Source organism: Tamandua tetradactyla, chromosome 23 (genome assembly GCF_023851605.1).
Source record: "Tamandua tetradactyla isolate mTamTet1 chromosome 23, mTamTet1.pri, whole genome shotgun sequence".
NCBI lineage: Eukaryota > Metazoa > Chordata > Mammalia > Pilosa > Myrmecophagidae > Tamandua > Tamandua tetradactyla.
In genome coordinates, this window is record NC_135349.1 from 45,902,955 (window position 1) to 45,974,665 (window position 71,711).

At 46.9% G+C, this 71,711-nt stretch overlaps 2 long non-coding RNA genes across 3 annotated transcripts; both read left to right on the forward strand.

Annotated features, from left to right (window-relative positions):
* Positions 1-26,440: 26,440 nt before the first annotated feature.
* On the forward strand, positions 26,441-52,191 carry LOC143666796 (uncharacterized). Of its 2 annotated transcripts, none has more exons than XR_013167727.1 (3): positions 26,441-26,535; positions 38,577-38,705; positions 51,611-52,191. It is a non-coding gene; the product is annotated as an uncharacterized LOC143666796 (long non-coding RNA). The 2 variants fall into 2 exon arrangements; XR_013167726.1 differs by lacking the exon at positions 26,441-26,535 and adding an exon at positions 38,302-38,416.
* A 608-nt stretch (positions 52,192-52,799) lies between these two features.
* LOC143666797 (uncharacterized) lies at positions 52,800-55,023 on the forward strand. The gene is made up of 3 exons (XR_013167728.1): positions 52,800-52,861; positions 53,325-53,497; positions 54,017-55,023. It is a non-coding gene; the product is annotated as an uncharacterized LOC143666797 (long non-coding RNA).
* Positions 55,024-71,711: the final 16,688 nt, after the last annotated feature.

Here is a 71,711-nt window from a genome sequence, read left to right on the forward strand (position 1 = left end):
TGGCTCTCCTTGGCACCCCAGAGCCTGTCTGTATGTGCTTTTTCATTTCAGTCCCTCTGTTCTGTGGAGTGATTACCCCATCTCCTGCCTGGAGGGGTAGAGTAGCCTGGGGACTGGGCCACTCTGTCTTCGGCAGCTCCCTGTTTTGCTTTGTTTTGCATGGGCAGGCACTGGGAATCGAACCCGGGTCTCCGACATGGCAGGTGAGAACTCTGCCACTGAGCCACCATGGCCCTCTCCCTGTTTTTTTTTTGACTTGTAGCTCACCTGCGGCCCTTGCTGTGCCTGGTGCTCCTACCTCAGTTTCCCCTGAGGGTAGACCTCCCATCTCCAACTGGGAGTGGATTGTCCTCCCCTTTGACCAATTCCTACTCTACTTTGGGTCTCGTCTTAATTGTCACTTCCTCGTGGAAGCGTTCATCAAGTTGTCTCGAGCTAATTGAATGTCCTCTTTGTTTTTCCTTCCTAGCACTCGCTGCGTTGTACATAGATGCTCATTTATGTGCCTGCATGTCTAGGTCTGTCCCTCCCTCCTCCACCACCCTGGCTACAAGTCCCAAAAGGGCAGTGGCCGTGCCCGCTTGCTCACTGTCCAAATCCCAGGTGCCTCGAGCGACACTTGTTGAATTGATCCCTGAACTGGCTGGAGTACTCAGCACAAAATATGAGGGGCATTCCGTGACCCAGTTGAGTTCATCGCGATGAGCTGCTCGAATGTCAACTTTCTGATGACGGCGATGGTATTTCCTTTTCCATGAGTGTTCACTTTGTCCCAATACCCAGTGGTCGGTGCTGTGCCACCCATTTTACAGATGATGGGAGCCCAGGCTTGGAGAAGTGACTTGGCTTGGAAGAGCGGTATTTATTACCACATGCCCCCATGCCAGCTTCTTCCAACCCTTGCCTCCAGTTCTATTTTCTAACATTTCTCTGTTCACCTACACGCCTTCCTATTTTTCAATGCAATTCAAAGTGAATTGTAGACATCAGTACATTTCACTCTTAACTATTCCAGAATGTACAAAATCTAAGTAAAGTGAAATGCACAGATCTCCAGGGTATCATTTGATGAGTTTTTTTTAATGAAAAATTTATTTTTCTTTATTTTTAAAAATTATGATAAATGCATAACACGAAAGTTGCCATTTTTTACCATTTTCAAATATACCATTCAGTGGCCTCAATTTCATTCACAATGTTATAGAACTGTCACCACTATCTATTTGCAGAAGTTTTTCATCCCCGCAAACAAATCTCTGTCCCCATAAGGCAATAACTCCCCATCCCCCACCCCTCCAGACCCTCATAACCTCTAACCTACTTTCTGTCTCTTTAAATTTGCTTATGCTAGATACTTCATATAAGTGGAACCACATAATTCTTATCCTTTTGTGTCTGGCTTATTTCACTCCACATGATGTGTTCAAGGGTCCTCCGTGATGTAGCATAAACCATTTGATAACTTTTGACAGGTGCATACACCTGGGTACGTGAAACCCCCAGTCAAGATTCTTAGTATCGCCGTCCTTCCAGAAAGATCCCCCATGCCTGTCCACCCACGGTGTCAGTGAGGCTCTTGCCACCTGCCAGGAGCTCCCCCCTGCCCGCGCCCCCCGGCCGGCGCCCCAGCTTCCCTCCCCTCTGCCCTCGCAGGAGCCTTGAACCTGGACAGTCCGTGGCTGAGGGTCTGGGCAGCTCACAGGCTGTGCCGGCCCCCGGGGGGCTGATCCAGGCAAGGCCTGGAGTCTCGAGGACCTGGTGGTCAGCCTGGCACGAGGCGGCGAGGGCCGGGTCCACATCGACACCCCAAAGACCACCTACCCGCAGGTGAGCCATGCCTGGCCACGCCCCCCCCAGCCCACCAGCCCACCGGCCTCACCCCAGTGCAGGAGCCCGACTTCCCTGCCTTTGGAGCTTCTCCCAGGACAAGGGGGAAAATGTGGATTAAGGACATGCCCAAATTGGTTACCTAATTCAGCCTCCCCCAGTGCCCAAGGAAGGAATGCCCGAGTGCCCCGCGAGCATGCCTGGCTCATACTCTCTGTCCCGGTCGCAGGGATTCGGGAACACAGGGGAGGTCCAGGCCTGACTTGGGCCCAGACAGAGGTGGCTGGGTGGGGCTATGGGGGCAGCACAGACCTGCTGAGACACGGGCCTGGGGGCACTGGGGTGGGGCCGGGGGCAGGCAGAACGCTCCTGGGCTGCCATAGCCAAGGACAGGCGTGGGAGGCCTGTCCAGGGAGGGGGAGGGGTGGCAGGAGGGACCCAGATTGGGGAACAAGTTTGAAGGTGGCGCCAGCAGATTTGCTAATGGCTGGGCAGCGGGCAGGGAGAGGAGGCGAACTTGACTCGTGGATCCGGCTCAAGCAGTTGGGCAGGAAGGACCAATTGCTGAGATGCAGAAGCCAGCAGTGGGGGCCCAGCAAGATCCCGGGGCAAGACCAGGGATGAGTGACACAGGGATAGGTTGTTGTGGAGTTGTAGTATTTGGCCAGAAGCTCAGTGATGCTCGAACTCTGGCTTGGCCGGGCTTCTCCCCGTGGGGCTTGTGAAGGAGCTGCATCCGACAGGTGGCTGATGGGGTGCAGGCACCCTGATACTGCTCATGGGACTTGTGCCCGGTGCGGTGGCTCGGCAAGATGGTATTCTCTGTGTGAGCTGATGAAGAGGGAGTGGGAAGGGAGTCATCTCTGCTTGGGAGTGGGGAGATGCAGAGGAATTTTTCTTCTGTCCTCAAAGCCCTGTAGGAAACAGCCAACTCCACTCAGGCCAGTCAGGAAAGGCCCTGTAGATATGACATTGGAGGGGTTTTGATGGGTGAATAGGAGTTCACCAAGTGGGAAAGGGGTGAAGGGCTTTCTAAAAAGGAGGTAATGGGTGTGCGAAGGCCTTGGTTTCCCCTTTCCCTGCCTCACTACAGGTTTCCACAGTGCTATAGCCTAGGAGTGGAGATTCTTCTGCAGCCAGAAAGAACTGGAATCAGTCTGGAGTGCCGCAGTGCAGAGAGGCCCATGCTGAGAACAGCCTGAACCATAAGCTCCTTTGCTGCTGGTTGAGGGGGGCATAAGCTCCTTTGCTGCTGGTTGAGGGGGCCGTAAGCTACTTTGCTGCTGGTTGAGGGGGCCACAGTGGGAACTGAAGCTAACAGCAGCCTATGGGTATGTGGGGCGGGTAAGGGGCCTGTGCTGGGGGCTCTGCTGTTGAGAGACCCTGAGTCCCTCCCCTGCATCCCCTACCCCTGCTTGGATGGGAAAGGGCTTCATGCCCCTGCACCACCACTAACTTGGCATCTAACCTTGGGCCTCTCTGACCTTCAGTTTCCTCATCTGTGAAAATGGACCCTACCCATATCAGCCCAGACCCCAGAGAAAATCTCAGCCTCTGTGAGGTGGGGGGAGCCCACGTTCTTCTTTCCCCAGCGGGTACCCAGGGAGGCCTTGGCAGAGGCCTTGGCAGAGCAGCGGGCCAGTGGATCTGGTGGTCTGATTGGCTGCAGCAAGCTGCAGCCTGCTCAGTGGCCCTCCTTAGGGTGGAGGGCAGGAACCCCAGGGGCAGGGTTACCGGCACTTGGTCCCCGACAGCTTGTCCTGCCGCCTCAGCCTGGTCATCGTGGCAGCCCTGGAAGACCCATGTGTCTTTGACGGCTCTGGGGAGCGGCCCTCGGGGAGAAGGAGAAGGGTGGGCTGGAGGAGCTGAAGCGCGACGGGAGGTCATGCCAGAAGCAGGGACCTTCCTCTCCAGGTGCCAAGGCCCCTTCCCCAGGCTGACACGCTAGTCCGGCCCCTGGCGGAGGCATCTGGGCGAGAAGATCCCATGCACAGCGCCTGCCGGAGTTCCCACGACGTGGGTGAGGAGGATCACTGCGGGGGGCAGGGCACGCCCTGCTGCCTGGACAGGCCCACACTGACCTGCAGGGGAGAACGCAGCTCCGGGAGAAAAGTCGCCTCCCTTCAGGCTCCCCCTGCTGTGAGGATGCTGGAGCAGGAATGGGATCAAAATCATTTTACGCCTGCTTGGAAGCTGTTTGGGGGGTATCTTGTCACTTCCTAGAGGGACAGCTGGTTAGAAAGGCTGTTTGCTGTGTGCAAGGAACTGCATGGGATTGGAATCGGCAGACCTAGCCTGAACTCCAGGCTCCACATCAGCTGTGTGACCTTCGATCTTAGACAAGCCACCTACTGTCCAAATAACAATGATGTTAATGAAAAAGTAACAGCAGCTTCCATTTGCAGAATTCTCACTTGTGTATGTTTATTGAGTACCTGCTGTGCTTAGCACAGCCGAGAATCAAAAGGACAGGGAGCGTCCCTTCTCTGCACATAGCACCATCTCTAATATTCCCAACCATGTGTGTGTGAGGCAGGTATTATTCTGACTCCCAATCTACCCCCATTTTACAGATGGGGAGACTGAGGCACAGAGAAGCCGAGTTCCTTGCCCAAGATCCCACCTCCAGTCTGTGTTTCTCCACATCCCACGTGCTATCTGTCCCTTGAGTCTCTGTTGCCAAATGGCAACGATGACCCAGCCGGACCTGTCTCTTGGTTGTCCAGAGGCTATAGTGTGGCAGTGAGTGGCTCTTGAGTGGCAAATCGATTATAAAGCCCTGGGCTGACAATCTGAGGTTTTTCTCCTCTCCATGAGACAGTCCCAACTCTGTAAGCTTGTGACAGATGCAGTCTGAGGCTGGGGGACACAGCTGTCCCCTCCAATACCGCCAGCAGCTTTAATGGCTTCAGCCTGCTTTCCCACCTGCATGCCAGGCATCCCTTGGCTCTGCCATTTGCTCAGAGCCTTCTCCTGCAGTCGACCTTCACTGCTGATAAGCAACCCCTGTGTTACTCCCTGGACATGAGAGTTATCCTGAATGGCCAAGAGGAGACCCTGTAGATCACATCCTGGGCTACCAGGCTGGGCACCTCCAGGCACCGCTGGACACAACCTGTGAGCCAGCAGGAGGCTCCCCTGTGCCTGCTGACTCACCTCTGTGTGTGTATATGTGCATGTGTATGTGTGTGCTTGTCCCACCCAGGTCTGCGCAGGCCTCAGCTACCCATACTGCAGCAAGGCCATCCCCAGGCACTTGGCAGGGATGCACGGTTACTTGGAATCAGCACTCCGTAAGTGAGACAATCCCAGAGAACTTTCCACCCGGCCACCCCCAACTGGCCACTGTCACTCACCTACACAACCAAAACATTCTTACTTGGGTTCTCTGTTCTGCTCAATCCACCCAACTCCAGCCTACCTGACACCCAGAAGGAGCCTTTCAAGATCTAAGAAAAGCAGGTCATTTCCTTGCTTAAAACCCTCATAGTTTCTTGAAGGATAAAAACTCATATCCTTTTGACCCACTGGTCTTGCCGACCCTACCCATCCCACCTCAGGCCACTCTCCCTTTTGCTGCTTGCTTTCACTTTGTCCAGTCCCTTTCATTGCCTTGCCTGGTTCTTTCCTGCCCCAGGGCCTTTGTATGTCCTGTACCTGAAACCGTCCCTCCCCCTCTCTTCTACTCAATGCTTAAGGTTCAGCTCAAATACCATCTGTTCCAGGCAGCTTCCCTATCCCCCAGAATCTCTAACCCTCCTCCCTGACCCCCTTGTCACACACCCCAGAATCTCTAACCTCTACCTTTTGCTTCTAGCACAAATCTCAGTTACATTTTTGCGTGATTCTTGATTAATCACCAACTGTAAAATTCATGGTAGTTACCACATCTACCTTATGGGATGTGGTAGCTACAGGGCTTGGTGCATAATAAGTGTCTAATGAGTAGGCTCTGCCTCAAGGCTATTTAAAATCTTTCACAGACCATTGCCCAGAGGAGGGCTCGGCAAACTTCTTCTATAATGGCCAGTTGGTAAATATCTTAGGCTCCCTGGCCTGATGGTCTGCAACGCAGCTCCACAACTGTGCCATTGTCCTGCAAAAACACTACAGACTATCTGTAAATGAAGGTCATGGCTGTGTTCCAATATAACTTTATTTATATAAACATTCCAGATTTGGCTCGTGGGCCACAGTTTGTTGATTCCTCCTGACTTGGAGGGTCTTGGTCCATAAGGGTGAAACTCATATGTTAGTCATTTCATATCTGTTGGCCTCAGTCTTCTTGTCTGTAAAATGGGGACAGCCATCCCCTTCTCTTATACAGCAGTTGCAAGAATCCAAATGGAATATGATAATCTCACAAGTATTTTAAGACTTGCTCAGTAGGCCTTCTTTAGGAGAGGAGATACTCTAGAAGATGACTCCATTCTGCAGGAAGCACTTATTGGGCACCTATTGTCTGCCAGGCCTTGGACAAGGAAGGTGGTGATTTTCCTTTTGCAGCATAGATGAAAGCCTTTTGGAAAGAGCTGGAACCCAGGCCAGCTGTCGAGCAGCGAAGCCCACTCTTCGGGGCCTCACATCCCCCCTCAGTTTGTGAAGCTGCAGACGGCTCCCTGGAGGCTTGGGAGGTGAAGTCCTTGGAGCTTCTGAGGGGAAGCCCAGGACAGGATGACAACCCAAACACCTGCAAAAATCGCTCCCAGTTGTGTTGGCCTTTTTTTTTTCAACCGGAGATTGTGGAACGGTGTCATGGGCCAAATCCAACCTGCAGATGTGTTTTTTGGCCTGCATGACATTTTTGAATTTTTAAACATTTAGAAAATCAGAACATTTTGAATAAAATCCAGATCTCTGGTTCTTATAAAGAAAAAGTCAGATCTGACCACATGGGACCTAAAATCCCACCTGACAATAGGTTTGAACCGAGGAGATGGTTCCTTTAATTTAATTTGACTGTCTGTTGTATTTTTCTTTTAACCATGTCTTTGTTTCATAGCACACATTTTCCCCCCTCTCTTGGACCTTTACTTTTTCCTCCTTCCATCTTGGTTCTGAAATAAATCCATGTGTTCCTTTAAAGATGTAGACTGACCATAACTTCTGTGCCAAGGCATTTTAAACTCCTGAGTGTTTGGCATGTGGCAGAAGTGTAATGATTGTTGAGTGACTAAATGACTGAGCAACGACATGAATTCATTTCCTATTGCCACAGCCTCGGTAGTTTGAGACAACACAAATCTATTACCTTACTATTCTGGAGGTAAGATGAGTTTCCCTGGGCTAAAATCAAAGTGTTGGTAGGGTGGTGTGCCTTATGGATATTTTAGGGGGAGACTCGTTCCTTTGTCTTTTCTGGCTTCTAGAAGCCTCCTGTATTCCTTGGCTCGTGGGCCCTTCCTCCAACTTCAAAGCCAGCGAAGTAGCTCCTTTTGGTTTCTCTGACTTGAACCCTCCTACCTCTAGGACTTTGGGATTACATTACCTGGATAATCTGGAAGATTCTCCCATATAGGTCCTTAGTTTAATCACATCTGCAACGTCCCTTTGGCCCTGTAACATATTTGAAAGATTCAAACCTCGGAACATGGACATTTTTGGGGCAAGGGCTCATTCTGCCTCCCACTCCATGAATTAAAGATTCTTCCACGCCAGTGCCTCTTTGGCCCTGGGCTTCAGGTATAATTAGTGACTCTACATTCTTCCAAATAGTACTTGAGCAACTCCTGGGAGCCAGGCCTGGGCTTAGGATTCGGAACAGAGCAGTGGACGGGATACACTATCACGAGGGCATTCCCTTTAGATGAGACGCTAGGTGCCTCAAACCCACTCCACTAGCCCCACCTGGGCCTTTGGGATTTGCCGCCCTCACGTGCACCTGCCCCCACTTATTGCCCTATGAATGAACACCTGCAGACTCCGCTTTCCCTGCACGATCTCAGAACTACTACCTTATGACTGCTGGGTTCCAAGGTGGCCTCGGCAACCCCCCAACGCATCTCTCTTGGTGCCTCTGCTTCTTGCACACCCAGGCTAAGAACTGGGAGGAGTGGGCCGCTTTGCAAGTGAGCTGGGAAGTTGTGCTGCATTTGAAGGCCTGTGCCTTGACACATCTCAGTGCGGGGACATTCGGCACAGCCTGGCTGCGCTGGGGCCATGGGCAGGTCGGGCTGTGTCTGCCAAGCCTAGCCCGAGCGCATCAGTGGCCCAGCTAGCTGCAAGGGAGACTGGGAAAGGTGGCCTGCGCCCTGCGTCCTGGAGGAAAAGGACACGAGGTTTGGTGAACGTGTAACGGCCCCTGTGGGTATATTTGTTTGTTCATCCTTCTCCTTATTCACCATGTAGGGACTGTCTCTGCTGCATGCCAGGCTCTGTGCTGGGCATTAGAGCTGCCCAGGGGTCTGCGGCTGTTAGCATCGTGTGTGTGTATATGTTCATTCAAGTTCAAATCCCTGCTCTCCGGCTGTGTGACCTTGGGTCAATTACTTAACCTCACTGAGCCTTGAAATACCAGCCCAGGAGGCAGCGGTGAGAACTCAATGAGGTGTTAATTGCACAGCCGGGAGCGCAGTGCCTGGTTCACATCAGGGCTTAGTGGGAGGCAGCTGTGGGGGAGGCCCTGGCGGGGGTGCTGGGAGGATGAGAGGCATGGGCAAGGTCGGAGGCCTTTGGCTTCTGCTGTTGGGCAAGCACCAGGACAAGTCGCCCTGCCCCGGCGTGTGGCAGCCCTCTGCGGGCCCCTCGGAGCTCCCCCTCCAGCAGCTCTCAGTTCAGCTAAACGAGTCACATGGCATTTTCCTTCCATCTTAGACATCCCCGTGAGCCAACATTTCTTCCAGACTTACAGGTACGGCCGAAGGTCCCGTTGGGATGCTCTTGAACTGCCTGCCAGGTGTCGTCTCTGAATGGCTGTGGACTGACAGATGGAAGGCAGGAAGGACCAACGGCCAAGGGAGGGAGGGGGGATGGAGGCCGCAGCCAAGCTGGTTGGAATGGAGACCAGATGGCTGGGGATTGGGAACCGAGCAGGGGAGAGAAGGTGGAGGGTTCACATTTCACCCTTGAAAATAGAGAGAATCAGTGTTTTCCTCCAAACCCTGCCCTGTCTTTGGACTTGGGGGCACCCAAGGGGACCTCTGAGTGTGATCCTTCAAAGGGGCTGTTTTGCCCTGGGGGGGGAGGGGCAGACACGTGGGGGGTGGTTTGCTCTTCGAGGAGAGAGAGTCCCTTTGCCGGGGACAGGGTGAGCGCTCCAGGGAGAAGCCGGGTGCGCAGTGGACACAGGAGATGGGGGACAGAGGTGTCAGCTGTGATCCCCACAGCACCGAGGCTCCAAAAAAGAGGTGGAGACAAAGCACCCCGGAAGCCTTGAATTCTGCAGCAATTTTTAAACACCCACCAAGTGTTCAGCCCTGAGCTGAAAGGTTTTGGAAACTCAAATGCCCCCCGAAAATGGCACTGAACTCCAGGGCCTGATGGTTCACAGATGTATGTCTTGCAGCGTCGGTGTCGCTGAAATCGGGGTGTGTCTTTAAATCCGCGGGGCATCGCGATTTCAGCAGCAGCCCTGAGTTTTCCTGGAGGCTCCGGGCTGTGCTTTAGATCCCAGGAGCTGCCACGGCCTTAAGGGACAGGAACGGAGGCTCACGCCTGCTGGGTGCTCATTACCTGCCCCGCTCTGTTCTAGACGCTTTCCAAGGGTTGCCTCTTGACGGCGGGGGCGTGGTGTGACTGTTGCACCCATTTTCCAGCTAGAGATTCTGAAAAGTGAAGAAGTAAAGGGACCTGCCCGTGGTCCCAGAGCTCGGAAGTGGAGGTCCTGGGACTGCAGCCTGTGCGGTAGGTAGAGGTCCCGGCTGCAGACCCCCTACCGGCCGGGGCCTCTGACGGGCTCATGTTGTATTTTTAATTTTTAGGGCAGCAAAACCCTTTGTTCTGATTCTCTCTAGTGGATGGGGCTCTTGGAGCCAGGACTTCTGCCTTCTCAATCTCTGTCTTCTCCTCACTAGACTAACCCCAGGGTTATCTCCATGCCACTATTTTTCAATTTTATTTTCATTATTATACCCCCAAGGGACATTTTTTCCCTAATCTCCTCCCAGTGAAATTTTAATTCCACAGATACCCTGGTATTTCTGTTTGTGTACTAGAGGTATATCTAGGTTTTACACATGAAAAGACTAAGATTCTTGTTGCTCCCCAAGAACCAACGTTTGTCCCTTTGGGGGTGATTTCACCCCCATTGAAAATGGGGGCTCCAGCAGAGCCCCCAGGACCACAGATCCAGTGGGGAAAGACGCCGGACTAGCCCAGAATTTCTCAACTCAAGGTGCACACTGAAATCACCTGGGGAGTCTTAAAAATGTATAACTCGGTGGCATTTGCAGTAGTACGTTTGTAATGTTGTGTAATCATCACCACCGTCTAGTTCCAGAACCTTCTCACCACCGAAAAAGGAAACCCCATACCCGATTAGGGGTCACTCCCCGTTGCTCTTCCCCCAGGCCCTGGCAACTGCTAAGAAGGGTTTGTGAGGTTTATCCACACTGCAGCATGTGTTCGAATGTCATTCCTTTTTATGGCCGAATAATATTCCGTTGTATGGATAAGGCACATTTTGTTTACCCATTTGGGTAGTGGACATTTGGACACCTGGGGAGTTTTTCTTTAATTGCCCTACGAAGAGATGCTGATTCGGTCAGGCTGGGGGAGCTCCCCATGTGATTCTCATGCACAGCCCGGGGTTGAGAACCCCCAGGCAAGACCAGCTTCTGCCCAGAAGAGGAGGAAACTGAGGCACAGATCAGGAACAGGACATAGTTCAGGGCCCCAGAGCTGGGAGGGGGTCTTCCCTCTCCAGCCCCCAACCCTCCCCCAAGACCCTGAATGGGCCTGACTGAGTCTTTGCCCCAGCCTGGCCCCTGACCTCTGGATGGCCCCATCTTTGCACCAAGGCACTCCCACCCCCCCACCCCTCCGTTAGAGCCCAAGCAGCTCTAGGGGTCTTTTGGGCCCAGGGGCCACCATCTGGGCATGGGTAGATTGAGTTACAGCACCCCAGAAAAAACCTGTCCTTCATCTCAGTCCTGTCCCTCTGAGAGTGAATGCCTTTTGTTGTTGTTAAGATTTGACCAATTGAATGAGGGTGGGTCCTAATCCAATTACTAGAAACCCATGGGAAGAAGCTTCAAGCTGGATTCCAGGAAAGAAAGCAGACAACATCTCTATGTAGCGGGAAAACCAGGGAATCCAAGGCTTCCCAGCCCACCAGAAGGCTTCCCGCCCTGGGAGGAAGCCTGCTTTCCAGCCTCTAAAACATGAGAAAACCCTTTGTGTGGCATTTGGTCATAGCAGCCAGGAAACAGACAGGCATCCTCTTCTGTGACGGAGTTGCAGCCTGCTTCCAGCACAAGATTTATGCAACCCTCTCTGAGCCCCAATTTCCCTTTTGTAAAACAGGCATTCCCACTTCACAGATGGTGGAAAGTATAAGATGCACCTCTACTCCCTAGACTTTGCCCTGTTCCCCTCTCTGCTCCCTCCATTTCATTTCTCTTCCTCCGTGTTTTCTGTCCATGTGTGTTGAGTGAGTGCTCAGAGCTGGGGTGGCTCAGGAAGGCTTCCTGGAGGAAGGGGCCTGTAGTACTTTTCTACAGCTGCTGTAAGCTACCACACAAACTGGGTGGCTTCAGAGAGCAGGAATTGATTCTCTCACGGTTCTGGAGGGCTGAAGTCCAAACGAAAGATGGTGATGGGTTGGTTCCTTCCTGGGCTCTGAGGGAGAAGGCGTGCCATGCCTCTCTCCTGGTTTTGGAGGTTGCTGTAAATCCTGGTGTTCCTCAGTTGTAGCTGCCTTGCTTCGGTTCCTGCCTCCACTGCACCGGGCCGTCTTCCATCTGTGTCTGAGCTTCTCGAGATCTTTACTCATAAGGATACCAGGTATTGTGTATCCTGCCCTCATCCAGCATGGCCTCATCTTTTTTTTAATTGTGAAAAACAGCATTTATACAAAAAAGTAATAAATGTCAAAGCACACCACAACAATTATAGAGCAGATTTCAGAGTCTGGTATGGTATGGGTTACTGTTCTACAACTTTAAGTTTTTCCTTCTAGCTGCTCTAAGACCCTGGAGACTAAAATATCAATATAATGAGTCAGCAGTTATACTCATTTGTTAAATCCTAGCTCCTCTGTTATAACTCTTCTTTCTCCTTTAATCCTTTTCCTACTCTTTAGGGGTATTTGGGTTATGCCCATTTGAACTTTTTCATGTTGGAAAGGGCTGTTGATAACATAGGATGGGGAATGGAACTAGTTGATGTTCTGGAGAGGCTGGGCCCTCCGGGTTTGAGGACTTATCTGACCTTGGAATTATCTGGAGTTGTAAGTTTCTGGAAAGTAATCATAGCGCATGGAACCTTTGTAGAATTTCAGGTAGACCCCTAGGTGTTCTTTAGGATTGGCAGGAATGGTTTTGGTTGGGGTTTGACAAAACATGGTAAATAGCAATTGCTCGCTGAAGCTTGTGTAAGATTAGCCTCCAGAATAGCCTCTCAACTGCATCTGAGCTCAGCCATTGATACCTTATCTTGTTACAATTCTTTCCCCTCTTTTGGTCAGGAAGGCATTGCCGATCCCACAGTGCCAGGGCCAGGCTCATCCCTGGGAGTCACATCCCACGTTCCCAGGGAGACTTGCACCCCTGGATGTCATGTCCTACATCGTGGGGAGGGGGGAATGATTTTACTTTCAGAGCTGGGCTTAGAGAGAGAGAGAGAGAGAGAGAGGTCACATCTGAGCAACAAAAGAGGTTTTCTGGAATTAACTCGGGCTTCTCAGCTACATAAATAAGCTTTACAAGAGGAAGCCTCAAGATCAAGGGCTTGACCTATTGACTTGAGAGTCCCTAATGTTTGAGAAAGTATCAGGGGTTTCCCTGGTGGTAAAGTTTAATAGTTTCATATTTTTTTCTCCCATCCCTCAAGGGACTCTGCCAATACTTTTAAATTATCTCCTCAACATACTCTGGGATATATCCTGGCATTACATTAAGCTATACAGAATTACAATCCCTCATTCCCATTTTGGGCTCCATAAATTTGGGTTGTTTAAATGATCTATCTAGATAAGTTGATATAGATTACGTGCTATAGGAAATTTAGGTTATGGACAAAATAAACCTCACTTCCTTTGGTCTCACAGAGTAAATGAAGTTCTAAAATACAGACAATGTCCTCCTTACCCCTGTATTCTGATTTACCTTAGCCCTGACCCAATCAGATTCATTCTTATCTCTAATTGTAGCATGATCTGTTTTTCAGTTTCCTTAGCTGTTGTATGCTGACTTTCAGAGCTACAGAACTCCTACTTTGAATATTAGGTATCACAAAGGTACCCAAAGTTCCAGGGAAATACCAGATAATACATACATAGCACATCTACTTGAAATCTAGAAATAACAATTACAGCTCTGCACTAAATGTGAATGCTAAATGTAAGAGCTAACGATCTAGGCCCCAACTTTCTTATAAGTATTTTCTAAATGCAACCATACAATATTTGCTCTCTTGTTTCTGGCTTATTTTGCATCACACAGTATCCCCCAGGTTCATTCACGTTATTGCATGCTTCATGACTTGTTCCTTTCTATAGCAGTACAATATTTGATCATATGTCTACACCATAGTTCACCAATCTACTTCTCAGTGCAGCCTTCAGCCACCTCCATCCATTGGGCAACATGCATCATGTCCAAAGTCAACAGTCCACATCTCACATTATCCTCACACAGTGATATAATCATCAACACTCCCAATTTTAGGCAATTTTCATCGGTCCCAAGAGAAAAATAACTGCTATCCACACCCTCACCAAATAGAAAATACAGGTCTCCCTTTAACTCTTGTCCCTCCCCCAATTTTTTACCCCTGGTGTGGCTGTGGTACTGTTGATGTCTTCCTGTTAAACATAGCCCATACCGTGCAATAGTAGCTTCCCCACTATACCCCAATATTATTTACTCTTTGTATAAGATTCATGCCTTTGAAGTAGTTCATGGAATATAATTATGATATAAATTTATATTATATATAAATAGTGTTAATCAGTGGGACACATGACTATATAACCCCTTTCGATCATTTTCATCTTCAGTATGGAAATATTACTTATAGACCTACTAATGAACTGCCTTCACTTCTATCTATTCCCTCATATTTATGTCCAACCTCATTAGCTATAACCATTTACCCATTTCTAGCTTCTGTGCATCTCTAGGTCCCCTATATTCTGTGTTATAAGCCTCCGAGTTTACCTTCACCAAGGTCATAGAAACGAAATCACACAGCATCTGTCCTTTTGGGTCTGGCTTATTTCAGTCAGCTTTATGTCCTCAAGGCTTATCCATGTTGTCTCATGCTTCAGGACCTCGTTCCATCTTATTGCTGCATAATATTCCATCGTATGTATATACCACATTTTGTTAATCCCCTCATCTGTTGATGGGCACTTGGATTGTTTCCATTATTGGGCAATTGTGGATAATGCTGCTACGAACAACGGTGTGCAAATGTCTGTTTGTGTCACAGTTTTCAAATCTGGGTATATACTGAGTAGTGGTATTGCTGGGTGTGCTGGTTTGAAACTCTTCTGTACCCCAGAAAAGCCATATTTTAATCCTGATCCAATCTTGTGGGGGCAGCTCTTTCTTTTAATCCTGATTCAACATTGTAAGGTAGAAACTTTTGATTATATTATCTCCATAGCTATGTGGCACCCCCAATTGTGGGTGTGGCATTTTGATTAGATGGCGATAGGACTCCACCCATTCAAAGTGGGAATTGTTTAGTTTACTAGAGTCCTTTAAAAGAGGGAACATTTTGGAGAAAGATGCAGATGCTTGGAGAAAATTGCTTCAGAGCTGACAGAGCCAATAGGAGAAGCAGACATCGGGAGATGCAGGGCTCAGCAGGTGTCACCATGTGCCTTCTTATGAAATGCTAAGCCAGCCGGAACCCAGAGTTGTGTCCTGAAGCTAAGTAAAGGCCCACAGATGCCAACAAGGGACCTCCACAGGAGACAAAGGCTGAAGGCAATGGAACCCAGAAGTAAGGGGCTGGCAGATGCCAACCGTGTGTCTTCCCAGCTGACAGAGGTGTTCTGGATGGTATCAGCCTTTCTTGAGTGAAGGTAACCTCTTTTTGGTGCCTTAGTTTGGATGTTTTCTTGGCACTAGAACTGTCAACTTGTAACTTATTCTCTTTTTAAAAGTTATTCCGTTTCTGGTCTACTGCTTTCAAGCAGCTTTAGCAAATTAATACACTAGGTCATAGGGCAACTTGAAATTTAGTTTTCTAAGGAACTGCCAAACTGTCTTCCATAGTGGCTGTACCATTAAACATTCCAACCAGCTGTGCATGTGTCCCAATTTTTCCACATCCTCTCCAACATTTGTAGTTTCCTGTTTGTTTAATAGCAGCCATTTTTATAGGTGTGAGGTGGTATCTCGCAGTCTTGATCTGCATTTCCCTTATAGCTAATGAAAATGACCATCTCTTCACGTGCTTTTTTGCTATATGTATTTGTTCTTTGGAAAAAATATCTACTCATATCTTTTGCTTATTTTATAATTAGGTTGTTTGTTCTTTTGTTGTTGAGTTGTATGATTTCTTTGTGTATGAAGCATATCAAACTTTTATGTAATATGTGATTTCCAAATATTTTCTCCCATTGAGTTGACTGCCTCTTTATCTTTTTGACACAATCTTTTGAGGCACAGAAGCATTTAATTTTGAGGAGTTCCCATTTATCTATTTTTTTTTTCTTTCTTTGCTTGTGCTTTGGGTGTAAAGTTTAGGAAGGTCCTCCTATTACTAGGTCTTAAAGATGTTTCCTTATACTTTCTTCTAGGAGTTTTATGGTACTGGCTCTTATATTTAGGTCTTTGATCCACTTAGTTATTTTTTGTATAGGGTATAAGGTAGGAGTCCTCTTTCATTCTTTCGGCTATTGATATCCAGTTCATATCTGTCATGGTCAGCTTCATGTGTCAACTTCACCAAGTGGTGGTACCTGTTTGTCTGGTTGGGCAAGCGCTGGCCTGTCTGTTGCGATGAGGACATTTCATAGAATTAGATCATGATCACGTCAGCTGCATCCACAGCTGATTCCATTTGTAATCAGCCAAGGGGAGTGTCTTCTGCAATGAGTGATGCTAAATCTTATCACTGGAAGCCTATTAAGGAGGATTCAAAAGAGACAGGCTCTCTTCCTGCTTTGGCTGGCGAGCTTCTCCTGTGGAGTTCATCCAGACCCTCCATCGGAATTGTCAGCTTCACAGCCTGCCCTGCGGATTTTGGGCTCTGCGTTCCCACAGTCACGTGAGACACTTTTATAAATTTTGTATTTGTGAGTGTTCCCTGTTGATTCTGTTTCTCTAGAGAACCCTAACTAATACATCTTGGTACCAGGAGTGGTTTTTAAGAAACAGAATCTTAAAAATGGGTTTTTATGAATGGTTTTCTACTCTGACTGGACTCAGAGGCACTAAGGACTCTGATTCCCATAATCAGAATGACACTCCCAATCCATGGAGTGAGTTGACAAAAGAGATAGTCAAATTATCACCATTCGATTCTCCTAATGCTTCGCTTGTACAAAGCCAGGCTCTGGGAGATAAGGTTTTTGACACCTTCACAGAGCTTTGTGGAAATAAGAGGTATAGAGATGCTGGCTGGTTGTTGTTAGATACACTGTCTACATTAAGGAGCAAAAGGGATGGGCTTAAGTCTTCAAACAAGAAGCTTAAGTGCCGTCTGACAGATGTAGATATTTCTATGAGTATCCTGAAGGAAAATCTTATTTCCTGTAGCCGTAAACTTGAGATCTCTGAAAATCAGACTCAGAATCTTATTGTTAGAGTAGCAACTTTACAACGTAAACTGAAATCTCAGTCTTGCATGGTGTCTGCCGTTAAAGTGAGGGCATTGATTGGAAAGGAGTGGGACCCTGAAAAATGGGATGGTGACATATGGATTGATAATGATGTTGGGGGTGAGGTTGAAACCCTAGATCATGCTGAGTCTTCTCTAGATAACCCTGTAATAGTCTGCCCTGAGGACACAGCCACCCCACCTCCAGCCTGCCTTGAGTTGGCCACCCAACCTCCTCCTGAAGGGATTAGCCCTAGAGTGATTAATCCTGTTTCACCAGATGAAACTGCAAATGAAGGCCCTGAAGCAAATGGCTTGGAAGATATTTCTAATTCTTTTCATGACCCACCCCCACCACCCCTCATTTCTTACAGACCTATAACTAGACTAAAGTACCAACAGGCCCCTAAAGATGAGGTACAAAGTATCACACATGAGGAGGTACATTATACTCCAAAAGAACTGTGTAAGTTTTCCAATTTATATAGACAGAAATCACGGGGATATGTGTGACAATGGATTTTAAGGGTGTGTGATAATGGTGGGAGGAATATAAGGCTGGATCAGGCTGAATTTATTGATATGGGCCCACTAAGCAGAGATTCTGCATTCAATGTTATAGCTAGAGCAGTTAGAAAAGGTGTTAACAGTTTGTTTGGATGGCTGGTTGAAATACGGATCAAAAGGTGGCCAACATTACCTGAAGTTGAAATGCCAGAATTGCCCTGGTATAATGTAGATGAGGGGATCCAGAGGCTTAGAGAGATTGGAATTTTAGAGTGGATTTATCATGCAAAGCCTGCTCTTACACCCCAGGAATGTCCAGCGGATGCACCTTTTACCAGAGCAGTGAGAAATAAATTTGTGAGACTAGCACCATCATCACTGAAGAGCTCTGTGGTTGCACTTCTCTGTAGGTCAGGTATTACTGTAGGAACTGCTGTCACTGAGCTGGAATCCTTAAACACAATGGGTATGAGGGGATCTCGAGTTGGCAGAAGCCAGGTGGCAGCACTTAATCACCAAAGACAGGGTAGACGTGGCTATTATAATAAACAGCAAACTCAAAGCAGGAGTCAAAATTATATGACTTGCAGAGGTTTGTGGCATTGGCTAGTAAATCATGGTGTACCTAGAAATACAATAGAGGGGCAGTCTACTAAATTCTTGTTGGAGCTGTATAAACAAAAGAGTTCTAGGTCAAGTGAGCAGAAGTCTAACCTGAATTACAGAAACACAGAGTCGTGGCCCCTTAATCAATTTCCAGACTTGAGGCAGTTTACAGACCCAGAGCCCCACAAATGAAGGGGAGGCCAGGTCCCTATGGGGGAGAACCCTGTTACACTGCCACAAATTTATACTGTTAATCTTCCTCTAAGTCTTCCCCAAGGAGACCGACGGCCTTTTACCAGGGCAACTGTGCACTGGGGGAAAGGAAATGATCAGATATTTCAGGGATTATCAGACACTAGTTCAGAAGTGACAGTAATTCCAGGGGACCCAAAACATCACTCTGGTCCACCAGTCAGAGTGGGGGCTTATGGAGGCCAGGTGATCAATGGAGTTTTAGCTCAGGCCCATCTCACAGTGGGTCCACTGGGCCCCTGGACCCATTCTGTAGTTATTTCCCCAGTTCCAGAAAGTATGATTGGTATAGACATACTGAGCAACTTGCAGAATCCCCACACTGGCTCTCTAACTCATGCAGAGAGGGCTATTATGATGGGAAAGGCCAAATGGAAGCCACTAGAACTGTCCCTACCTAGCAAAATAGTAAATCAGAAGCAATATCGGATTTCTGGAGGGATTGCAGAGATTACTGCCACTTTTAAGGACTTGAAGGATGCAGGGGTGGTTGAATCCCCATTCAACTCTCTATTTGGCCTGTGCAGAAAACAGATGGGTCTTGGAGGATGATAGTGGGTTATCATAAGCTCAACCAGGTGATAACTCCAATTGGAGCTGCTGTTCCAGAAGTGGTATCATTGCTTGAGCAAATCAATACATCCCCTGGTACCTGATATGCAGCTATTGATCTGGCAAATGCCTTTTTCTTAATGGCTGTTAGTCAGGACCACCAGAAACAGTTTGCTTTCAGCTGACAAGGTCAGCAATATACTTTCACTCTCCTATCCCAGGGGTGTATCAACTCTCCAGCCCCATGTCATAATCTTGTCCACAGGGAACTTGATCATTTCCCCCCTCACAAGACATCACACTGGTCCATTATACTGATGATATCATGTTAATTGAACCTAGTGAGCAAGAAGTAGCAAACTACTTTAGACTTACTGGTAAGGCATTTGTGTGTCAGAGGATGGGAGATACATCCAAAAAAATACAGGGGCCTTCCACCTCAGTGAAATTTCTAGGTGGCCAGTGGTGTGGGGCATGTCGCACTATCCCTTCTAAGGTGAAGGATAAGTTGCTGCATCTGGTCCCTCCTACAATGAAAAAAGAGGCACAACGCCTAGTTGATCTCTTTGGATTTTGGCGACAACGTATTCCTCATTTGGGTGTGCTACTCTGGCCCACTTATCGAGTGGCCAGAAAAGCTGCTAATTTTGAGTAGGGATCTGAACAAGAGGAGGCTCTGTGACAGCTCTGCTGTACGAGCTGCTCTGCCACTTGGGTCATATGATCCAGCAGATCCAATGGTGCTGGAAGTGTCCCTGGCAAATAGAGATGCTGTCTGGAGCCTTTGGCAGGCCCCTATAGGAGAATCACAGCACAGACCCTTAGGATTTTGGAGCAAAGCCTTACCATCTGCTGCAGATAACTACTCTCCTTTTGAGAAACAGCTTTTGGCCTGCTACTGGGCCTTAGTAGAGACTGAATGCTTAACCATGGGCCACCATGTTATCATGAGACCCAAGTTGCCTATCATGAGCTGGCTGTTGTCTGACCCACCAAGCCATAAAGTTGGGCATGCACAGCAGCACACTGTTGTAAAATGGAAATGGTATGTACGAGACAGGGCCAGAGCAGGTCCTGAAGGCACAAGTAAATTACATGAAGAAGTGGCCCAAATGCCCTTGGTCTCCACTCCTGCCACATTACCTTCTCTTTCCCACACCAGAGCTATGGCCCCTTGGGGAGTTCCTTTTCAGTGAATTGACTGAGGAAGAGAAAACTCGGGCCTGGTTTACAGATGGTTCAGCACGATATGCAGGTACCACCCGAAAGTGGACAGCTGCAGCATTACAACCCCTTTCTGGGGTGTCCTTGAAGGACAGTGGTGAGGGGAAATCCTCCCAGTGGGCAGGACTTCGAGCAGTGCACCCAGTTGTTCATTTTGCTTGGAAGGAGAACTGGCCAGAGGTGCGTTTGTATACTGACTCATGGGCTGTTGCTAATGGCTTGGCTGGATGGTCAGGGACTTGGAAAGACCATAATTGGAAAAGTGGTGACAAAGAGGTCTGGGGAAGAAGTTATGTGGGTAGACCTTTCTGAGTGGGCTAAAAATATGAAGATATTTGTGTCCCATGTGAATGCACACCAGAGGGTGACTTCAGCAGAGGAAGGTTTTAATAATCAAGTGGATAAGATGACCCATTCTATGGATACCAGTCAGCCTCTTTCCCAAGTAACTCCTGTTATTGCCCAATGGGCTCATGAACAAAGTGGTCATGGTGGCAGGGATGGAGGTTATGCATGGGCTCAGCAACATGGACTTCCACTCACCAAGGCTGACCTGGCTACAGCCACTGCTGAGTGCCCAATCTGCCAGCAGCAGAGACCCACACTCAGCCCCCGATATGACACCATTCCCCAAGGTGACCAGCCAGCTACATGGTGGCAGGTTGATTACATTGGACCACTCCCTTCATGGAAGGGGCAGCGATTTGTTCTAACTGCAATAGACACATACTCTGGATATGGGTTTGCTTTCCCTGCACGCAATGCTTCTGCCAAAACTACCATCTGTGGGCTTATAGAATGCCTTATCCATCGTCATGGTATTCCACCCAGCATTGCTTCTGATCAAGGAAGACACTTCACAGCAAATGAAGTGCAGGAATGGGCACATGCTCATGGAATTCTCTGGTCTTACCATGTTCCCCATCATCCAAAAGCAGCTGGATTGACAGAGTGGTGGAATGGCCTTTTGAAAACTCAATTACGGTGCAAACTAGGTGGCAATACCTTGAAAGGCTAGGGTAATGTTCTCCAGGAAGCTGTGTATGCTCTGAATCAGCGTCCGCTGTATGGTGCTGTCTCTCCCATAGCCAGGATCCGTGGGTCCAGGAACCAAGGGGTGGAAATGGGAGTGGTACCACTCACTATTACCCCAGGTGATCCACTAGGGAAATTTTGCTTCAACAATGTTCCTGCCACCCTGAGCTCTTCTGGTCTACAGGTTTTAGTTCTAAAAGGGAGAGTGCTTCCACCAGGAGAAACAACGATTCCATTGAACTGGAATCTAAGACTGCCACCTGGTCACTTTGGGCTACTCATGCCCCTGGATCAACAAGCCAAGAAGGGGTTTTCTTTACTGGCTGGGGTGATTGACCCTGACTATCAGGGGGAAATAGGATTGCAACTCTACAATGGAGGTAAAGAAGAGTTTTCTTAGAATATAGGAGATCCCCTGGGATGTCTTTTAGTACTACCATGCCCTGTGATTAAAATCAATGGAAAACTGCAACAACCCAATGCAGGCAGGACTACCAGTAGCTCTGAAACTTCAGGAATGAAGGTTTGGGTCACTCCACCAGGCAAAGAACCATGGCCAGCTGAAGTGCTTGCTGAGGGGAAAGGGAACATGGAATGGGTAGTGGAAGAAGATAGTGATAAATATGAACTTCAACCACGTGATCAGTTACAGAAACGAGGACTGGGGATTTTGGGCTCTGTGTTCCCGTAGTCACATGAGACACTTTTATAAATTTTATATTTGTGAGTGTTCCCTGTTGATTCTGTTTCTCTAGAGAACCCTAACTAATACCATATCCATGCCCATTTATTGAAAAGACTATTCTGTCCCAGTTCATTGGATTTGCGGGCCTTGCTGATCAGTTGACCATAAATTTGGTAGTCTATTTCTACGCCCTTGATTTGATTCCATTGGTCAATCCTTCAGTCTTTGTGCCAGTACCATGCTGTTTTGACCACTGTGGCTTTATAATAAGTTTTAAAATCAGGAAGTTTTAAAATCAGGAAGTTCTTCTTTTTTAGGATGCTTTTGGCTATTTGGGGTCTCTTTCCCTTACAGATGAATTTGATAACTAACTAGCTTTTCCAAGTCTTCAAAGTAGGTTGTTGGAATTTTGATTGGTACTGCACTGAATCTGTAGATCAATTTGGGTAGAATTGATATCTTAACTACATTGAACCTTCCTATCCATGAGCAAGGAATATCTTTCCCCTATTTAGATCTTCTTTGATTTCTTTTAGCAATATCATGTAGTTGTCTGCGTACAGGTCCTTTACATTCTGTTTATTCCTAGATATTCGATTCTTTCAGTTGCTGTTTTTAATGGAAATTTTTCTTTTAACATCTCCTCAGGTCATTGCTTGTGTATAGAAACATTACTGATTTTCGCACATTAATTGTATATCCTGTCACTTTACTGAATTTGCTTATTAACTCAAGAAGCTTTGTGGTAGATTTCTCAGGATTTTCTTAGTATCCTGTCATCTACAGTTAATGAAAGTTTTACTTCTCCCTTTCCAATTTGGATGCCTTCTATTTCTTTTTCCTGCCTGATTTCTCTAGCTAGAACTTTTAGTACAATGTTGACTAATAGTGGTGGCAGAGGGCATCCTTGCCTCGTTCCTGATCTTAGGGGAAAGGCTTTCAGGTTCTCACCACTGAGCATGATGCTGGCTGTGGGTTTTCATGTCTACCCTTTATAATTTTGAGGACGTTTCCTTTGACTCCTACCTTTTGAACTGGTTTTTAATCAGAAAAGGATGTTGAATTTTGTCAAATACTTTTCAATATCAATCAAAGGATCCTGTGATTTTTTTTTACCTTTCAGTTTGTTTATGTACTGTATTACATTGATTGATTTTCTTATCCTAGTATTCCTGGTTGTGTTAGTTAGATTCAGTTGTCAACTTGGCCAGATGAGCATACCTAGTCTTGTTGCTGTGGACATAAGCCAATGGTACGTGAACTTCATCTGTTGCCAATTACATCTGCAGTCGGCTAGGAGGCGTGTCTGCTGCAATGAGTGACGTTTGACTTAATTGGCTGGTGCTTAAATGAGAGAACGCAAGGTAGCACAGCCTAGCAGCTCAGCATTCCTCATCTCAGCACTAGCAGCTCAGCCCAGGCCTTTGGAGATGCAGAAAGAAGTCACCCCGGGGAAAGTTGTTGGAACCCGGGGGCCTGGAGAGAAGGCCAGCAGAGACCGTCTTGTGCCTTCCACGTAAGAAAGAGCCTCAGTGGGAAGTTAGCTGCCTTTCCTCTGAAGAACCAACAAAATACATCCCCTTTTATTAAAAACCAATCCGTCTCTGGTGAGTAGCATTCCGGCAGCTAGCAAACTAGGACACTGGTATAGACCCCACTGGGTCATGGTGTATAATTCTTTTAATGTGTTGTTGCATTTGATGTGCTAGTATTTTCTTGAGAATTTTTGCATATCTATATTCATTAGGGAGATCCACCTGTAGTTTTCCTTTCTTATAGTGTCTTTACCCAGTTTTGGTATTAGAGTGATGTTAGCCTCATAAAATGAGTTGGGTAGTGCTTCTTTTCCCTCAATTTTTTGGATTATGGTCAGGATTTGTGTTAGTTCTTTTTGGAATGTTCGATAAAATTTCCCTGTGAAGCCATCTGGCTCTGGGCTTTTCTTTGTAGGAAGACTTTTTTAAAAATATTTTTATAGATAAAACTTAACATACAATCATTTCATAGACCATGTACAGTCAGTGGCACACAATATCATCACATGGTTGTGTATTCATCACCATGATCTTTTTTTTTTTTAATTTTTGCATCACTCCATGTTCTAGTTTGCTAGCTGCCAGAATGCAATATACCAGAAACAGAATGGCTTTTAAAAAGGGGAATTTAATAAGTTGCTAGTTTACAGTTCTAAGGCCAAGAAAATGTCCCAATTAAAACCAGTCTATAGAAATGTCCAATCAAAGGCATCCAGGGAAAGATACCTCGGTTCAAGAAGGCCGATGAAGTTCAGGGTTTCTCTCTCAAGTGAGAAGGCACATGGTGGACACAGTCAGAGTTTCTCTCTCATCTGGAAGGGCGCATGGCGAACATGGTATCATCTGCTAGCTTCTTCTACTGTTCATGAAGCTCCCCAGGAGGCATTTTCCTTCTTCATCTCCAAAGGTCGCTGGCTGGTGGACTCTGCTTCTCATGGCTATGTCATTCTGCTCTGCTGTCTCTGAATCGCTCATTCTCCAAAGTGTTTCTTTTATAGGACTCCAGAAACTTGTCAAGACCACCCAAATGGGTGGAGACATGTCATCACCTAATCCAGCTTAACAACCACTCTTGATTAAATCACATCTCCAGGGAGATGATCTGATTACAGTTTCAAACATACAGTATTGAACCCGGATTATTCTGCCTTTATGAAAACATGACTTTTCTAGGGGACATACATCCTTTCAAACCAGCACACTCCAGAAAAAGAAAGAAGAAAAAACTCATACATTTCATACCTCTTACCTGTCCCTCTCATTGACAACTAGTATTTCCATCTACCTACTTTAACATTTGTTCCCCTATTATTTATTTTTAATCCATATTTTTTACTCCTCAGTCCTTACCCTACATAAAAGGAGCATCAGACACCAGGTTTTCACAATCACACAGTCACACTGTAAAAGCTATATCATTGCACAATCATCTTCAAGAAACATGGCTACTGGAACACAGCTCTACATTTTCAGCCACTGTAGGAAAATTTTTGATGACTGATTGAATCTCTTTACTTGCGATTGGTTTGTTGAGATCTTCCATTTCTTCTCAAGTCTATGTAGGTTGTTCATATGTTTCTAGGAATTTTTCCATGTCATCTAAGTTTTCTAGTTTGTTGGTGTACAGTTGTTCATAGTATCCTCTTATGATTTTTTAAAATTTCTTCGGGGTCCGTGGTGACACCTACCCCTCACCTCTCATTTCTGATTTTGTTTATTTACATCTTCTCTCTAGTTTTTTGTAAGCCTAGATAGGGGTCCATCGATTTTATTGATTTTCTCAAATAACTAACTTTTGGTTTTATTGATTCTTTCTATTGCTCTTTTGTTCTCCAATTAATTCTGCTTTAATCTTTGTTATTTCTTTTCAATTTGCTTTGGGGTTGATTTGCTGTTCTTTTTCTAGTTTCTCCAGGTGAACAGTTAATTCCTTGATTTTTTAGCTCTTTCTTTTCTTTTTTTTTTAGGTGCATGGTCTGGAAATCAAACCCGGGTCTCCTGCATGGAAGGCGAGCATTCTACCATGCTCTTTCTTTTTTAATATAGGCATTTAGGGCAAGAAAATTTCCTCCTTTTGCCATATCCCATAAGTTCTGATATGTTGTATTCTCATTTTCATTCATCTCCAGATAGTTACCGATTTCTCTAGTAATGTCTTCTTTGTTATTTAATCTCCATATATTTGTGAAAGTTCTGGTTCTTTGGTGGTTATTGATTTCCAGCTTCATTCCATTGTGATCAGAGAAAGTGCTTTGAATAATACCAACCTTTTAAAATGTATAAAGACCTGTGCTGTGCTTCAGCGTATGATCTATCCTGAAGAACCTTCAATGAGCACTAGAGAATGATGTATGTTCTGGTGGTGGGTGTAATGATCAGTATATGCCTGTTAGGTCTAATTCATTTATCACATTAGGTTCTCTAGTTCCTTGTTAATCCTCTGTCTGGTTACTCTGTCTACAGAGGAGAGGGATGCACTGAAGTCTCCCACTGTTACTCTCGCTATGTCTATTGCTCCCTTCAGTTTTGCCAGTGTCTGCCGCATGTACTCTGGAGCTCTTGATTGGGAGCATACACATTTTTGATTATTATTTCTTCTTAGAGAATTGTCCCTTTTATTAATATGTAGTGTCCTTCTTTGTCTCTTATGGCTTCTTTACACTTAAAGTCTATTCTGTCTGATATTAGTATAGCTACTCCCACTTTCTTTTGGTTATAGCTTGCATGGAACATCTTTTCCTGTCCTTTCACTTTCAATCTAGTTGTATCGCTGGGTCTAAGATGGGCCTCTTGTAAACAGCATGTTCTAGTTTGTAAGCTACTGGAATGCAATATACCAGAAACAGAATGGCTTTTAAAAGGGGGAATTTATTAAGTTGCAAGTTTACAGTCTTAAAGCCATGAAAATGTCCCAAGGCAAGCCTATAAAATGTCCTATCTAAGGCATTTAGGGAAAGATACCTTGGTTCAAGAAGGCCGATGACTTTCAGGGTTTCTCTCTCAGCTATGAAGGCACCTGGCGACGTCTGCTAGCTTTCTCTCCAGGCTTCTTCAATGGCTTCCCCAGGGCTCTGTCTGTTCTGGTGGCTCTAAAGCTTTTTCCAAAATGGTTCCCTCTTAAAGGGCTCCTGTAAGCAGCCCCACCTTGAATGGCTGGAGACACATCTCCGTGGAAACCGTCTAATCAAAAGTTACCACCTACAAATGGGTGGGTCATAGCTCCATGGAAACAACAACAAAGAAAGATTCCTCCCAGCAATACTGAATGAAGATTAAAGGCCGTGGCTTTTCTGGCGCACATAATAGCTTCTCACTGGCACACAGCATATCAATGGATCATAGTTCTAGATCCATTCTCCAATCTGTTTCTTATTATTGGTGAGTTTAGTCCGTTAATGTTCAAAGTTATCACTGCAAAGACGTTTCTTGAATCTACTACCATTTTTTTCTTTGGATTTTATTTGTCAGATCCATATATTCTTTTACTTCTTTTTTTATCCTTTAAGTTACCCTTACTCGTACTCTTCAATTCTGTGCCCTCCTCCAGACCGCCCTCTCCTATCTCTTTTTTTTTCAGCCAACAGAACTCTCCTTAGTATTTCTTGTAGGCTTGGTCTCTTGTTGACACATTCTCTCAGGCTTTGACTGTCTCTGAAAATTTTACTCTCTCCCTCCCTTTTTTTTTTGTAACAATAATTTTTTTGATTGCTGTAAGTAATCCATTGTATGAATGCATCCCCATTTATCCATTCTACTGCTCATGAGCATTTGGTTTGTTTCCAGTTATACTGATTTGGCTGGAGAGAACTCTTTTAAGCTGTCATCTATTTACATTTACCTATTCCTAATAACTTTAAAACATTTTTTTCTTGTATAATGTATGTACAAAGCAAAGAAAAAAGCAATAATTTTCAAAGCATACTTCAACAAGTAGCTACAGAACAGATCCCAGGGTCTGCCATGAGCTACCATTCCTTCATTTCAGATTTTTCCTTCTACTTGCTCCAAAACACTGGAGGCTTTACGACAGTCATAATAATGGAATCGTACAGTGTCTGTCCTTTTGTGTCTGACTTATTTCACTCAGCATTATATCCTCAAGGTTCATTCATGTTGTTATATGTTTTGGCACATCATTTTGTCTAACTGCTGTATTATCTATATATATATCACATTTTGTTTATTCATTTGTCTGTTGATGGGCACCTGGATTGTTTTTACGTCTTGGCAATTGTGAATAATGCTGCTATGAACATTGGTGTGCAAATGTCTGTTCATGTCACTGCCCTCAATGCTTCTGGGTATACACCGAGTATTGGTATTGCTGGGTCATAGGCCAACTGGATATTTAGTTTTCTGAGGACTCACCAAACTGACTTTCACAATGGCTGAACGATTATGCATTCCCACCATCAGTGAATAAGTGTTCGAATTTCTCCACATCCTTTCCAACATTTATCATTTCCTGTTTGTTTAATAGCAGCCATTCTTATAGGTGTGAGGTGGTATCTCATGGTCTTAATTTGCGTCTCCCTTGTTGTCAGTGAAGATAAGCAACTCTCATGTGTTTGTTCTCCAGAAAAGTGTCTGTTCATTTCTTCTGCTCATTTAATAATTGGGTTGTTTTTTTTTGTTGTTGTTGAGCTGTACACAGGGTAGTTTCTTTACATACACAGGATATCAAGGTTTTATCTGATATGTGGTTTCCAAATATTTTCTCCTTTTAAAATGTATAAAGACCTGTTTTGTGCTCTTCCTTCACCTTTTTAAGAAAGTCCTTTGAGACAAAGAAGCTCTTGATCTTAAGGTCTTTCTACTTGTCTATTTTTTATTTTACAGCTTGTGCTTTAGGTAAAAAAGTTTAAGAAGCTACCTCCTATTACTAGATCATGAAGATGTTTCCCTGCATTTTCTTCTAAAAGTTCTATGGTACTGGCTCTTACATTTAGGTCTTTAATCCACTTTGAATTAATTAATGTATAGGGTACAAGGTACGGGTCCTCTTTTATTCTTTTGGCTACTGGTATCCAGTTCTCCCATGTCCATTATTGAAAAAAAATATTCTGTCCCAGTTCAGTGGATTTGGGGGCCTTATCAAAGATCAAACGTCCATAAAGTTTGTACTCTTGATTCTATTCCATTGGTCAATCCTTCTGCCTTTGTACCAGTACCATGCTGTTTTGACTGCTGTGGCTTTATAGTAAGCTTTAAAGTCTGGAAGTGATAGACCGCCCACTTCACCGTTCTTTTTTAGGGTATCTTTAGCTATTCGGAGTCTCTTTCCCTTCTATATAAATTTGATAACAAGTTTTTAAAGTAAGTTGGGATTTTTATTGGTATTCTATTGAGTCTGTAGATCAGTTTGGGTAGAATTGACATCTTGATGACATTCAGCTCGCCTATCCATGAGCATGGAATGTCTTTCCATCTATTTAGGTCATTTTTGAAGGATAACTTGGCTGGATAAAGAATTCTTGGCTGAGAGGTTTTCTCATTCAGAATCTTAAATATATCATGCCACCGCTTTCTTGCTTCCAAGGTGCCTGTTGAGTAATCTGAAGTCAGTCTTATGTGTTTTCTGTTATATGCAGTAAACTGCTTTTCTAGTGTTGCTTTCAGGACTTCATTGCTCTTCAACACCTGATAATTTGATGAGCATATGTCTTGGTGTAGGCCTGTTCAGATTTATTCTATTTGAAGTTCTTTGGGCTTCTTTGATTTGCATATTTAAGTTTTTTATAAGGTTTGGAAAGTTTTCCCTGATCATATCTTCAACTAACTTTCCCAATCCTGAACTCTTCTCTTCTTCTTTTGGTACACCAATGATTCTTATATTTGTGCACCTCTTGTTGTCCATCATTTCCCTAAGATCTGGTTGCATTTTTTCCATCTTTCTTGCCATTTGTTCTTTTGTACACTCTCATTCAATTGTTCTACCTTCTAGCTCATTTATTCTTCCTTATGCTTCTCTGAATCTCCTACTGTATGTCTCTATTATATTTCTAGTTTGGTCTACTTTATCTTTCATTTCTGTGAGGTCTGCCATTTTTCTGTTTAACCTTCTGAATTCTTCATGTTCCTCTGGTGTCTTCCTGATATCCTTTATTACTTTATAAATATCCTTGAGTAGTTGTTCCAATTTCTGCGTCCTCTCTGGAATTTTGATTTGGTCATCTGGCTGAGCCATCTCTGCTTGGATCTTCACATGCTTTGTGATGTTCTGCTCTGTTCAGGGCATTTGACTATCTTGATAGGATTCGTTTGCAAGTTGTTTTCCTTCCTCTTCTAAATTTTTGTGCTTACTTGTTTTTTGCTGAAGGTTTCTTTTACATTTGGTTTGTTATTTTTTCTCCACCAAAGCAAGGTCAGGGTCTCATGCAGGGGATACAATTCAACTTAAGGGTCTATTAGAAGCTAGGCCAGGGTGCAGGGGTACTTCAGTGGCTGAATGACTGTCCACCATGTGGGAAACCCTGGCCTGACTCCCGAGCTGGTACCACACACAGAAAAAGAAATAAAAATAAAATAAGAACATAATAAAAAATATGAAACTCAGAAACAAGAACAGCAAAACATATCTCAATAGTAGTAGGCCCCAGAATCAAAAGGAGACATCCCAAGATAGAGTGGGAGTGAAGTCAGACTGGCGCCCACCATGAGGAAAGAAAATTTAAGAGAAAAAAAAAATAATAATAAATGAAATGGAATAATAAAAAATAATATGTGAAGTAATAGAAAATAATAAAATATAAAATACCTATAAAAATAATGAAAAAGCAATTATAGTACTAATAAAAATGTTCACAGAAGAACGTATTTTTAAAAGGGGAAAAAGATTAAAAAAAAAAAAAAAGCAGGCCAATGAATTAGCCTGCCTGCACTTACTGTTTGTCACCAGCAGGTGGCAACCCCGAGGTTCCTCCTCCCTCAGGCTCCCTTCTACCCGTCTGCTGCAGCAGGCCTGCACTTACCGCTTCTCGCCAGCAGGTGGCCGCCGGAGGCGCCTCCTCCCTGAGCCCCGCCCACCCCGACTTGAGGTTGGAGTGCCCAGCAAGGGGCTGCTCCCAGCCTGCAGTGGAAGCCGACTGGTCTCTGCCAGCGGGACTGGAAAGGTGACCAGCACCAAGGGGATCATCTGATCCACAGCGCTGGTGCATCTGCCAGACACCGTGCCCGCTGGCTGGTTATTCCCTTACCTGGCAGGGGGATTGCTTCCCGTGCCCCGAGACCCAGACGATTGGGTCTGCCTCCGGGGTTCCTGCAGGCTCTGCCTATCCAGCCCCCGGGGAGGTCTCCCCATCCGGCAGCTGCGTCAGGCTGGAGTGAAGGACGGTCAGCTCCCTCCAGTCGTACTTCCTCGTGCACTGCAGCCCGCCCTGGTGGGGATCTCGGTCACCCGACCTGCCTTGGTCCATCTACCCCAACCCCCCTGTCCTGTTCTCTCTGTCCTGATCCCCCCACTGCTGTCCAACCTAAAACTCCCCGAAGACCCTGTTTGGTTACTTACACCCTGAGACCACAGTCCTGGTCATTTTCTCCACATCCCTTATCTTGTTTCATGGAGCAGGGGTGAGCTCACTCCACTCTGCCCTGCCGTCACCCGGAAATCCCTGCCTCCCTCTCTTTTGAAGACAGAGTTCGTGGCTGGCAGTCTTTCTCTGTCAGGACCTTATTTATGTCCTTGCACTGCCTTCTCGCCGCCACAGTGCCAGTTGAGTGGTCTGAGCTCAGTCTTCCGTGGTTTCCCTCATACGTGGTAGATCGCTTTTCTCTTGCTGCTTTTAGGATTTCCTGCTTCTCCTCAACATTGGACAGACTGATTAGTGTGTGTCTTGAATTGGGCCTATTTGGGTTTATTCTATTAGGGGTTCGTTGGGCTTCTTTGATTTGCATGTTTGTCTTTTCTAAGGGTTGGGAAGTTTTCCCCCATTATCTCCTTAACTACTCTCCCTGGCCCTTTCCTCCTCTCTTCGTCTCCTGGGATACCAGTGATACTTATATTTGGGCGTGTGTGCTGGACACAGGGGTGCTGAGGTGCACGTGTGTGGGGCGTGGATGCCCAGGGTGTGGGGAGCAGCATGCATGGGCGTGGCACATTTGAGGAAGGTGGCTTGGCTTATTTCCTCACTGGCCTCCCGCCCGGGCACTGCTAATGGCTCCAGGCCTGCATTTGCAAAGGGGCGCCTCAGGTTCTTTGCACTGGCTGGATCGTCTCCTTATTTCCTCAGCTTTGTCATCCAGGACCTGCCTGTATAGTGTAGAAGACCTCCTCAGGCCATCTGCACCCTGGAACTGCTGTGCCGGTCGTTTCTCTGTCCCTTCTCTAGCTGTTCCTTGGAGCAGGGGTGGACTTGGCCTTCCTGTTCCACCATCTTTCCCTGAGTGCCGTATGGCCTCATCTTATCAGCTCCATCTGAAAGACCCTGTTTCCACATAAGGTCGCATTCACAGGACCCCAGGGTTAGGACTTCAGCATATCTCTCTTGAGGCAACCCAGTTCAAGCCACAGCAGGGCCCTGGATGTTGGGGGGGGGGGGGGAGAGGCATTTCTGAACCAGCCTTCCCTGCCCCACACCCACGCTGTCACAGGCCCTTCCCTTCCGCCTCTGGGCAGCCCCCCCCACCCCCGCTGCAGGTGCAGGGCCTGCGGGCACTGCAGACAGCGCAGCCTCGATGGCCCCGTGTCCGCGCATGTGCCTGGCAGGAAGCAGGGTCTACTGGAGGCCGACACCAGCCAGGACCCCTGGAGGGGCAGGGGGGGCTGGAGGAGCCACGTCTCCCCCTCTAGGCCACCCACAAAGCCCCGGGGCCGCTCGGCTGCAGCTTTCGGGCAAGGTGCCCCTGGCCAGGTGAGGGCCCCAGGTGGGAGGGGAGGCGGGGGTCCCGAGTGCGAAGGGCTGGTGTCCTGGGAAGAGGGAGACCAGGCCCAAATGCCCCGTTAGAGCCATTCTGGGTTGTAAGTCCTTGAGGGCTGGAGGGGAGAAGCAGTGCTTTTCACGTGCTTTTTAACACTCTCTTACTCCCCTCTCCCCACCCCACATAAACACCATAACTTCCACTTTGCTTCTGTCTCTGCAAATCTGCTATTTCTAGTTATCTCTTATAATATGCATTTCCCTAATGGCTAATAATGTTGAGCATCTTATAAGTTGATATCATATAACATATGTGCTTATGCACTCTGCCTCTTTCAAGGTTCTTCCATATTGCAGGATGTCTCAGAATTTCTTTCTCAATTACAGCCTAATAATATTCCATAGTGCATATATGCCACAGTTTGTATATGCCATATCGTGTCTGTCTGTTCGTTTGATGATTGATACTTGGGTTGTTTCCTGCTTTTGCCATTGTGAATAATCTGCTAGGAGCACTGGTGTGTAAATCTGTTTGTGACCCTGTTTTTACTCTCTTTGCACATGTGACTATGTATTCGTTTCCTGGCTGCTAAATCAGACACCATACAGTGGGTTGGCTTAACAGCAGGAATGATTAGCTCACAGTTTTGTGGCTAGGAGAAGTCCAAAATCCAGATGTTAGAAGGCAATGCTTGGGCGGTGCAACAGGGCTCAGTGGCAGAGTTCTTGCCTGCCGTGCTGGAGACCTGGATTCAATTTCTGGTGCCTCCCATGTTTAAAAAAAAAAAAAAGCTTTCTCCCTGAAGACAGAGATTCTAGGAGCGGTGCCAGCGACCCTTGCTCCTTGGCTTTCTGTCACATGACTGTACACATGGTTGAATCTTCTCCTTTCTCTTCCAGGTTCCGTTGACTTCTCATTTCTTTCTCCCCCATGGCCTCTCTCTGTGTGTCCACTTGCCCCTGCTTATAAGGACTGCAGCCATACCGGATCAGCCCTGTCATTCAGTTTGGGCACACCTGAACTAATGACATCTTCAAAGGTCCTCATTACAAATGGGCTCACACCCACAGGGCCACGTTGGAACCTGGCTATGCCTTTTGTGGGGATATTATTGAATCCCCAATTACCTACAAGTGAGATTGATGGGTCATATGGTAGTTCTATATTTACCTTTTTTGGAAACTGCTGAATTGCTTTCCACAGTTTTTGCGTCGTTTTTCTATTCCCACCAACAATGCATTAGAGTTCCAATTTCTTTGTATCCTGTCCAACACATGCTGTCTTCCAATTTTTAAATAACAGCCATCCTTGCGTGTGTGAAATGGTGTCTCACTGTGGGTTTGAATTGCATTTCCCTAATGGCTAATAATGTTGAGCATCTTTTAATGTGTTTATTGGCTGTTTATTTATCTGTTTTAGAAAGATGTTTATTCAATCTTTTGCCCATTTAAAAGAAAAGTTTTAGTAGAGAAGTTGTAAGTATACTTGTTACAATTCATGAAAGAACATTTTTATAATTGCATTATTAACTATAATTCATCATGTACAATAGGGTTACTGTTTAGTGTTGTATGGTCCTATAGGGGTTTTCAAGTTTTTTTGTCAGGTAATGTACATATAACCTAAAATTTACCTTTTTAACCACATTCAGGCATATAATTCAGTGCTGTTAATTACATTTACAATGTTGTGCTATCACCATATTCATTACCATTTTTTTAAAAACTTGAGTTGTCTTTTGGTTTTTGCCTTTTAAAAGTTCTTTATTATTATTAAGACTTTATCCAGCATTTGGTTTGAAACTATTTTCTCCAGTTTTTCACTTTTCACTTTTTTTTTGGTTGTGGAAAAAGGAAAAGAGCACTCACTGTAGACAACATTTGGTATGGTTTGGCAGCCAAGAGCAAGAAATCTGGAATCAACTACCTGGGTTCAAATCCCAGTTCTGCCATCACTGCTTCTGTGACCTTGGATAAGCCACTCTGCCCTTCTGTGCCTCAGTTTCTTGACCTACTTCTTAGGCTTGTCCTAAAGGACCCCAAGGCTGTCCTAAGGCCGCTCCAGGTGGGCTCCAAGCCAGCAAGTGGCCAGCCTGGATGGCCACTTCCTGGCTGCTTTCATTGCAGCTTCTCCAGGGACCACATGCTTCTGGCACAAATTGGGTCCCCATTACATGTTACTTCCCCTTTTCCTCCCCAGTCCCAGTTTTGTCCTCAGCTTTGGCCTGAATTCAAAGAAGCCCAAGGCTTTGGACATGGCCCCAGATACCTTTGTCCCCAGGTTTACCACCTACAGCCGTCTGTGTATCTGTCTATTCATCCATCTGTCCAAATGCCCATCTTAATCCCCAGTCTGAAAAGGACTAGAGACAGATTATAAAAATGTATATTGCTCTAGATCAGGAGTTGGTAAACTTTCAGGAAAGGGCTAACGTGCAAATATTTTCAGGTTTGTGGGTTGTTTGGTCTCTGAAGCAGCTACAGACAGCATGTAAACAAGTGGACAATGCTGTGTTGCAAAAAAAATTAATTTATGACAATAGGTGGCAGGTGGTATTTGAGCTGTGGGCCATAGTTTGCCAACGCTTGTTCTAGAATAATGCATGAAAGATGTGAGGAAAAGAAACAGAAAAGATGGGAAGGTGCATCAGTAAACAAACTACATGCTACGTGGTCCTCTCCCCATGATTTCTAGAGCTGAGCATCAGATTTGACTCTGAGCTTCTTAGCAGCCAGTGCAAAGAGAGGACCCGACCAGGGGCACTGTTTCCAGTGGCTGTAAGTGAAGCCCTCACTCACACGCTTGTGTTCATGTGCCCCAAGCAAAGGAGGGCTGAGCTTGGTCCTGCAGTTCATCCTCAAAAGAAGTATCTCCCATGGTGCCACATAAAGAGCACAGCATGTGATGCTAGGAGCTATGTCCCCTGCTCCAGTTCTCCAGCAAATTTGACAGCAGTCTTCTTGGGCTGTTTCTTTCCATATCCGTCACCCTAGTAGCATGTGTCAATCACTGCTTATCAGCCAGGAACAAATACTTTATATTCACAATTTCATGGGATTATAAGACAACCCTGTGTGGCAGGTCCTGATAAGTGATTATACGAGCTTTGGGCTAAGCACTTACTCTCTTGGACCTGAGTTTCTTTATCTGTGTCATGGGGAGCATGACATTCTTAATTCCACAGGACTTTTGGGAGGAGACGGATAATGTGTTTAAAGTGCATAGTGCAGTTTCTTAGTTAGCCTACTGCTGTGTAACAAACTACCCCAAGGCACAACGGTCATTTTAACAAGTCTTTTATTTGCTCTTGATTCTGTGGGTTAGCTGGGAAGTTCTGCACCATGTGGTGTTTGGCTGGGGTCATTCCCTGGGTCTCCTGGCTGACCTCAACCTTTGGCAGAACCAGCTCCCTGCCAGATGTGTGCTTAGGCTTGGGACGGGGGCGGGCCTGGAAGGTTCCAAGTAGGTTTCACTCGCACCTTTGTACTCTCCCTCGAGGCCTCTCTCCCTGTCTGAGTGGCCGGCTTGGGCTTCCTCGCAGTGTGGGGGTCTCAGGTCACTCATGTCTTACCCAGTGGCCAGATTCCCAGAGCGGGCACTCCAGTGGGAAGGGGAAAGCTGCAGGCCTAAACTTAGAAGCTACACAATGTCCCTCCTGATCAATCTGTTGATCAAAATTCAGGTCACAAGTTCAGCCCAGATGCCAAGGGGGAGGTAGACAGATCCCACGTCTTAATGGGGAATTGGCAAAGTCACATTGCAAAGAGTGTGTGGGATGGGAGCGATTGGTGTGACCATCTTTGGAAACACATTCCATTGCACATGGTGAAGTGTTGGTATATTTCTCTACCAATATCAGTATCAGTGTTCCCATTTCATCCCTCACTTACAGAAGAAGATGCTGAGGCTCAGAGAGGCTCAGAGAGGCTCAGAGGCCCAAGTCACAATGTTAGTAGGTAGCAGCATTGGGGTTTGAACCCAGGTTTGGCCGACCACAAAGCGCATGATCTTGACCTCCTTATGATCCTGTGACTGACCCGCCTCTCGTGGCCTGGTCCACTTACTTGAAGGGATACCCACCGCCCTTTACACCCCCCCCCCCCCCATCTCTTTCCTGCATAGGACTGGCTGCTTTCCAAGGCACTGCTGGACCAAAACACAGCACAGCTTCTCCTAAAGGCATGTGAGGAGCAGGGGGGAGACCGGATTCTGCCCCTGCAGAGCGAGCTCAGCACAGGGCGGCTGGCTAACTCCTGACCATCGTGGGAACACCTAAGCGGAGGCGGTACTCAGAGAGGGTGAGGGCCCGGGGGCAGAAGCAGTGGAGCTCTCAGGCCATGCTTTGTAGTTAACCATCGTGTTTGAGTCTACAGAGGGACTATTCCCGCATGTCACACACTGATGATAACCCTTCATGAGAAAGTAATATGAATTCTGACAGAATCTTCTGCTAGCTCAAAACAGCTCTAAGCAGATTTCCTTACTGCAGGACTTGTCAGAGCCTTTGATATGCTAATGAATGTTGTAAATCTCCAGGAGGAGGAACTGGAAAGGAGAGTATTTCCCAGGTGTAATTTTTTTCTAATACTTTTTATTTCTTTCTTTATTTTTTAAAAAACCACTTTTCTTCACACACCATACAATCCGTCCAAAGTATAATCAGTGGCCCTCAGTATAATCACAGAGTTGTGCTTTCATTGCCACAGTTTTAGAACGATTTCATGGCTCCAAAATCGAACAGTTTTTGTTTCGACAAAACTACAAAAGTAGTACAAAGAATTTCCATAGGCCCTTTGCCCAGATTCACCAATTATTAACATTTTGTGATATTAGCTTTTTTTTTAATTTAAAAATTTTTTTTAAACATCACAACATATAAACACAGACATTCTTACCATATGATCATTCCATTCTTGGTGTATAATCAATGACTCACAATATCATCACGTAGTTATATATTCATCACCATGATCATTTCTTAGAACACTTGCATCAATTCAGAAAAAGAAATAAAAAGAAAAAACTCGTACATACCATACCCCTAACCTCTCCCTCTCACTGACTGCTCGTATTTCCATCTACCTGATATATTTTAGTCTTTGTTTCCCTATTTTTTTCTACACCCCTTATCACTCCCTTTCATTGATCACTAGCATTTCAGTCTACTAAATTTATTTTAACATTTGTTCCCCCTATTATTTATTTATTTTAAATCTATATGTTACTCATCTGTCCATACCGTAGATAAAAGGAGCATCAGACACAAGGTTTTCACAGTCACACAGTCACATGGCGAAAGCCAGTGATGCTAGCCTCTGACGCAGTGGTTTCCTTTCTAAGTGGGCCTTCACTCAGCTCCTCTGGGACACAGCTCTGGGTTCTGGCTCGCTTGGCATCTCATGGGAAGGCACATGGTGACGTCCGCTGGGCTCTGCCTGTGTCTGGGAATCTGCTCTCTCTGTCGGCCCTCTAAGCATCCCGAAACATCTGGGTCTCTATCAGCTCTGAAGCAACTGTTCTACAAGCGTCTGCATCTGAGCTTTCTCTAAAATATGTCCCTTTTTAAAGGACTCCTGTAAACTTATCAAGACCCACCTTGAATAGGTGGAGTCACATCTCCAACTAATCAAAAGACCACGCCCTCAATTGGGCACAACACATCTCCATGGCAATGATCGAATCAAAAGTTGCCACCCTACGGTGTTGAATCAGGATTAGAAGAAATGGCTGCCCTACAAGATTGGATCAGGATTAAAACACAGACTATTTTGGGTACAGAATAGTTTCAACCTGGCATAACTAGGTTATAGTCTGTTACTATCATTATTTACTTTGGAGCTCAGCTTTCCCAGATTTGGCCAGTGAAGTCCCTTCAAGATTGCTCCCACATCCTTTCCCCCTATTTGCCATAAAAAATTTCAAGCATGCAGAAGAGTTGAAAGGTTTGTATAGTGCAAACTCACATGGCTATCACCCGAGTTTTATCATTAATATTTTATAATACTTGCTTTATCAGCTATCTATCCATCCATCTATACTATTGTTTTATGCTTTTCAGAGTGAGTTGCAGACATCAGAACTCTTTATTCCCTAAACAGTTTAGCATATATATCATATTTGTTTATAATATTTGTTTGCAATCCCTTTCTCCCTCCCTTCTTTTTGGTAATATAAAGTTATATACACTGAAATGTACAAATCCTAAGTGTATAGTCACTAGGTTTTGACAAATGCATTTACTCATGTCAACCAACCCCCTAACAGGATATTGCCAGCACCCGTGAGAGCCCCCTAAGCCTCTTTCCGGTCAATCTCCGCTCCCCAGATGGAATCATTCTTCTGACAGTTTCCACCATGGATTAGTTTTGCTTGTTGTGGAACTTCATATAAATGGAACCATCCAGTACGTACCCTTTTGTGTAGCGTTTCTTTCTCTTGGCATCATGGTTTTGAGACTTGTCACGCCATCCCCTACCCTGAGCAGTCCGTTCCTTCCTACTGCTGCATGGCATTCTGTCACCTACATAAACCTGCAGTTTGTTTGTTATTTTCCCTGTTGACAGACCCCTGGGGTGGTCCCAGTATGAAGGAAGCTGCTGCGGACATCCTGATCGAAGCCTGTTTGGACGCTGGCTTTCCTTTCTCTTCCTTTCCTAAGACAGAGACTTAGAAGCGGAACTGCTCATCACCGGGTAAGTGCATGTTTAGTTTTCTGAGAAACTGTGCTCCCTCATTCCAAGGAGGAAGTGCTTTGCATGCTTGTCCTTTTGTGGACTTCTGGTTGCCCGGCGACCTGGCCAGCAGCAGTGCTGTCGGCTTCCTTGCACGCTGGCTGGCCTGTGAGACACTGGGCTGTCTCTCTATGGCCCATGAGGTTGAACGTCTTTCCCTGTGCGTGTTACCCATTCGTACATCTTCCTTCGTGAAGACAAGGATTTTTTTTTGGCCATTTATTGAATTGGGTCATTTGTCATTTTGAGTTGCAGGCGTTCTTTATATATTCCGGAGGCAAGTCCTCTGTCACATACAGCCTCTGTAAGTATTTCCTGCCAGGATTTCACTTGCTTGCTTGTTTTCGTATTAGTTGTCTTTTGATAAGGCTTAGTTTTTAATTCTGATGAAGTTTAATGTATTCCTATTTTTCTTTTATGGTTATTAATGTTTTTGTCCTATCTAAGAAAATGTGCATCCCCCCACATTGTAAAGGTGTTTTCCATTTTTTCTTCTTCTTCTAGAAGCTTTTTATTTAGCTTTCTTTTGAGGTCCAGCATCCATAATGAATTAATTTTTGTATTTGGGATGAGGTCAGGGTCATTAACTTTTTTTTTTTTCCTTATATGGCTATTCATTGCTCTGGCCCCGTGTGCTGTTAAAAACTTTCCTTAATAGATTGTTTTGGCAACTTGGTAAAAAAAAAAAAAACAATCAGTTGACCACATATGCGTGGGTCTACGTCAGAGTGTTCTATTCTGTCCCATTGACCTATTTGTCAGTCTTTATGACCACACTGTCCTGGTTACAGCAACCTGCTAATAAATCTCGAAATCAGGTAGGACACACCCTCCAACTTTTGTTGTTCTTCAAGATTGCTTTGGATATCCTAGGTCCTTGTACTGCCACTACATTTTACAGTCAGTTTGTCAAATGCTGAAAACAAACAAACAAAACCCTGCTGAAATTATGATTGGGATTGTGTTGAATCTAGAATCAACTCTGGGGGAAACTGACCTCTTAACAATAGTGATTTTCCAATCCATGGAAATGCTACACCTTCCAGTTTATTATTTTTTTCATTGTCTTTCTTTTTCATTTATCTTTTATTTTTTTAATGGTTCAAATTTTAATTTAAAAACTTGTAGAGATTTTTTTATTAATTAAAAAAATTAACAAACAAAACATTTAGAAATCATCCCATTCTACATATATAATCAGTAATTCTTAATATCATCACATAGTTGCATATTCATCATTTCTTAGTACATTTGCATTGATTTAGAAAAAGAAATAAAAAGACAATGGAAAAAGAAATAAAATGATAATAGAGAAAAAAAACTATACGTACCATACCCCTTACCCCTCGCTTTCATTTACCACTATTTCAAACTGAATTTATTTTAACATTTGTTCCCCCTATTATTTATTTTTATTCCATATGTTCTACTCTTCTGTTGATATAGTAGCTAAAAGGAGCATCAGACACAAGGTTTCCACATTCACAGAGTCTCATTGTGAAAGCTGTATCATTGTTCAATCATCATCGAGAAACATGGCTACTGGAACACAGCACTACATTTTCAGGCAATTCCCTGCAGCCTCTCCATTACATCTTGAACAACAAGGTGATATCTACTTAATGCGTAAGAATAACCTCCAGGATAACCTCTCGACTCTGGTTGGAATCTCTCAGCTATTGACACTTTGTCTCATTTTACTCTTTCCCCTGTTGGTGGAGAAGGTTCTCTCAGTCTCTTGATGTTAATTCTCAGCTCATTCTAGGGTTTTTCTCAGTCCCTTGATGCTGAGTCTCAGCTCATTCCAGGATCTCTGTCCCACGTTGCCAGGAAGGTCCACACCCCTGGGAGTCATGTCCCATGCAGAGAGGGGGAGGGTGGTGAGACTGCTCGTCATATTGGTTGGAGAGAGAGGCCACATCTGAGCAACAAAAGAGGCTCTCTTGGGGGTGACTCTTAGGCCTAAATTTTAAGTAGACTTGACCTATCCTTTGTGGGGTTAAGTTTCATGTGAACAAACCCCAAGACGGGGCTCAGCTTATAGCTTTGGTTGTCCACACTGCTTGTGAGAATATCAAGAATTCAACTTGGGGAAGTTGAATTTCTCCCCACTCTCACCATTCCCCGAAGGGGGCTTTGCAAATACTTTTCCAGTCACTGATCAAATCATTCTGGGATTCACTGGGGGATCGCTCTGGACAAACCAACAAAATCTCATGTGCTACCTGAGATTCCAAGTACTTATGACATTCAATCAAACTATCTACATGAGTTATATTAGGAAGTGCTCTAGTCAAAATCTAGATTTTGTAACAAATAAACATTTTTTGCTTTAGTCTTACACATAATGTGACATTTTGCAGTATTAGTTATCATCTATTTTCAGCACCCTACAATAATGACAATCCTTTGTTCTTCCTCATGCAAAAACATTTTTAAAATTTGTACATTGTACATTTCACTATATTATACACTCTAGGCCTTCCTAGATTATACCATCTCGATCTTTAACATCTATCTTTCTTTCTGATTTCATTTATGTCCCTCATTTATCTTTTGTAACTTCCCATTTATCTATGCTCTCATTTGTCTTTGCAATGTTGTGTAGTTTCCGGTACTCAGGTTTTGCACATCTTTCATTAAATTTACCCCTAAGTATTTTATTTGTTATGTTTCATTGGAAATAGCTATTATATTTTTCTAATTATTCATTGAAAGAATGTCAATTCAATTGATTTTTGTATTTTGATCTTATGTCTCAGGCCCTTACTAAAATCTCGTAGTAACTAAAGATTTCTTCTGATTTTCTATTTGAAGAACAATCACGTCCTCAGTAAACAGAAATAGTTTTTTTCTTCATTTCTGATTCATATGCCTTTTAATTCTTTTTCTTAGTACAAAGATTAGGAGATGCCATACAATATTAAATAGGAGTGTTGAGTAGAAATTCTTGTCTCAGTCTTGATTAATGTTTCTCAGAAGTTTTACATAGATATTCTTTATCAGATTGAGGAAATTCTCCTCCATCCCTAATTTGCCAAGAGTTTTTATTCAGAATGGGTGTTGAATATAGTTGAGTGCTTTCTCTGATCTATTGAGTAATCATGATTTCCCCCTTTATTTTATTAATGGAGCATTAAATTGAGTGGCTTCCAAGTATTAAACCAGCTTTACATTCCTGGGATAAATTCCATGTTTTCATCATGTGTTCTCCTTTTTAGATGTTATGAATTTGATTTCCTAAAAGTCTGTTGAGCAATTTTGTATCATTATTCATAAGGGATATTGGACTTTAATTTCTTTCTCCTGTAAAGATCTTGTCAGGTTTTGGTATTATGTTTATACCGACCTCATAAAATGGGTTGAGAAATATTTCCTCTTCTTCAGTTTTCTGCAGGATTTTGTACAAGTTTGGCATTAATGCTACCTGAAACGCCTGGTAGATTCTACAAGTGGAGCCATCTGAAGCCATCTGGGGGTGGGGGGTTGGTCCTTTGTAGGAAATTGTTTGGGTAACGAGTAGGTGTAGAACTGTTCCGGTTTTCTGTTTTATCGTGTGTCAATTCAGTAAGTGATATTTTTTAAAGAATTTGGTCCATTTCAACTAAGTTGTCAAATTTATTGCCGTAAAGTTGTTTATTACGTTGCATTATTATCCTTTCAGTGTATGTGGGGTCTGCAGTGAAGTCCCCGAGTTCAAACCCAGTATTTCTCATTTTTGTTTTTCTTTCTCTCTCTCCACTAATAAATCCAACTAGGGTGTCATCAGTTTTGTTGATCTTTTCAAAGAACCCAAGTTTGATTTTGTTCTTCCTTGTTTTCTTTTTTTCCATTCCATTGGTTTCTTTACTGTTCTTTTTTTTCCTTATACTTAATTTGGCTTTACTTTGCTCTTTTTCTAGCTTATAAGGTGAAATCTTAGACCACTGATCTTTAGACCTATTTTCTTTTCTAAAATAAGCATATAAGCTGTATATTTTCCTCTAAGTACTGCAATAACTGCATCTTATAAATTTTGATGTCTTGTATTTTCATTATCATTCAATTTATTTTCCCTTGAGATTTCTCTTGTGATTTCTTCTTCAATCCATGGATTATTTAAAAGCATGTTGCCTAATTTCCAAATATTTCAGATTTTTCTAGCTATCTCGTTTGTAGGAAGATGATTTCAATATTCTGTGAGAAAGTCCTAGCTGTATGGAGAGTATTCTCTGTGTTGGATGAGCTCGATGACTGGAAACTCAGAATAAGGGGTTTTACCCCTCCTGGGAGTGCAGAAGGCTTCCTGGAGGAAGTGACACCCGAGTCACACCTTGAGGAACTGGAGGGAGGTAGAAGGGCACTAGGGCCACATTCAGGCTACAGAGAACCCGATAGATCAGACCACACAGGATTGACAAGTGCAAGAATTTCCCGATAGTGTGAGTTACATATGAGCGTGAGGAAGGCCCGAGGGTGTGCAGTCTTCCCTGGATAGAAGAGACCTTCAAGCAATTTTCCATCCCTAAGGGTCCAGGTTGGGCCTCAGGGCCTCCAGAGTCCCAGTTTTGTCATCTATAAAATGGAGCCCTTCCATCACAGGTGGAATGATTTTTCTGAGCAGGAGTTGAGCTGATTTTAATGGACAGTCCTTACCAGGCTTGATGCTTTTTGTCAATACCCTTTTTCTTTTAACTTTTTAATTGTATAGTATAACATATATACAATGCAAAGAAATTTTAAAAAGCAATAGTTTTCAAGGCAGTCATCAACAAATGGTTACAGAACAGGTCCCAGAGTTTATCATGGGCTACCATACCATCCTCCCAGATTCTTCCTCTTAGCTGCCCTAAAATATAGGACACTAGAAGGCTTAAATATTTTTTTATCACAATTGACTTTCTTTTTCTTTTTTGTGAAAACATATATACAAAAAAGCAATGAATTTCAAATCACGGCACCACAATTAGTTGTCGGACATATTTCAGAGTTTAATATGGGTTACAATTCCACAATTTTAGGTTTTTACTTCTAGCTGCTCTAAGATACTGGTGACTAAAAGAGATATCAATTTAATGATTCAGCAATCATATTCATTTGTTAAATCCTAACTTCTCTGAATAACTCCACCTTCAACTTTGATCTTTCTATCCCTCTCTTTAGGGGTGTTTCGGCTATGGCCATTCTAACTTTTTCATGTTGAAAGGCTCTGTCACCAACATGGGGTAGGGAGATGGAATTATCTGATGTTCTGGAGAGGCTGGGCTAGGTTTCAGGACTTGTCTGGACCAGGGACCCATCTGGAGGTTGTAGGTTTCTGGAAAGTTACTCTAGTGCCTGGAACCCTTGTGGGATCTCATATATTGCCATAGGTGTTCTTTAGGATTGGCTGGAGTGGTTTGGTTGGGATTTGGCAAGTTATGAGAGGTAGCAAGGTCTAACTGAAGCTTGCATAAGAGCAACCTCCAGACTCTATTTGAACTCTTTCTGCCACTGATACTTTATTAGTTACACTCTTTTCCCCCTTTTGGTCAGGATGGAATTGTTGATCTCATGGTGGCAGGGCCAGATTCATCCCTGGGAGTCCTCTCCCACTGTTGCCAGGGAGACTTTCACCCCTGGATGTCATGTCCCATGTAGAGGAGAGGGCAATGATTTCACTTACAGAGTCGGACTTAGAGAGAGTGAGGCCACATCTGAGCAACAACAGAGGTCCTCCAGAAGTAAATCTTAGGCATCCCTATAGGTAGTCTAAGCTTCTTCACTACCTGCATAAGCTTCACAAGAGGAAGCCTCAAGGTCAAGGGCGTGGCCTACTGATTTGGTGTCCCTATAGTCTGAAACAGTATCGGGGGATTTCCTGATGGTAACGTTTAATAGTTCCATATTTTTTCTTCCATCCCTCAAGGGACTTTGCCAATGCTTTTATATTATCTGCTTAATATACTCTAGGATGTATTCAGGCATTACGTTAAGCTATACAGGATTAAAGGCCCTCTTTCTTAGTCTGGGCTCCCTGTCTTTCAGTTGTTCAAATGAGCTATACAGATAGGTTGAGTTAGATTATGTGCTACAGAAAATCTCGTTTCCAGAACAAATAAACCTTTCTTCCATTGGTCTCAAGGAGTATGTGCGGTTCTAAAATATAGACAATGCCTTCCTTACCCCTGTGTCCTGAATTACTTTAGCTCCAACTGATTGGCTTCATTCTTATCTCTAAATATCAGATTATATATACAAAACAGCCTCTCGAAATCCAAAAATATTATTACCACTCTGGACTAAATGTGTTAAAAGCTTGCAATCTAGGCCCCTGTTTTCTTGTAAGCATTTTTTTTTAAAGGAGACCATGCCATTGTTCTTTTGTTTCTGGCTTATTTTTCTCACCAAATGTCCCACATGTTCACTCACATCATTGCTTGCCTCACAACTTCATTCCTTTTTGTAGCAGCACAACCTTCGTTCATAAGTATACACCATCGTTCGCCAATCTACTTCTCCATCAGTGCATCCTTCAGCCACCTGCTTTCATCAGGCATCATGTATAATGCCCAAAGTCCACAGTTCATCAACACTCTCAATTTTAGATAATTTCATTGTTCCCAAGAAAAAGAACACCAATAAACACACCATTGCCAAATAGGAAATCTAAACCTCCTCTTAACCCTTGTCCCTCTCCCCATTATTTACCCCAGCTGTTGCTGTGGTAGTGCAGATGGTTTCCTGTTAAGCATAGCCCATAGCATGCAATCGCAGTTTTCCCCCTGTACCTAAACACTCTTTGTACACAAATCATATCTTTGAAGTAGTTCTTGCAAGAACTAATTTATATTTCTAGTGTTAATCAGTGGGACATGTAGGTCTATACAACCCTCCTCCATCTTGTTCATCTTCAATATAGTAATATGACTTATAGACCCACTATAGAACTGCCTTCACTTCTGCCTATTCCCTTACGTTGGAGTTCAGTCTTATTAGCTAATTGTTCACCCATCTCTAACTTCTATGTATCTCTAAGTCTATGATATCCTGCATTATAAGCCTCTAACTTTACCTTTACCATGGTCATAAAAGTAGAATCATACAGTATCTATCCTTTTGTGTCTGGCGTATTTCACTCAGCCTTATGTCCTCAAGGCTCCTCCATCTTGTCATGTGCTTCAGTATGTCATTTTGTCTTACTGTCCATAATAGTCCATCGTACGTATATACCACATTTTGTTAATCCACTCCTCTGCTGATGGGCATTTGGTTTGTTTCCATCTTTTGGCGATTGTGAATAATATTGTTATAAACAATGGTGTGCAAATGTCTGCTTGTGTCATTGCTTTCAGCTCTTCTGGGTATATACAAAGTAGTGCTATTGCTGAGTCATAGGGCAACTCAATATTTAGTTTCCTAAGGAACCACCAAACAGTCTTCAATAGTGGTGCACCATTTTACATACATTCCCACCAGCAGTACATAAGTGTCCCAGTTTCTCCACATCCTCTCCAACATCTATAGTTTTTGAGGTGCAAAAGTATTTAATTTTGAGGAATTCCCATTTATCTATTTTTTTCTTCTGTTGCTTGTGCTTTGGGTGTAGAGTTTAGGAATCTACCTCCTAGGTCTTAAAGATGCTTCCCTATATTTTCTTCTAGAAGCTTTATGGTGCTTAATCCCCTTTGATGGGTGTAAGAGAGGGGTCTTCTTTCATTCTTTTGGCTATTGATATTCAGTTCTTCCATGCCCATTTACTGAAAAGACTATTTTGTCCCAGTTCAGAAGATTTGGGGGTCTTGTCAAAAATTAGTTGACCATAGATTTGGTGGTCTATTTGTGCATTCTTGATTCGATTCCATTGGTGAATGCTTCTATCTTTGTGCCAGTACCATGCTGTTTTGACCACGGTGGCCTTATAATAGGTTTTAAAGTCAGGGAGTGTTAATGCTCCCACTTCGTTCTTCTTTTTTAGGATGCTTTTAGCATTTGGGGTTTCTTTCCCTTCCAGATGAATGTGGTAACTAGTTTTGCCAAGTTTTCAAAGTAGGTTGTTGGAATTTTGATTGGTACTTTTTTGAATCTGTAGATCAATTTGGGTAGAATTGACAGCTTGATTATGTTTAGCCTTCCTATCCATGAGCAGGGAATGTCTTTCCACCTATTTAGATCTTCTTTGATTTCTTTTAGCAGTATTATGTAGTTTTCTGTGTACAAGTCCTTTACATCCCTAGTTAAGGTCATTCCTAAGTACTTGATTCTTTTAGTTGCTATTTTGAATAGAATTTTTTTCTTAACTGACTCCTCAGTTAGGTCATTGCTTGTGTATAGAAATGTTACTGATTTTTTGCACATTAATTTTACATCCTGCCACCTTGCTGAATTTGTTTATTAGCTCGAGTAACTTTGCTGTAGATTGCTGAGGATCTTCCAAATATAGTATCATACCTGCAAATAATGAAAGTTTACTTCTTCCTTTCCAATTTGGATGCCTTTTTATTTCTTTGTCTTGCACAGTGTTGAATAAAAATGGTGATAATGGGCATCCTTGTCTCATTCCTGATCTTGGGGGAAATCTTTCAGTCTCTCTCCATTGAATATGATGCTGGCTATCGTTTTTCATATATTCCCTTTATCATGTTAAGGTAGTTCCCTTTGAGTCCTATCTTTTGGAGTGTTTTTATCAGAAAAGGATGTTGAATTTTGTCAAATGCTTTTTCAGCATCAGTCAAGATGATCATATGATTTTTCCCTTTCAATTTGCTAATATGCTGTATTACATTAATTGATTTTCTTGTGTTGAACCATCCTTGCACTCCTGGTGTAAATCCCACTTGGTTGTGGTGTATAATTCTTTTAATGTGTTGTTAGACTTGATTTGCTAATATTTGCTTGAGAATTTTTGCATCTATGTTCATTAGGGAGATTGGTCTGTAGTTTTGCTTTCTTATAGCATCTTTACCCAGCTTTGGTATTAAAATGATATTAGCTTCATAAAATGAGTTAGGTAGAGTTCCTTTTCCCTCAACTTTTGGAAAAGTTTGAGCAGGATTGGTGTTAGTTCTTTTTGGAATGTTTGGTAACATTCCCCTGTGAAGCCATCTGGCCCTGGACTCTTCTTTGTAGGAAGATTTTTGGTGACTGATTGTATCTCTTTACTTGTGATTGTCTTGTTGAGATCTTCTAGTTCTTCCTAAGTCAGTCTAGCTTGTTTGTGTGTTTCCAGGAATTTGTCCTTTTCCTCTAAGCTGTCTAGTTTGTTGGCATATAGTTGTTCATAGTCTCCACTTATGATTTCTTTTATTTCTTCAGGGTCTGTGGTTATGCACCCCTTCTCATTTCTGATTTTGTTTATTTGCATCATCTTTTTTTCTTTGTCAGTCCTGCTAGTGGCCCATCAATTTTTTTGATTTTCTCAAAGAACCATCTTTTGGTTTTATTTATTCTTTCTGTTTTCCTTTTGTTCTCCCATTCATTCAACTCTGCCTTAATCTGTTGTTTCTCTTTTATTTGCTTTGGGGTTAGTATACTGTTCTTTCTCAAGTTCCTCCAGGTGAGCAGTAAGTCCTTGATTTTTGCTCTTTCTTGTTTTTTAATATAGGCATTTAGGGCAATAAACTTCCCTCTCAGCACAGCCTTTGTCACATCCCCAAATCTGGTGAGTTGTATTCTCATTTTCATTTGTCTCCAGAGAGCTACTGATTTCTCTAGCAATTTCTTTTTGACCCAGTGGTTGTTTAGGATTGTGTTGTTTAATTTCCATATATTTATGAATGTTCTCATTCTTTGGTGATTATTGAGATCCATCTTCATTCCATTTCTCATTCAGAGAAAATGCTTTGAGTAATTTCAGTGTTTTACATTTATAAAGACCTGTTTGCTTCCCCAGCATATGATCTATCCTAAAGAATGTTCCATGAGACCTAGAGAAGAATGTATATCCTTGTGTTTTGGTGCAATGACCTATACATGCCTGTTAGGTCTTATTCATTTATCAAGTTGTTTAACCTCTTTGTTTCTTGTTGATCTTCTGTCTGGTTGTTCTATCTATAGAGGGGAGTGGTGTATTGAAGTCTCCTATTGTTGTTGAAACATCTATCACTCCCTTCAGTTTTGCCAATGTCTGTCTCATCTACTTTGGCGCTCCATTATTTGGAGCATATACATTTATGATTGTTATATCTTCTTGGTGAATTGTCCCTTTAATTAATATATGTGTCCTTCTTTGTCTCTTATGATGTCTTTACATTTAAAGTCTATTTTGTCCAATATTAGTACAGCTACTCCTGCTTTCTTTTGGTTACAACCTCTGTGGAAATTTTTTTTCATCCTTTCATTTTCAATCCATTTGTATCCTTGTGTCTAAGATGAGTCTCTTGTAAGCAGCATATAGCTGAATTATATTTCTTAATCCATTCTGCCAATCTGTATCTCTTAATTGGTAAGGTTAGTCCATTAACATTCAAAGTTATTACTGAAAAGCTGTTTCTTGAATCCACCATTTTATCTTTTGGATTTAATTTGTTAGATCTATGTATTCTTTTCCCTCTTTCTCTTTTGATCCTTTAAGCTACCCTTACTGGTACTCTTCAATTATGTGCCCTCCTCCAGACCTCCCTCTCCTGTCTTTTTTTTTTTTTTTTTTCAGCTGGCAGAATTCCCTTTAATATTTCTTGCAGGGCCGGTCTCTTGTTGATAAATTCTTTCAGGATTCTTTTGTCTGTGAAAACTTTAATCTCCCTCAGGTTTGAAGGACAATTTGGCTGGAAGTCTTTCTCTTTCAGGATCTTGAATATATCATACCACTGCCTTCTCGCCTCCGTGGTGCCAGTTGAGTAGCCTGAACTCAGTCTTATGTGGTTTCCCTTGTATGTAGTAGATTGTTTTTCTCTTACTGCTCTCAGGATTTTCTGCTTCTCTTCAACATTTGACAGGCTGATTAGTATGTGCCTTTTGGAAGGCCTGTTTGGATTTATTCTGTTTGGAGTTAATTGGGCTTCTTTGACTTGTATGTTTATGTCCTTTATAAAGGTTGGGAAGTTTTACCCCATTATATCTACAACTACTCTTCCTAGTCCTTTACTCCTCTCCTCTCCTTCTGGGACAGTAATGATTCTTACATTTGTGTGTTTTGCTTTGTCTATCATTTCCCTGAGATCCAATTCAAAATATTCCATCTTTTTTGCCATTTGCTGTTTTGAGAGTTCAAAATCAGTTATCCTGTCCTCTATATCATGTATTCTTTCTTCTGTCTCTTCATATCTGCTGTTGTGTGCCTCTAGTATGTTTTTATTTGGTCAATAGAGTCTTTAATCGCTGTGATATCTGTTATTTTTCTATTTATTCTTTCAAATTCCTCTTTATGCTCTTCTACTGTCTTCTTGATCTCCTTTGTGAGATTAGCCATCCACTTATTTTATTTAGTAGAGTTGTATGAACATCTTTGATTAGTTGTTCCAACATCTGTGTCTCCTCTGGTGTTTTAATTTGGTCATTAGGCAGGGCTGTATCTGTCTGCATTGTGATATGCTTAGTGATCTTCTGCTGTCTTCGTCACGTGTAAATACCTTGATTGATTTACTTGGGTTTGATTTCTTTCAGTAGTCTGAGGCTTTGTGTTTGCAGGATGATTGTACAGCAGGGAGCAGGGCACGGGGTGGGGCACTCAGTGCAGTGATTTGTTTGAGGGCAGGTATAGGCGCAGGTTGGGGATGTTATTTGGTGCTTGTGAAAGCACCTCCCCAGCGGCCAGGAAAGATGTAGCTGTGCAGGCGCACCAGTCTGGGGAGCGTAACCCTGGCATGCGCTGGTCTAGCGTGTGGGGCTCTTTGTGTGCATGCACAGAGCTGTGGCAGCAGATCACCACTATGCCTTCCTGGGCTGGGGGCAGATGTGACCTGGATCTGCAGGTCGGCACTTTCCTGGAGCTGGGTAATGGGACTGAGGGCCGTGCGCATGCGCGGGTGTAGGAGTGCTGTGAAGTGAGGTTCCCAGAGGTGAAGGACGTGATTGGGGGGCGTGCGCATGCGCAGATCTAGGAGTGCTATAAACAGATGTGCAGAACCCGGGGTGGGGGGCTGAGGCTGTGGGACACTGTGGGCTGGCGGGGGTGTGGAGGGGACGGGTGTTGCCTGGGAATGGAGATTAGTACCCGCAGCCTTTATGCAATGGTGACAGCCTGCAGGGAGCAGGGAGGGGGAGGTGGTGCTTGGACGGGTGCAGGAGAGGTGGGTGAGGCTGCACTTGGGCTGGAGGTGGGGGGCAGGTGTGGGGGTTGGTGGGGTGGGGGTGCTTGGAGTGCGGGGATTGGGAGCAGGTGACCGGGTTCAGACGCATGGGGTCTGGGGTGAGTCACGGGTCATGGGGCTGTGCTGATGACAGTAGAGCGTTCAAGGAACACGGCTTGGCTCAATTCCTAGTCCCCATCCCCCCATCCTCCTGTCCCCCCATCCCCCCCGTCCCTCCATCCCCCCATCCATGCACTCTTGTGGGCTCTGCACTTTCACCTTAGGCTCCAGTTCTCTGCTTCTCAGTTCCTCTCTGCAACCAGAGCCGCCCTATGTCGTGCAGAAGGCTCTCCCAGGTCAGCTGCACTCGAATCGCCATCTCAGTCACCCTCCCGTCCCTTTCCTAACTTTTCCTTGGAGCAGGACTGAACTCGATCTACCCTATTCAGCCATCTTCCTGGAACTTCTTTTATGTCATCAATTAGCTCACCTGGTCCTCACTGCGTCCTGAGAGGGAGCTGGTATGCTGTGGCCATGTTCACACACAGGTTATCTCTGACATGAATTAGGATCTCATCAGGGATTGAGGACTTCATATCCCAAAGTTCTTTTCCTGCCTCCTCAAGGCAGCCCAGTCCCCTGATTCTGGCTGAGTCAGCTTTCTCCCATCCTCTACAGGCACCATCAAGGTCACCATCGAATTGGCCATGTTGGGCTTCCTCCTGCGGGACAAGCATGAAAAGGCAGGGAACAGTGCTGGTGTGTGCAGTGTGACCTGCGTCCTTACCTAGAACAGCAGCCAGGCCTTGGCAGGAGAGCTCTGGCAAATGGGGCGGCTGTGGGCCCAGGTGGGGGACATCCGGGGCCAGACCAGCACATGGGCCGATGCAGCCACCTGGCTCTGGCCAGGGCCTTCCCCTGGGCCATGAGCTTGATCACTTCACAGGCAGCCGGAGTCACAATGTCAGCACCTTGAGTGACACAGGTAGGACAGGTGGACAGGAACAAAGAGTTTCCTTCCCTAAAGACTCCCAGGTCCTAGAGCAAGGGAGGGGTAGGTAAAGGAGCCCCCAAACCCCAAATTCTTGTTCCTAGCTCTATTTCTTCCCCCTTCTATCTTTTCCTAGCTCCTCCTGAGAGGTCTACCCATTCATTTACATTTTCTGTCTTTTCCTGGGTCTGTTATTCAGACGGAGCCCACAGGTACAGGGCCACCCGTCCTTATGATTTCGGTCCATTCCAAACCAAGTAGCAATAGCCGCTGGCCCAGACCCCCTTCTCAGGGCTCCCCCCGCTCCCAGTCCAGCTTCTGCATAGAGAGACCTGGCCTCGGGGCCTGGTCAGGAAAAAGCAACCCCCCACCCCACTCTGCTTACCTGGAGGTCCTCCTGCAGGGTCCCAGGGTCCCAAAGGTGTGGCAGTGAGGGGAGAGGACATATTCAGCCCCTCTCAGCCCCTGGCACTTTCTGAGAGCCGCACCTGTCCTCAGTGAGCTGAGAATCCGAAGGGGATGATGACTTATCTCTTGCTCGCTGGGGCCACCGTGGCTTTAGGCTGGACCAGGTGAAATTGCCATTTGTGCACATCAGAAATGGCTGCATGTTGACAGTTTCACTGGGTTCTACCTGACGTGTTTGGGGGTCCATGGGATGCGGCTGGGAGACTGGGCTGGAGCATCTCCGTGGCTCACCCACCCTCGCTGGGCCTCTCGCCCCCAGGAGGCCCCTGCCCTGGCCCATGCTCGTGGCACTTCCAGCCACTGTTGTGCATGGCACTGCTGGGGGGTGGGGGTGGTGACAGCTGGGCGTGGCTGTGACACGGAGGGCCTGTCCTCTGGCTCTCCGGGTGACTGGTTCCCTCCCTCCCTGCCTACCGGACCTTGGGTGCTGGGACGTCCCCCTCTCTGCGGACGGCGATGGGTCCCTCCAGGTGGGTGAGGAGGGGCAGCACCCGATGGGCACCTCTGTGGGCGGCGGGTCTAAGGGGCACTCACAGCTTTGCCTGGACGGGGAGCAGCTCTGAGCAGAGCTGGAGAGAGGGGCAGGCGCTGGGCTGCTGGCTACCTGCCCACCTGGCTGGAGGCGAATCGGCCCCAGGAGCCAGTGGGACCTCCATCCTCACTCCCGGCTGGTGTGGCCCAAAGGGGGTCATCGAGCAGCGCCTCTTGCCTGTCTCGGCTCCGTCTCTAGTCGCCCACCTGTCCCTCCCTTCTCATCTGCCTGCCCAGCCCCTCCCCTCCCCTCTCACCTGCCCAGCCCTCCCAGCCCTCCTCATCCACCCTACACCACCCTCTGCATTCTCTCCATTCTCTCCACTTCCTCTTGCCCCCTGCTACCCACCTTCTCTTCTGTTCTGCCCACCTGACCTGCTGTCCACCTGTCCTCCCATCCAGCCCCTCGCCTCCCGTCCATCCTTCCTCCCTCCAGCCTTGGAAGTGGCATCTGATGGAGCCACACTGGGGCACCCTGGTTCCATCTACTCAAATCACAGCTGCCAAGACCATCCCCCACCAGCTGCTGTCGGGGCGGCTCCCCTAGAGAGACACATCCACGGCCAGAGGAGGAGGTGTGCACACAGGTGTTTGTTGCAGCCTTGACCTCAGGAACGAAAAGGGAACCTGCTTCTGTACCCACAGCAGGAAGTGGTGGCTGAACCCCCAAGGGGTGCAGGAGGCCGTCCGAGCAGGGTTTGGGACTGCCGGGCTCAAATCCCAGGTCATTTAGCGGTTGCATGACCTGGGCAAGTTTCTTGGTCTTTCTATGCCTCAGTTTCCTCATCTGCAAAATGGGGTCCTTAATGCCCCCTCCCTCCTGGGGCTACTGTGAGGGTGGGGCTCAGGACCTGGCGCCTGGGGGGCAGGAGTGCCGGCCTCCTCCACTTGATGGCGGCTGCGGCTTAGCATCAGGTCCACCAGCGCCAGAGAGGGTAGACTGTCCCTGGGTGGACTACGCAGAGGGGGCTGGCGCTGGACCTTGGCGCTGGTGGCTGCTGCCCCTGGGTCAAGGTCGGGAGAGGGGTCTCCCCATTCCCATCCCGCAGGGCGACTGTTGACCTGCCCCACCCTTCTCCCCTCTGCATGCACAGGTCCCTGCTGTGGAGACGCCCGCAAGTCCAGCTGCCAGAGGTCTGCCAGGAGGCGTCCCTGGGAGGCCTGTTAAGGTACAGGGGTCTCTGCCCTGGGCCAAGCGGCAGGGAGACTTTGTCATGCACCTCTGGGAGGGTGGCACAGCCTGGGCACTGGGGTCTGCCCTCTCGGTTTCTGCCTCTGTTCCCTCCCCCTGTGCAGCTAGGGGCGCCTGCACTCCCACCACCAGGGGGCCCCGGCCTGCGGCTCCCGCTGGCAGTCAGTGCGGTCAGCTCTGCAAGCCCAGTTAGGCACTGACCCAGAGCCTGAGGGCTTCAGGCCAGGCTCTGGTTGCAGCCATGTCTGGCATCTCAAGCCAGGACCAACCGGCAGCACGGGGGCTGGCCCGGCTTGGGAGGGTCCCCACCTCCCGCGGCCAGGGCTCAGGTAGCACATGAGCCCCCTGTGGAGCACAGCAGGGAGGCCTGAGCTCAGGGCTGCGTCTGGACTCCCTGCCCTCAGTGCAGGCCTGTGGCTTCTGGACCCCAGGCTGGGTGTGAACCGGACCTGGTCAGTGCCACCCCATGGGCAACTGAGCCGGTGGCTCGTCGTAGTCCTGGCCGGACTGAGCAGGGTCCTGCTGGCCAGGTAGTGGCAGGGGACAGCTGGTGAGTGCAGCCCTGAAGTCTGCATGGGGGAGGAGACCACGTTTCTGGTCCTACGTCACTCTAGTCATTCCTGGCTATATGGGGGTGTCTCCTGGAGGAACTGGGTCCCCAAGCTGCCCAGCGTGGGGACTGGGTAGCCATGAGCCTGGTAGTACAGCGCAAACACTGCAGGGTGTCCAGAGTGGGGCACCATGGAGGGATGGGGGCCTGGGGGCTGGCACTGCGGGCGCGCTGCCTGGCCACGTATGTAGAGGGAGATGGTTGCGGGAGGGCCTCTGCCAGCTTTGGCTCTGCATGAACATAAAGCACACGGTGCGTTTATGTCTTCAGCTTGGGCAGCAGTGGTAGCTGCCCCCAGCACTGGGCAGGAAAATCAGGCTGACGTGCTTCCTGCCCAGCCTAACATCTCTGAACCTCGGTCTCTTCATCTATACATTGTGGATAACAACACCTACCTCGTGGGGTTGTCAAGCACGAAATGAGCCAACACGTACTGAGTGGTCTTCCAAGTTGGGGGTCTTCTCTTTGTCCCTGGTTTCAGCTGCCAGGGAATCATTACCCCATTTTACAGGTATGGACGCTGAGGCTCAGAGAGGTGATGTCACCTTCCCAAGGGGAAGCGTGGCATGAATGGAGGAGTGGGGAATGAATGCAGAGTGTGTTGGATCAGATTGGTGCTGGGAGGGTCGTAACAGGCTGAACTGATGGGCCCATTTCCCCCAAATGACTGGAACTCCTGGAGTTAACAGTTTCCAGTGTGAGAGTGCAGGCGGATACTAGCGCCAAAAAGGCTAAACGTGATCTGGATATGAAAGAAGAGTTGGGCAAGATCAGTGAGTGGATGGCTCTCCCCCTCATATAACCTGGGGAAAGGGATAAAAATCAAAGCATGGATATCACTGAGATGCCAACCTAATCGCTGAGAATGCTTCCCCTTAGAGATAGCTAAGTAAAAGGGCAGATTCATCTCTCCTGGAAACCTGGAGAAGTATGGAGACTGAAGAAGACTGGAGAAGCATATTAGCCAGTCCAGATTCCCTCCCCCATGCTCAGATCTGCACAGTTTAAAAGTCACACAGTGGGGTCTCTCTGGCCCAGGTACCACCTTCAGAACCACCCACAGCAGCAGTTTGGAGGCCCACACACATTCGAGCACAGAAACTCAGAGCCAAATAGACCCATAGTGGTGCCGTTGCATTCTGTGTGCGCACGTTCATGCCAGTCCCTGAAATCAGTGACCCACTCAGGAACTCTTGGCAATCTGGGCGCGCTCCAGCCGGGACCCCGTGCGCGCACTCGAGCCGGGACCCTATGTGCGCGCTCCAGCCGGGATCGTAATCGCTGGTGCCCCCATGTGAAAATACTGGGTGTCTTTCATCCCCCATCTGGCTCTGTGGGTGGGGTTCCCCTAACCCAGAAGTTTCTGGAGGCAGAAAAACCGCACAGGGAGGGGGAAGCTGAGGCGCCGAATGGCATTACGGACGCAGGACTGAAAGCTGGACTGAAGGGGCGGTCCAGAGCGTGGGAAAGAAGGTGAGAAATCACAGCTGCCCAATTGGAAAATTTGTATAAACGCAAGGAATGACCCAAGACTCCTGGAGGAGGAGCACAGGAAAGGAAATCAATAATAAGGAACAGTTTAAGGTATCCACGGATTAACAAAGACTGAGAGAGTTTGCCACCAAGAGACCTGCCCTATAAGGAAACCTAATGGGAGTCCTCCGGGTTGAGAGAAAAGGATGGGAGATAATAGCTTGGAGAAGGATGAAGAAATGATGCTCTCTACTGAAGGTAACTCCAGGTTAAATGCAAAACCTAGTAGTATCCTTAGAATGGAACTCCCCTCTTTATTTCCTATATAAAAGGTAGAATACAATTGAATAAAGTCATGTTTCTTTGTTATGGACATGCAAAACATAAAGAAGTAATGTGTGACAAAAGCAGTATAATGAGAAATGGAAGGGTTAGGGGCAGAGAATGAATTAGATAGCCAATAAATTAGATCCCCTAGATGAAATGGGCAAATTCCTAGAACCACACAAACTACATCAACAAAGGAAGAAATAGAAGATCTCAACAGATCAATAACAGATAGACTGAATTGGTAACCAAAAACCTTCCAACGAAGAAAAGCCCAGGATCCAATAGCTTCATTGCTGAATTCTACCAAACATTCAAAGAAGAATTAGCACCAATCCTACTCAGATCTTCAAAAAAATTTGAAGAGGAGCGAACAGTTTTCCAATTCATTCTATGAGGGCAGCATCACCCCAATACGAATATCAGATAAAGGGATCACTAGAAAAGAAAATTACAGACCATTATCCCTCATTAATATGGTTGCAAAAATCCTTAACGACCTATTAGCAAACCAATGTATCAAGCAGGATGCATCCCAAGTGTGCAAGTGTGGTTCAGCGCAAGGAAATCAATTAATATAATACACTGCATTATCAGAACGAAGGACGAAGACCACATGATCAATGGATGCAGAAAAAGCATTTGACAGAATCCAGCATCTTTCTTGATTTAAAAACACCCCGAAAGATACAAATAGAAAGAAAATTTCTCAACATTATAAAGAGCACTTATTTTAAAGACCCACAGTTAACATCCTACTCAATGGTAAAAGACTGAAAGTTTTCTCCTAAGATCAGCAATAAGACAAACATGCCCACTGTCCCCACTGTTATTCAACATCGTACTGGAAGTTCTTGCCAGAGCACTTAGGCAAAAAACAAAAAGCAAAGGGGGTGGGGCGCATCTAGATTGGCAAGGAAGAAGTAAGACTTTTCCTGTTTGCAGATGACATGGTCCTATATAGAGAAAATCCACAACAAAATTACTAGAGCCAATCAACGAACCCAGTGAGGTGGCGGAGGACTAGATCAACATGCAGAATTCCGTGGTGCTTCCCCACACTAATGATGAACATTCAAGAAAAAAACGAAGGAAAAAAAATTCATTCATTGTGACGACGAAAAGAATCAACCACCCAGGAATAAATTTAACTAGAGATGTAAAGGATCTGTACAAAGAAAATGACAGAACATGGCTAAGAAATTAAAAGGACTTAAATAAATGGAAGGACATTCCATGTTCCTGGTTTGGAAAGGTAATATTAAGCTGTCAGTTCTACCCAGAGAGATTTACAGACTCACTGCAATCCCAGTCAAAACTCCAGCAGCCACCTTTGTAGGAATAGAAAGACCACTTGCCAATATGGGTGGGTAGGGGGCCCTGAATGGACAAAAAACCTTGCAAAAGAAAACCAAAGTTGGAGGACTCACTTTCCTGATTTTAAAACTTATGACAATGCCTCAAGAATCAAAACAGTGTGGTACTGGTATGAGGACAGACATACAGTCCAATGGGATAGAGAATTCAGAATAAACCTGTAGTCAATTGATTTTGAAGGTTTTGTTTTGAAATGACTTCAAATTTACAGAGAAGTTATAAGGATATTATGAAGAACTCATGTATATCCATTACCCAAACTCACCAAAGTGTAACATGCACACATTATTTTTTTTCCCCTGAACCTTTTAAGAATAGTTTACATACCGCATGTCCCTTTATCTCTTTTTATATAGCAAGGTTACCAATTACTCAATTAAAACAAGGTAATAACTACAATGACAATAGATCTGCTATAGTCAGTGGTTATAATATCCCCTTATTTTTTGCTCATTCCTCAGCCGTGAGGGATTTGGGTTGATGGCTGCTCAGCTGCTCCAGGCTGGGGAGGAAAGTAGGTGTGAGAGGCAGAGGAATGGAATTGTTTTGCTTGGAGTTGCAGATACCCCTTGCTCTGGAGTATTGTAAGTTGCCCATGGCAGGCCTGGAGAACTGGAGAGCGGAGTTGACCCACACCTGCTGGTTACAGGGCTCAGCCCCTGCAGGAACAATTCAGAGGCTTTGAGAAATAAGCTTCACAAGTAGATTGAAAATTATAGGTTCAAATAAAAGAAGTAGCAGAATCATGATTAGGGGATTTGTAATTTTATATAATTATGTTATAGTGGTGAAATAGCACTTCAGAGATTCCCAGCTAGACTCACCAAGGGGGTGTTGAGTTCATAGAGCCACGTGGCTTGCCTAGGGTAGCTGGATGCCCTGGGTTCCTAGGAGAGCTTTGCTTTGAGGCTTTGCATACTGTGGCAGTTTGGAAATCTGGCAGAGACCTGGATAACAGTAATCTCCAGAATGATCTCCTGAGTTTGAAATCTCTTAGTCATAAAAATTCTGTTATTCCCCCCCCCCCCTTTGATCAAGGTCTTTCTCCAAATGCATTGCTGATTAACACTAGGTAATAGTCCCTCAGCACCAGGGGGGAATCATCCCTAGGAGTCATGCCCTGGGTGGGAGTGGGGGGTGGGGAAGGTAGTGAGTTTGTTTGCAGAGTTTTGCTTAGACAGAGGTCACACTTGAGCAACAAGGAGGTTTTCAGGAGGTGACCACTAGGCAAAAATATAAGCCTTAGTTTCATTATTCAAGAAATAAAGTTCATTGGTGCAAGCTTTAAGATCAAGGGCTTGGTTTATTAGCATAGGTTTATTAGCACATTTTCTTTTATTAGGGAAGGCTTATATATTCCAGAGCTCTGAACCATATTACTTGGTGAAAGTAGCAGGAATTCCCCAGTTGGGGAAGTTTAATTGATTTTTAGCTACAATGAGGGCAGTAGCCTTGACACAAGGAAAAGCCTTTATCCAGAAAGCAGACTTATGACAACAAGGACACATTGTATCCCATAGAAATATGTAGCTGTACAAAGTTATACAAGAGGTCCGAGAGTGCCATGTCCATTAGGTGGGAAGGAACAGTGCTAGGAGAGCTGGACACTGGACAGCCATATGCAAGAATGATGGTGAACTCCTATCCCACACCCTATTCAAAGATTAATGCAAAATGGATCAAAGACCTAAATATGAGAACCAAAACTATACAACTCCCAGAAGAAAAGAGGGAAACATCTTGAGGACCTAGTATTAGGCAATAGTTTCTTAAACTTTATACTAGATGCACTAGCAACTAAAGTAAAAGTAGATAAATGGGACTTTAAATTTAAATATTTGTGAAGCAAAGGACTTTATCAAGAAAGTAAAAAAGAAATGTACAGAATGGGAGAAAATATTTGAAAACCACATATTGGATAGGGGTTTACTATCCTGACAATGTAAAGAAATCCTTCAACTCAACAACAAAAAAGGCAACCAATTTAAAAGTGGGCAAACGACTTGGGTAGATATTTCTCCAAAAAAATTCAAATGGTCAACAGGCACATGAAAAGGTATTTAGCATCATTAGCCATTAGGGAAATGCAAATCAAAACCTTAGTGAGATACCATTTCACACACTATTGAAAAATGGAAAACAAGCACGGGAGAGAATATAAGGAAATAGAAACCTTTGTACCTTATTGGTGGGACTATACGTTGGTGCACCCATTATGGAAAACAGTTTGGTGTTTCCTCAGAAAGTCAGAATTACCATATGACCCGGCAATCCCATTCTAGGTATATATACTCAAAAGCAGGGACTGGAACAGATATTTGCACGCTGATGCTCATAGCAGCTGTAGTCACAACTGCCAAAAGGTGGAAGCAGCCTGGGTGTCCAACAGCAGGTGACTGGATAAGCACGCATCATATAATCTGTCCTGTAACTACTTGTTGAAGAGTGCTTTGAAATTGCTTTTTTCTTTTTTTGCTTTGTATATATGTTATACGATAAAAAAATTAAAAAAAAATACGTGGTATATACATATGATGGAATATTATTTGTCTGTAAAAAGGTATGAAGCTCTTTTGTGTGCTCCAACATGTGTGAAGCATGAAGATGACATGTTCAATGACCTGCCAGACACAGAAGGATAAATAGCGTATGATCTCACTTATATGAATTAAGTGTAATATGCAAATTTATCAAGTCAGACGTTAGAATCCAGTTTACAGGCGCTGGGTATGGTAGAGAATAGGGAGTTAATGCTTAATTGGGTCAGGGTGTCTGTTGGAGTAATGGGGATGTTTTGGCAATGGGTGGCAGTGATGGAGGCATTTTGCCAATGTAATTAGCATCTCTAAATTGTGTAATTGAAAGTTGATAAGATGGGAAATTTTAGGTTGTATATAAAGTGTTTCAGTTTGCTAAAGCTGCCAGAATGCAATATACCAGAAATGGATTGGCTTTTATAAAGGGGATTTATTAAGTTCCAAGTTACAGGATCCACCATTAGAGACCCTGGGCCTGGGGCAGGCACACAGGGCACCTGGGAGGGGGCGACGGATCAGCTCAGAGAGCCTGTGCCATCTCATCCAGCGGCCGGGACTGTGCCGGGCCGGGGAGGGCAGTGCCGGGCACCAGGCGGGCAGGCCTCCCCCAGCTCTCCAGGGTCCCATGGGCCCGGCTTGGGGCTGCAGGGGCTGGTGCGGGAATGTAAACCTGAGCATGTTTGGGATGGCTGGAGCCGGGGCTTTCTGAGGGCAAACCTCTGGGGCCTGCTGCAGGCCGGCGGACAGATGGGGCGGCCCCGGCCCCTTCCTGCTCCCGGCAGTGTGTCTGGAAGCAGTTAGGGCTGGGGGCGGCAGGGGGGCCAGTTACCTTGGCCGAGGTGGAGGCTTTGCTGGGAAGTGGCCTGGGAGGGAGGGGAGGTGATGTCGGCTCGAGAACTGCAAACTGCGGCTCTTTGCTGGAATGGGGGTAAGAGATGGCTGAGGCCTGGCACCCAGGCACCTTGTCTGTGCCCCCCAAGCTCGGCTGGGACCAGGCCAACGGCCCCGGTGGGGAGGGCTCAAGAAGTTGAAGAGCCACAGTTAGGCAGTAACCCCACAGGGGGCTGTTCACACACCCTGGGCTTGGGGTTGTCCCGCAGAGAGGTCAGGGCTGGGCTCTGGAGCTGGCACAGGGCCCAGCAAGTAGTAGGTGCTCAGTAAAAGGTTTTGAGTGAAGGAATGAATGAATGAGTGAGCCCTTAGGTCAGCTGACAACTCTCTTTATTATCCCACCTGCCCCTGAGTTTTGTTGAACATCCACCCTGGCCTGAGTAGGCTTTGTTCCCAGATACCTACTGTGTGCTGTAGTTCCACTGAGTGCTCCCACACGACGGCAGTCCTCCCCAAACAAGGCTGCAACTGTGCGATCGCTTGGGGAACTACATTTTCCTGCACTTTTTATAGTGAATAATTTTAAACCTATAGAAAAGTGGCTATTTTGCCACATTTTCTTTCTCTATGCATACTTGTATATACTGTTCATATTTGCATATTCACATGCACATACATTTTCTTCTGTATCATTGCAAATTGATACAGATATGTCTCTTGAAATGCCATACCTTTTTACTCCTAAATCCTTCAGTGAAAATCTAGAACAAGGACGTTTTCTTCTGTAACACCTGCCACATCTCTCTATCCCTTCATCCTTTACTTTTTTTATGCATTTCAAAGTTGTAGACACTGGTATACTTCCCCTTAGACATTTTACCATATATATCACTAACCACCATTGAAAAATAACATTTATTGTGTTGACAGATTTGAAGTGTATAGGCAGAATGTCCTCAATTTGGATTTGTCATATTGTTTCTTCACAATTGGATTCAGATTGAACATTTTTGACAAGAGTCAAAATCACAGGCAGTGATACGTCGGATGAGTTCTTTAAACATATCAGTTCTCGACCCTGGTCCTCAGAGGTATTTTTACAGGTCTTAGTGGGAAACTAGAGTCTATCATTTTTAGCCAGCCCCCCCCCCCCCCATTCATTCTTCTATTCGGCTAGCCTGGAAGTTAGCACATTATTTCATCCAATTCTCACAACAAGCCCTTAATAGAGTAGGCAACGTTATCCCCATTTTTCAGATGATAAACTGAGGCTCAGGTAGTAAAGGAACTAGCTGGAAGTCACCAACACTTAAGCAGCAGAAAGAGTGCTGGTGTCTTTGATGCCAAAGTCTGTGCCTTGTTCTCTGTGCTAGCCTGCCCTCTGCTGTCTAAAATGGTACTGCAGCTAGAATCCTTGTGGGCTGGCCCCAGGCCAGTAGCTATCTTCAAGTCAGTGTTACACAGCATGAAAAGCGTGGCAGCGTCATTGCTAGGATCATACCTGGTGACATAAACTGAGATTCTGAGCCCTCTCTCATTAGAGTCCATCTAGTCCAGAAACCTGTGAGTCTCTTGGCGTGGGGATTTAGGGGGCAGAGTCGAGAGCTCGGGGCCAGCGTAGGCCTGAAATTTCCGTCGGACCCCTCGAGAGAAGATTTCTCATTTGCTTTCCTTTTGACCCGGTTCCGGTGCTCCAAGGGTGCCCCTGAGAGTGCGTTTGTCTTGGAGGTAGAGGAGCAGCGTTTCCATGTTGGTACCAGCCCAGAAGCTGTCCTGCAGATCTCACCAACATCATCAAGTTGGAACCGACCTTCCCCCCAGCCACATGGAGGTGACTAGGACCAGGGAGCCCCCGAGGCAGCCCTTTGAGAAACAAGGAATTGTCCTGGAGTCCCAGACAGGGAGCTGTGACCAGAAATGGCCCAGGGAGTATTTAGATTAGGTGGCCAGAAAAGGCCCCACTGAGAAAGCAATATTTGAGCTGACACTCAAATGACAAGCAGGTGTTGGCCGGTTCGAAATCTGGGGAAGGGCAGTCTAAGCAGAGGGAGCAGCAAGTGTAAAGGTCCTGAGGCAGGAATGGGCTTGGCGTATTTGAAGAATGGCCAAGAAGTCACTGGAGGGCTGGAGCACAACAGCCAAGAAGCCCTGGCAGGAAGAGGGAGTGGTAGGAAATCGCAGGGGTCTAATTGTATGGAGACGTCGGGCCACAGGAAGGATTTTGGATTTTATTCTATCTGAAACTGGAAGTTTTTGGAGGGCCTGAACCAAATGATGGTTTCAGATCTGCCTGGTTGCTGTGTGAGAAGTGTCCTATGGGGGCAGCAGAGAGCCCAGTGAGAGAGCTGCCATAATGGTCAGGGCGAAAAATAACGGTGTCTTGGACCAAGGTCAGTTGTGATGAGTTTTTTGAGATATTTAGGAGTTAACTCCCCTCCCACAGCAGTGCTCTCAAGCCACCCTTCAACTGTGGCCCCCACCGGCAGGGACAGTGCCCCTCTCTGAGCCTTTGCACAGGCTGTTCCCTCTGCTCGGAATGCCCTTCCGTGCCTTGTCCTCCAGCCTCTTCCGAGTTCCTGCGTCCCTTGCCTGTCTCTCAGGGCTGCCCTTGGCACTTGGTCCCATCATTTTCTGTCTCCCTGACTGCCTCCCCCACCAGCCTTGGAGCCTTTCAGTGTCTTGTTTCTCTCTGTACCCCAACTTTCAGTCCTGGGGTGTATGATACAGTACATGCGAACTGCCCACTGAGTGTCTGACAAATAATACCAACTGCAGCAGCTCCCGACTGGGCGTTTTCCCCAGGCCTGGCCGATTCATGCTATCTTGAAGAAGTGGGTTTATTATTATCATCCCCATTTTAGAAATGAGAAATTGACGCTCAGGGAGGCTCGGAAAAGGCCACACAGCTTGGAAGTGGAGCTGGGAGATGCTCTTTACGGGCGGTCTGAAGTTACCTGTTTCTCACACTCCCCCCACCCCCACCTGCCTCCCTTCTTCCGTAGCTGGCGTCTGGCTCTTTGGCTCTGATGTATATAGAGGCTCAGTGATGTGTGAAGGCCCCACCAATGTTTCCTGAAAGCTTCTCTCCGTTCCCTCCCCCAGTGGGGGCAGAAGTGGGGTTCTCCGACAGCTCCAGCTTGGCGCCCTTCCCGGAAAGACCCTGTCGTGGTCAGGTTCATGTGTCAAGTTGGCCAGGTGGTGGTGCCCGGTTGTCTGGTTAGGCAAGTGCTCTCCTGTCTGTTGCTATGAGGTCATTTCATGGACTTAACTCATGACCACATTGGCTGCATCCACAGCTGATTGCAATTGTAATCAGCTAAGGGGCGTGTCTTCTGCAATGAGTGATGCTTAAGCTAATCACCAGAAGGCTTTTAAGGACGATTCGGAAGAGACAGTTTCCTTCTTCGGTCAGCCTGCCTCTCCTGAGAGTTCATTGAGGACCCTCATTGGAGCCACCAGCTCACGGCCTGCCCTCCAGACCTTGGACCTTACATCTCCACGGTTACGTGAGCCACTTTTATCAACTTTAAATCCATGGATATCTCCTGCTGATTCTGTTTCTCTAGAGAACCCTAGCTAATACAGACCCTGTACAGGCAGCAGGCAGTGCCGTGGGCTGGCCGGGATGTGGTCTCAGTGGGAGTCTCACGGCCCTTCCCCTGCCCTCCATGACCTCGGCCTGCAGGGTGGGTGTCTCCTAGTCATTTTTTCAGTGGGAGATGACTGAGCACCTACTTACCCCAGGTACTGGGTGACCACCAGGAAGGGAGGTGTCCAGGTACCTGCCCTGGGGAGACAGGCAGTAAGCAGGGAAACAAGCCTGAACAAATCCATGTCTGGGCATGACCACGTCCGTGTGAGAAGGGCTGGGGAAGCAAAGAGGTTTGATTTGGAGCTGTGCAGCTCCTTTAGATGGGATGGTCTGGGAGGGCATCTTGGAGGAGGCGACATTCAAGCTGAGACCTGAATAACCAGAGGGAGCCGGCCCTGGCCAAGATCTGGGAAAGGCATTCCAGAAGGAGGGAACAGCATGGCAAAGGCCCTGAGACAGGAGTAAACTTGGCGTGTTTTAGAGGATGACCTTGAGGCCGGTGTGGCTGATGGGAAGGGAAGGGAGTCGGGTGGGGTGGGGGTAGAGGAGAAGTGGGGGGAGCTGGCGGATGCAGGTCACACAGGCCCTCGGCCCCTGGGGAGACGTCGGGGCTCTACCGTTGCAGCAGGTCAAGTGTGAGGTTCGGAGTTGATGGAGACACAGATTCGGCCCTCAGATGGCCGCAGCACCCGAGCTGTTCATCGGGCTGACGCTTCGGCAGGTTTGCAGGGGAAGGGACGTCCCTCTCGGCAGGAGACCCTCCCAAGGCTGCAGCCACCGAGGGGGAAACTGGGCAAAGGAAAGCCCCTGGGGAGGAAGGGAGAGTGGGTGGCGGGGCCTTTTGGGACTGAGCAGCACGACGGGGGTCTGGGGCCCAGGGAACTCCATGGGGGAGAGGCGGCTCAGGAGCTGCTAGCTGCAGGGTCCTGTCTTTTCCCTGGCGAGCAGGGGTGGGGCTCGGTTCCGGGGCATGTGCAAAGCAGGACAGCTCCAAATGGCTGAAACCTGCTTCTCTGGGCTTCTTTTAAAACAAGCTGAGTCGGGCGCAGTGGGCTTTTCTCCTGGGCCCCGGCTGCGGCGAGGTAAACATCCCTAGTGTGTCCGCCCGAAGCGTGAAGGGTCGGGGAGTGGGGTGGGGGTCTCGGGGCCGGCTGGCTGGGGGCTGGCTCATGACCCTCCCCTGGGTGGTCCCATGTGGGCAGGACTTGCAGCCTCGGCAGTGGTCCTTGTGACTCCCCCTGGGGCCCCTCAGGAAACGGGGGCTGGGGGGGGTGCCCTGGAGCCGGCCATAAATTGTCTTTTGCAGCCACACAGGCTGTCAGTTTCAGTGGGAGGAGCCCCTGAGCACAGAGCAGACCCTGACCTGCTGACCCACCCAGTGGGGAGACGCGGTGCAGATGCCTGCCCAGGGGGCACAGCTCGCCGGGTGGTCCCATGGAGTGCGCTCCCTGTTTGCCACGTGGGAGCCTTGTGCTGCAGAGACAGCGTGCAGATTCCCAGCAGCCAAGGTGACGTGTGCATGTGCGTGTGTGGGGGCCCGTGCGGGGGGGAGGCACATGTGTGTAGGGGCCCACGGTTTCCCCTGCACTCATCAGCGCCCATGAGCAGAAGGGAGCAGGGGCCCCACCTCTGCAGTGCTGGCGGAGCACTGGAGTAGGCGGGTGAAAAGGGACAAGGGGGTAAAGGGTTCCAGCACCATGTGGGGGTGGGGCCAGGGTCTGGGAAGGCAGGACAAACGGATGCCTTTGAGGAAGAGGTTTAGGGGTGCAGGAGGGTAGAGCCTTGGCCTTGGCCTGGGAAGTGAGGGAAGAAAATCTGGAGTAAGGGACTGAGCCCCTGAGGCCTGCGTTAGCTATGGGGGTACCTTTGTCACACCCCAAGATGGACTGAGAGCACAGAATAATTGACTACGAGGCAGGTGGGTGGGGGGCAGCCCAGGGCTGTGGGGAACCCGCAGGCTGTTGGGTGGTTGGTGAGTGGAGGAGACTGTATCCGTCAGCTATTGCTGGGTAACAACCCAGCCTGAAACTCAGTGGCTTAAAACAGCAAGTGTTTATTGTTGCCTGTGAGTCTGTGGCCAGCTGCTCTGGTCTCAGCTGGGCACTCTGTCTGGTCTGGGGGCTGGCTGGCTGGCGGTGGATCTACGGTGGCCTTGGCTGAAACAACCAGACCCTCCTCTACATAGGCTGTCATTGTCCCCTGGCTGGGCGGGGGTCCAAGAGAGTAAACGAGGCCCGGATCTGGCATGTTGTTGGTTCCCCTACGTCCTATCTGCAAGGCGTGAGATCAGTCTAGGTTCAGGGCTGAGGAGACAGAGTCCATGTCTTGGTGGAAGGAGCTGCAGTTTCATTGCCGAGGGCAGGGAGGCAGGGTGGGGTGGGGATTTGGAGCGACCACAGGGACAGTCAAGCGAGCCTGCCCAGGGTGCGGCCACCAAGTGAGCACGTAGCTTCTGATTTTGCAGGAATTGCCTGAGCGTGTGGCCCCCCGAGAGGTTGTCCACGTACAGCCTTGAGGGGTGGCCTGCCTAAGACTCCCCTGAACCCCTTGACCTCATGTACCCCCTTTCCCCCCACCATGTGCCCCGCACTCACCCACCCGCTGCCCCTCTCCCTGCCCTGGCACTGCAGCCTCTGCCTGTCCTCCAGGCATTGGGAACACAGCCACCAGGACGAGCTGGTCATCAGCTGGGACCAGGCAGACATCAGGGTTGGGAGGAGACCTGGGGCATGGATGGGACAGGTGGGACTGGTGTGGGGGGCACAGAACTGGGCCCTGACAACAGTGACGACAGCTGCTCCCGCCGCAGCCCCACGTCAACCCCGCCAGCCTCCTTGGAGGGTGACACTGAGGCACCCCGAGGCGTGGCCATTTGTCCAGGGTCCCACAAGCGGCCTCCTGCCCCCTCTTTGTCCTGTGACGGTTCGTGTCTGCTCCTCTCCAGGCCTCGGTTTCCTCCCCTGTGGAATGGGCTAATGACCTCAAGGATACCCCGTGGTTGGGGATTTGGGGCTCAGAGCAGTTCCTGTGCACCCTTGGGTTGGTTGGTGAGGGTGGTCTGTGCAGGGCGGTGGGAGAAGGAGGGCCGGCCCCACCCGGCAAGGACCCTGGGTGCAGCCTGTCTCCCTCCTCAGGTGGCGCCATCCTCTCTGCAGCTGTCCTCCAGCCTGTCTCGAGTCTGGCTCTCTCTCTTCCCTGGGTCCATGGCTGATATGCCACCTCTTCCAAGAGGCCCTCACTGACCACCCCATCTGAGGTAGCCTGGCCCTGGCTCACCCCTCTGAGCTCTCCTGGCAGCCCATGGAGACCAGCGGCCTTGCTGAGAGCAGGGGCGGCAGGCAGAGCCGGTGCTTGGGTGCCCTGCCCCTCCAGCCGGGACTCTGGCAGGTTCCTTCATTTCACTGTTCCATCCTCAAAATCCCATTGAGCACCTACTATGTGTCAGGCAGTGCTCAAGGCACTGACGTTGCTCCCTACGTCCTTAGAGCTCGCGTTTTAATGGGAGATGCCGAAAATTTCAAGCACCCCCGATGTGGCACTTACTGAGCAGATGCAGGGGGCTGAGCTAAGTAGCTGCTCCCATTACCTCTCAGAGCTGCAGTGTTTGGACAAATGACCCTGCCCCCAAATCCAAGCAAACAGATGAATAGAAAATTAGAAGTTGTTGTAAGCACGATGAAGAAATAGAGAGGAGGCTGAGATAGAGAATAATTAGGGGTGGGGGCTACCTCAGATGGGGTGGTCAGTGAGGGCCTCTTGGGAGAGGTGGCATATCAGCCAAGGACCCAGGGAGGAGAGAGAGCCAGACTCGAGACAGGCTGGAGGACAAGCTGTATTCCAGGTGAAGGAACAGCAACTTCAGAGCCCTGAGGTGGGCAGGCTGGAGTGTTTCAGGAAGAGGCAACAGGCAAGTGACTGGAGCAGAGTTAAGTGGCAGGAGGAGATGAAGTCAGAGGGGACTGGGCAGGCCAGGCAAGCCCTGGGTCCCTCGGAGGAGCTCAGAGATTTTGCTGTCTTTGGAAAAGCCAAGTCTGCCTTTTGAGGATGAGGCATTTCCCAAACAAACCCTTCTTGTTTCCCTGTCTAGGCATGGCTCAGAGCTTTTACGGGGTGGGGGTAGGGGGATCTCAGCCTCTCCCCCGCCCCTTTCACCCCCACATCTGCTGGCCCTGCTCAGTGCAAGTGCAGCTTGCCTGGAGCACACAGCAGCCTATGGCTCACCTGGACGGACAGGTCGCCAGCACTCGGCATCACCTGGGAGGGCTGCCTGGCCGCCTCCCCGGGACAGGTGGGTGCCAGGCCCAGAGCTTCCTTCCCCTTCTTCCAGCCTCTAGCCTGTCCCTCAACTTCCCCACTGTCTTCCCCCTCAGCTCCAGACAACCCTGGACCTGGGCCTCCCAAGGCCTGTGGGGCCCTAACACAGCCCCTGAAGGCGTTGGGCGAGCACTTGTGGCTGTCCTGGGAGCGGCACCGGCTGCAGCAGAACCTGACGTGTGAGGTAAGGCCTGTGAAGCTGGGTTCCCAACAGGCAACCTATGGGGCCGCCCTGCCCCCTGCAGAGTGTGCCTGGCTCTGGGGCCAGGTGGTTCTGGGTTCGAGGGTTGGCTATGCCGTGGGACCTGGGCAGTTCATTCCTCCACTGCGGGCCTCGATTTTCTCACCTGTGTGAGATAATCCGTGCCTGATCTGAGTGCAGGGGACAGGGACGAGGGGGAGCTAAGGAAGCAAGGTGCTGGCACCCGGTGGGCATGCCTCGGGGGATGAGTGCAGAGGAGCCAGGGGTGCCCGTGGGCCCCTTAGGGCAGGGGGAGCTCAGGTTCCCAGGGGTGTCAGGGTGCCCCCCAGAATTATCACCCACCTGGGGCTCCAGATGGGGCTGAGGGCTGTTCCTCCAAGCCTGGGGCAGGAAGCAGGCCTCCAGGGAGTGGGGACAGCTGGCTCAGAAACCCCTCTGTTCTCTTCTTCTGGGGCCTCCCACCCCAGCTCCCACAGGGCTCCCAACAAAACCCTGCCCTGTTGTGTAAGTGGCTGCTTGTGGTTGCCCAGGTCGGGCACCCGCTCTTGTCTGGGCCGGGTCCTCCCGACCTGGCAGGTGGGCATCGGTGGCCCCTGCCCCACTGTGACCTCTTGTCCCCTGGAGGCATCAGCTGCCCCAGCCAGACAAAATCTCCGCAGAGGCCATGCTAGAGCACGTCTTTGCTGCCTCCTGGGCCAGGCAGTGCTTCTGGGCCAAGGTGGAGATGGGCCATGCCCACCAGCTGTGCCCAGGGTGAGTCCACCATGGAAGGGGGCAGCTGGAGGACCAGGGATCCATGGGGTGGGGGACAGGAAGACACCCAGGGGGTGCAAGCCGGGAGCCAGGCAGCCAGGCACCACCACTCTCTCTCTCTGAGCCTCAGGCATTTCATCTGAGGAATGGAAGAAACGATAGGTTCCAGCACCCAGAAAGGCCCTGAGAGCTAAGGGTGAGGTGACTGACATGGGGGGCGTGCTTAGCATAGGCCTGGGGCATAATCATCACACTCATCAACGTTAGAGGAGATGTGCCCCCCTCCAACATTTCTCCTGGGTTTGTTACCTGGTTGATTTGTTCTTTCATCCATCCACCCATCCACACATCATCCATCTATCCTCCTTCCTTCCCATCTATCCATCATCTGTCCACCCTCCTACCCACCCATGCATTCTACTATATACTCACACATTCATCTGCCCTCTCTCCCACTCATCCTTCCATCCGTCTGTCTGTCCATCCATCCATCCATCCATCCATCCATCCATCCATCCATCCATCCATCCATCCATCCATCCATCCATCTGTCCATCCATCCATCCATCCATCCATCCATCCACCCACCCATCCATCCGTCTACCCATCCATCCATCCATCCATCCATCCATCCATCTGTCCATCCATCCACCCATCCACCCATCCATCTATCCACCCATCTCTTTATCCATCTACTCTCCATCCATCATCCATCCATCCATCCATCCATCCATTCGTCCATCCATCCTTCCACCCTTCCATCCATCCGTCTGTCCATCCCATAGGTGCAAGCTTTTTGTATAAAGGGGAAGATTATAATATTATTGGTTTTGTGGACCTTAGACTTTCCGTCACCACTCTCGAACTCTGCCCCAAACCTGGTACATAAATGAATAAATCTTTATGTACACAAACTCAGTGGCTGGGTTTGGCCCACCAGCCATAAGTGCCACTACTTACCTATTCATTATATTCACTGAGAGAATATTCCAGGGTTTACGTGCCAGGCCTTTCTAGGTGCAGGCACACAGATGTAGAAAGAGACAGATCACGTCCTCTCCCTGCTGATGCTCAAGCTCCAGTGGGAGGGGAAGCGGAAAGAGACCAGCCGTGTGTCATCTGGTCGGGGGTACTGACGGCTGGGAGGAAGGAAACAGGGCCGGGGGCTGCAGGGAGCCCCCCTGAAGCCGGAGGAGGTGAGGCAGCGAGCCGTGCAGAAGGAACAGCCTGTGCAGATGCCACGAGGCAGGAACGTGCTTTGGTGCCTGAGGCCCCAGGGCGCCAGGGCGCAGGCAGGAGGTGAGGTTGGGGACGCGGGATTCTCATCTAAGGGCAGTGGGAAGGCGGAGGCCTTTGAGCAGGGCAGCACTATCCTGTGCGCCTTCTGTAAAGGTCAATCTGGCTGTGGGCAGGGCATGGGTAGGGCCCGAGAGACAGTCCTGCCTGAGGGAGGGTGGCCTGGGCTGGGAAGGGAGAGAAGCGGCGGCTGCCTGCGCCCCCCTGGCCCGCCTGCCCCCGGCCCTCTCTGTCTTCCGGAGCACGCCCTGGGCTGTGGTGGCTCCTGCTGCGTTCCCACTGCTA